The sequence below is a fragment of the Pan troglodytes genome, chromosome 10 (genome assembly GCF_028858775.2).
Source record: "Pan troglodytes isolate AG18354 chromosome 10, NHGRI_mPanTro3-v2.0_pri, whole genome shotgun sequence".
NCBI classification, from domain to species: Eukaryota; Metazoa; Chordata; class Mammalia; order Primates; family Hominidae; genus Pan; species Pan troglodytes.
This window is the reverse complement of record NC_072408.2, coordinates 127,286,363-127,343,629: the sequence shown is the minus strand read 5'-3', so window position 1 is coordinate 127,343,629 and position 57,267 is coordinate 127,286,363. Positions and strand designations below refer to the sequence as shown.

Genomic DNA, 57,267 nt, shown 5'->3' with positions numbered 1-57,267 from the left:
GGTGGGCAGATCACGAGGTCAGGATTTCGAGACCAGCTTGAGCAATACAGTGAAACCCCGTCTCTCCTAAAAATACAACAATTAGCCGGGCGTGGTGGTGCACACCTGTAGTCCCAGCTACTTGGGAGGTTGAGGGAGGACAATCGCTTGAACCTGAGAGGCGGAGGTTGCAGTGAGCTGAGATTGGGCCACTGCACTCCAGCCTGGGTGACAGAGCGAGACTCTGTCTCAAAAAAAAAAGAAAAAAGAAAAAAAAGGGAAAATCATGTATGTGGCCAGGCAAGGTAGCTCAATCCCAACATTCTGGGAGGCTGAGGCAGGAAGATCACTTGATGTTAGGAGTTTGAGACCAGCCTGAACATAGTGAAACCAATTCTCTACTAAAAATTAAAAAACAAAAAACAAAAAACAAAAACGTATGGTTTACAGATATAGACGCTAAGACTTTGGGAATCATACCACACCTATTTGTACTTTGGAAAATTACAAATGATTCCCTTCCAACCATAGTAGTTTGAGATTCAAAAGATCACATAGACATGCTATTAAGGAAATGACCAGGGCCAGGTGCGGTTGCTCATGCACTTTGGGAGATTGAGGTAGGCAGATTGCCCAAGCCCAGGAGTTCAAGAGCATTCAGGGCAACATGGCAAAACCCTGTCTCAACAAAAAATGCAAAAATCAGCCCAGTGTGGTGGTGCACACCTGTAGTCCCAGCTACTCAGGAGGTTGAGGTGGGAGGATGGCTTGAGCCTGGGAGGGTGAGAAGTGAGCTGTGATTGTGCCACTGCACTCCACCCTGGGTGACAAAGTGAGATCCTGTTTCAAAATAAAGAATGAATCAATAAATAAGTAAATAAGACCAGCCTAGCCAAAATGGTGAAACCCCATCTCTACTAAAAATACAAAAATTAGCGCCGGGAGTGGTGGCTCAGCACTTTGGGAGGCTGAGGCAGGTGGATTACCTGAAGTCAGGAGTTCAAGACCAGCCTGGCCAATATAGCGAAACCCCATCTCTACTAAAAATACAAAAATTAGCCTGGCATGGTGGCGCATGCCTGTAATCCCAGCTACTAGGGAAGCTGAGGCAGGAGGATCACTTGAACCCAGAAGACAGAGGTTGCAGTGAGCCGAAGTCATGCCACTGCACTCCAGTCTGCGCAACAGAGCAAGACGCTACCTCAAAAAAAAAAAAAAAAACCTTCCAACAGTCCTTATCCTACTTCACTTTTTACAGGTTTTCCTCCACAAATCATTTGAAATAAGAGAACAGTGAAATACTGTTGGTCTGGATACTTAATCTGATGTGCAGAAGGAACAGCCCTAAATCCTGAGATCCATTCTTTTATATAACTAGACATGGAAGATATAAGATTCTTTGATGAGACTTTATTTATTTATTTATTTATTTATTTATTTTTGAGATGGAGTCTGACTCTGTCACCCAGGCTTGAGTGCAGTGGTGCAATCTCAGCTCACTGCAACTAGTGACTCCTGGGTTGAAGGGATTCTCCTGCTTCAACCTCCTGAATAGCTGGGACTACAGGTGTGCACCACCATGCCTGGCTGATTTTTGTATTTTAGTAGAGACGGGGTTTCACCATGTTAGCCATGCTGGTCTCAAACTCCTGACCTCATGCAATCCGCCCACCTCGGGCTCCCAAAGTGTTGGGATTACAGGCGTGAGCCACCACACCCAGCCACTTAATTTCTTTTAACAAAGACATGAGAATTATGAATACATGGATGAATCATTTCGCCCTTGTATCCTTCTTTTTTTTTTTCTCATCACTATACCAACGAGGACCTTCTATCATTCTTAAAATAAAAGAGAAAGAAACAGAAATCCCAGCGCAGTACTTCCCAAACGAAAGCGGTTAGGTGTCCATCTGTCAGGCTATATTAAACCAGGAAGAGAATTTTCATTTCAAAACAGTTTCTTCTATTGGCGCTTTCTCCTCGTGAAATATTTACAGGAAACATACATTTAAAATGGAATGAAAGCAGAAACATACAGTAATCCAAGCAAAACTCAATAACGTCCATTCTTTATTTTGCACAGGACGGTCTGCATTACCCTTGCCATTAAAAAAAGACTGAAAATCTGGGGCTGAAGTAAAACACCCATGACATGCCACCTGGAGCTAGGAATGTAGCTTTGTGTCAGCAGGAGACCAAGTGTGAGTGGTGGTTCTGGCTTGCTAAGTGGATACCAGAGCTTTCGTTCCCATTTATGAGCTTCCTAGGTTCATAAAACGGACAGAACAAAGAAGTCTGTCCTATGTTTATTTTTCAGAGTAGTCTAACATATGTTTCTCAAGAATGGTCTGCATCTTTAGCATCAGAATCGCCAGAGAAATTTGTTTAAATAGAGATTAAAGGGATATAGGTCAGATCAAAATCTCTGGTAGCTGGGGACCCAGGAATCTTCATTTTAAAACTTAAACCAAGTGATTCTTACGCTCAACAAAGTGTGCAGGAATTGGCCCGTGATCTTGGCTTTTTAACCACACCATGCCTCAATCTACCCCTTCTGCACAAGACAACAAGAGTTCCTGGATATCTTGCGAGTTAGTACTTTTCTGCCTAGCCGGATTCAGAGACATGGCCGCTAAGAGGTGACCCGGGGCTCCCCTGAGATCCCCTGATTCCTGGTGAATTGTAAATTCAATTTGAGAAGAGAGAGAGGAAGGGATTTCCGATACTTAAAGACCACCATTTGGATCCTAGAGATTATGCCGGCACAACTGTGTATCAGATTTCAGGGCGCGTTCGGCTAATAATGTTGCCGGCCAGCCGCCGTCGTTCGTCGAGTGACGCAACAAGGCATACTCTCTGGCCGTTGTCACTCGACTACCAAGATGGCGGCCCCCGGGAGCTGTGCTCTATGGAGCTGTTGCGGCCGTGGGTGGTCGCGGGCGATGCGGGGCTGCCAGCTCCTCGGGCTTCGTAGCTCTTGGCCCGGGGACCCACTAAGTGCTCGGCTCTTGTCCCAAGAGAAGCGGGCAGCGGAAACGCACTTTGGGTTTGAGACTGTGTCGGAAGAGGAGAAGGGGGGCAAAGGTGAAAGGGGCGAGAGGGCGGATGGGAGGGATCTGACCGTCCCTGGTCTGGTTTCTTCTGGCCAGTTAGGGTTGATTTAACATCCAATTAGTTCCAGTGTTGTTGTCTGTGCAGTTATGATTTTTTTTTTTTTTTTTTTTGGAGACAGAATTTCGCTCTTGTTGCCCACACTGGAGTGCAATGGTCCGATCTTGGCTCACTGCAACCTCCGCCTCCCGGGTTCAAGCGATTCTCCTGCCTCAGCTTCCCGAGTAGCTGGGATTACAGGCGCCCGCCACCACGCCCGGCTAACTTTTTTGTATTCTTACTAGAGATGGGGTTTCACCAGGCTGGTCTCGAACTCCTGACCTCAGGTGATTCGCCTGCCTCGGCCTCCCAAAGTGCTGGGATTACAGGCGTGAGCCACCGCGCCCAGCCAGACGCCCCCTTTTTAAAAGCAGAATACTGATGACTAAATCCCATCAACTGAGCGTTTGTGATGTGCCAGGCAACATACAGACATTATTTTCAATTCTCATTTTCAACATTCCAGTAGTGGGTATTGTTATTACCATATTACACGTGAGGAAATTGAGACTTGAAGGTTAAGCAAGAAGTTGCCCAGTTGAACATATCAGTAAGTGGCGGAACCAGTATTCAAACCCAGTTTAATCTGAGTCTGAAGCCCCCGTTCTTTACCTCTAGAGAAAAATAGGGGGTTTTTTGGTTGTTTTTATTTATTTATTTATTTATTTTGAGACGGAGTTTCGCTCTTGTTGCCCAGGCTGGAGTGCAATGGCGCAATATGGGCTCACTGCAACCTCAGCCTCCTAGGTTCAAGCGATCCTCCTGCCTCAGCCTCCTGAGTAGCTGGGATTACAGGCATGCGCCACCATGTCCGACTACTTTCATATTTTTAGTAGAGACGGGGTTTCTCCACGTTGGTCAGGCTGGTCTCGAACTCCCGACCTCAGGTGATCCACCCGCCTTGGCCTCCCAAAGTGCTGGGATTACAGGCGTGAGCCACCGCCCCCAGCCTGAGAAAGAAAGAAAGAAAGAGAGAGAGAGAAAGAGAGAAAGAAAGAAAAAAAGAAAAGAAAAGAGGGAAGGAAGGAGAGAAACTATCTTCTGTGTGCCTCAGCTTCCAAATTTGCCAAGTAGAACTAATAGTAACCCTTCTTCTCTTGGAGTTCTTGTGAGTATCAAAATACTTGATACATGAAAGCACTTTAAACAGTCCCTGGCATTTAGTAATTGTTCAATAATGTTAGATATTGTTGAGCAGTTTCTTTTTGTCAGCACTGTGCCACAGGCATAGGAAAGGAAAAGGAGTGTTTTTAAACTCTGCTAGCACTATTTATAATGATGAAGGAATTGGCCCATTTTACAGATGTGTAAGGTGAGGCTCTGAGAGGTTTCTTTACTGAGTCACCCAGGAAATAAGAGAAAGTGCCCACAGTGGAATTTCCCATCCCCTTAAAGTCTACCCACCTCAACCTTGCTAATACATAGCTCTATTTTAACACTTTGAATATCGAATTCAAATTATTATTTGTTTCACAGGATTGAATGCCCAGAAAGCCAGGACAGTGGCTCATTCATTCCTGTTTCCTCAGTGCTTGATACACATTAGGAGCTTGATAATTGCTTATGGAATGAAATAAGTGGAGCCAAGTACGATAATACCAAGTATTTCATTTTATTTTATTTTTTACTTTTAAGACTAGTCAAGTGCAGTAGCAAGCACTTATTAAGGTTCTGAAACTTTCTAAAATACTTAACATTAATTCTTGTAAATAAAACTGTAAGATAAGAACTATTAGCCCAGTTTTCTTTGAGATGGAGTCTCTCTCTGTCGCCCAGGCTGGAGTCCAGTGGCTTGATCTCGGCTCACTGCAACCTCCGCCTCCCAGGTTCAAGCGATTCTCCTGTCTCAGCCTCCTGAGTAGCTGGGATTACAGGCATCTGCCACTGTGCCCTGCTAATTTTTGTATTTTCAGTAGAGACGGGGTTTCTTTTTTCTTTTTTTTTTTTTTTTTTGAGACTGAGTCTCTCTCTGTCACCCCCAGGCTGGAAGGCAGTGGCGCGATCTCGGCTCACTGCAAGCTCCGCCTCCTGGCTTCACGCCATTCTCCTGCCTCAGCCTCCCGAGTAGCTGGGACTACAGGGGCCCTCCACCATGCCCGGCTAATTTTTTGTATTTTTTTTTTTTTAGTACAGACAGGGTTTCACCATGTTAGCCAGGATGGTCTGGATCTCCTGACCTCGTGATCCACCTGCCTCGGCCTCCCAAAGTGCTGGGATTACAGGCGTGAGCCACCGCACCTGCCAATGTATAATCAACATTTTACAATGTATAATCAATGTATAATCAACATTTCACACAGTGGCAAGCAAGGAAGAAGTTAACTACTGAACTAAATATGAATTCCAGATTGGGGACTGAGATTGCAGTACAGACAGTCCTCGCTGTGCACAGTAATGCAAGACTGTGAAAATGTGCAAGCTGAAGTCATACACAATGACCTTAATCAATGGGAAAAATTAGAATTGTTTTATGACCTTTAAAAATTATCAACCATCAAAAACCCTGTCAGTTATAAATGTATAGTGAAATGAAAAAATATATACTGAAGTTGATATTTATTTACAGCCAGGTGCGATGGTTCACACCTGTAATCCCAACACTTTGGGAGGCCGAGGTAGGCACTTGAAGTCAGGAGTTCGAGACCAGCCTGGCCAACGTGGTGAAACCTCATCTCTACTAAAAATACAAAAAAAAATTAGCCAAGCATGGTGACGCACGCCTGTAATCACAGCTAATTAGGAGGCTGAGGCAGGCGAATTTCTTGAACCTGGGAGGTGGACGTTGCAGTGATCTGAGATTGGGCCACTGCACTCTAGCCTGGGCGACACAGTGAGACTGTCTCAAAAACAAAGAAAAAAAATTCTAATAAAAATTTAGAAACCTTGAGAATTAAATTCTTTTATTTCCTTGTAAAAAAATTGCCAAGAGTAGGCCGGGCGCAGTGGCTCACGCCTGTAATCCCAGCACTTTGGGAGGCCGAGGCGGGCGGATCATGAGGTCAGGAGATTGAGACCATCCTGGCTAACACGGTGAAACTCCGTCTCTACTAAAAATACAAAAAAATTAGCCAGGCATGGTGGCGGGCGCCTGTAGTCCCAGCTACTCCGGAGGCTGAGGCAGGAGAATGGCATGAACCCGGGAGGAGGAGCTTGCAGTGAGCCGAGATCACGCCACTGCACTCCAGCCTGGGCGACAGAGCAAGACTCTGTCTCAAAAAAAAAAAAAAAAAAAAAAAAAATTGCCAAGAGTAGTTTGAGCACTATTTGCCACCTTCTTGTCATATGAAATATCTTTTCTATGCCTTGGCAAATTGCCATATTTCTTTCTAAGTTTTTATCTACTTCTGATATTTTATCCTTTGTGCTTTCAATGTTATGAAATACCTCCAAGAACTCCTTTAATGTGAAAGTTTTTGCTGGCATCACTTCTTCTGCGACATCTTCAACCTTTTTGTCACAGCTCCATTTCTTGTTCATGTTGGTAAGTTCATCTTCCTGCAGTTCCTCTGGCTGTATGTCTAGAGTCTCTCCAGTGGCAGCAGTGTCAATATTCCCACAGTCATCTATTTCTCCTATAACTCCACTGACACTCAATTTGAATTTCACTTCCAGCATTATCAGCATTTTCATTTTTGTTGTTCAATTCCCTCTTTCATTTATCCAGTTATGCCACGTGTGCTTTATCACTGAAAGATAAGGAGGCAATACAAGTACATGCTTTACTGTCTGTGAACTGAGTAACTGATGCAGTGACCAGTCACCTAAAGTCTGGGAAAGAAGTGCGTGATTGGTTGCTGAACATGTTGTGTATCTGTTATTTACATAGTGATTTGTAGACTAAAGAATGTATTTTATGTAATTACTCATATTTAATATACCATTGTACTTGAATTGTGGTATTGGGTGACTGGTGTTGTTTAGCTAAACCACAGTAACTGAAATTCATGCATATTGGAACATGCAAAGCCAGGACTATTTGCTTATTTATTTATTTATTTATTTATTTTTATTTTTTTGGAGATGGAGTCTCGCTCTGTCGCCCAGGATGGAGTGCGGTGGCACGATCTCAGCTCACTGTAAGCTCCGCCTCCCAGGTTCATGCCATTCTCCTGCCTCAGCCTCCCGAGTAGCTGGGACTACAGGCGCCCACCACCACGCCCAGCTAGTTTTTTTGTATTTTTAGTAGAGATGGAGTTTCACTGTGTTAGCTAGGATGGTCTCGATCTCCGGACCTCGTGATCCCCCCGCCTCAGCCTCCCAAAGTTCTGGGATTATAGGCATGAGCCACTGCGCCCAGCCTTGTTTATTTACTTTTGAGACAAGTTCTCACTGTGCTGCCCAGGCTGGGGTACAATGTCTATTCACAGGCACAATCATAGCACACTGCAGCCTTGAACTCCTGGGTTCAAGCAGTCCTCTCCCATTAGCCCCCCGAGTAGCTGGCACTCCAGGTATGTGCCACCATGCCAGCAAGGACTATTTATACCGAGTGGAGTTAGCCTTAGTGTCCCCCAGACACCCCAAAAGATGCTCAAAAGAGCAGGCTGGGCGTGGTGGCTCACACCTGTAATCCCAGTACTTTGGGAGGCTGAGGTGGGCAGATCATGAGGTCAGGAGTTTGAGACCAGCTGGCCAACATGGTGAAACCCCATCTCTACTAAAAATACAAAAATTAGCCAGGCATGGTGGCAAGTGCCTGTAATCGTAGCTATTCGGGAGGCTGAGGCAGGAGAATCACTTGAACCTAGGAGGAGGAGGTTGCAGTGAGCCGAGATTGCGCCACTGTAACCCAGCCTGGGCGACAGAGCTAGACGCCGTCTCAAAAACAAAAGTCCGGGCACGGTGGCTCACACCTGTGATCCTAACACTTTGGGAAGCCAAGGCGGGCAGATCTGAGGTTAGGAGATCGAGACTATCCTGGCTAGCAGTGAAACCCCATCTCTACTAAAAATACAACAGATTAGCTGGGCATGGTGGCACGTGCCTGTAGTCCCAGCTACTTGGGAGGCTGAGGCAGGAGAATTGCTTGAACCCGGGAGGCGGAGGTTACAGTGAGCCAAGATCATGCCACTGCACTCCAGCCTGGGTGACAGAGCAAGACTCCGTCCCAAAAAAAATTTAAAAAAAAAAAAGGAAAGAGCGAACTTGGAAATCCAAAGGTTGAGAATAGGCATTGAAGTTTGAGTTAAAGGCGGGCTCTGTAGTCTGATTCAGCAGAAGAGAGTCATGTTTTCAATCTGTGTAGCACATTTCATCTGAGGAACTCAAAGCATCTCCTCTTCATTATCCAATTCAGCCTTCTGGCAGGGAGATAGGGAGCTGGCACTGATATAGCCGTCTTACGGGCAGAGAAACTGAGGTGAAAAACAGTTAAATGTAACTTTAAGGCCGGGCGTGGTGGCTCACGCCTGTAATCCTAGCACTTTGGGAGGCCGAGGCGGGCGGATCACGAGGTCGGGAGATCGAGACCATCCTGGCTAGCATGGTGAAACCCCGTCTCTACTAAAAATACAAAAAATTAGCTGGGCATGGTGGCGAGTGCCTGTAGTCCCAGCTACTCGGGAGGCTGAGGCAGGAGAATGGCGTGAACCCGGGAGGCAGAGCTTGCAGTGAGCCGAGATCGCGCCACTGCACTCCAGCCTGGGCGACAGAGCGAGACTCCGTCTCAAAAAAAAAAAAAATGTAACTTTAAAGGGAAACACTTCTGAGAGTCTTGGATAGTAGACTCTTTCTCTCTTTAGCTATCCCAGATTCCACAGTCTGTGTTGATCCTATGGAGAAGACTCATGAGAGCCCTCTAAATTGTGACTTAGCCCTGATTCACAGCTTGGCATCTAGGTGCCCACCAAATTGTACCTGAGGTTCTTCTCAGTGATACAGGCAGACATGAGCCGAGGTCTTTCCATCCATTAATCATGCATCTTTCATCTGTATTTTGAAACAGAGTCTCTCTTTGTCGCCCAGGCTGGAATGCAGTGGTCCAATTTCAGCTCACTGCAACCTCTACCTTCCAGGTTCAAGTGATTCTCCTGCCCCAACCACCCGAGTAGCTGGGATTACAGGTGTGCGCAACCATGCCCAGCTAATTTTTGTGTTTTTACTAGAGACAGGGTTTTGCCATGTTGGCCAGGCTAGCCTTGAACTCCTGGCCTCGAGTGAACCACCCCCCTTGGACTCCCAAAGTGCTGGGATTACAGGCAAGAGCCACCGTGCCCTGTATGCATACTTCTAATGGATCTTGTCTTTTATTATAATAACCATTAGAAAAATTCCAATTTCCCCCACCCTATCCTTTAAGAAACAGAAACATCTATTTAGTACCAGGTATATGGATGGCATTTTTACAAAGTAGTAGTCCTAAGTAATAATAATTAAGACAGCAGAAAAGAGGTTGATTTCTTCTATGAAGTACATTTAAGCCTCTTATTAAAGAGGTAATGTGATGCCATCCACGACTTAGGAGCAGCAGCGGGGAGCAGGCTGTGGAGAGGACCAGTGCAGACATGGCCAAGTCTAAGAACCACACCACACACAGCCAGTCCCGAAATGGCACAGAAATGGTATCAAGAAACCCCGATCACAAAGATATGAATCCTATTTTTTTTTCTTTGAGACGGAGTCTCGCTCTGTGGCCCAGGCGGGAGTGCAGTGGCGCCATCTCGGCTCACTGCAAGCTCCACCTCCCAGGTTCACGCCATTCTCCTGCCTCAGCCTCCCGAGTAGCTGGGACCACAGGTGCCCACCACCATGCCGGCTAATTTTTTGTATTTTTAGTAGAGACGGGGTTTCACCATGTTAGCCAGGATGGTCTCGATCTCCTGACCTCGTGATCCGCCCGCCTCAGCCTCCCAAAGTGCTGGGATTACAGGCGTGAGCCACCGCGCCTGGCCGATAAGAATCTCTCTCTTTTTTTTTTTTATAAGAATCTCTTAAGGGAGTGGACCCCAAGTTCCTGAGGAACATGCGCTTTGCCAAGAAGCACAACAAGAAAGGCCTAAAAAAGATGCAGGCCAACAGTGCCAGGGCCACGAGTGGACGTGCCGACGCTATGAAGGCCCTTGTAAAGCCCAAGGAGGTTAAGCCCGAGATCCCAAAGGGTGTCAGCCGCAAGCTCGATCCACTTGCCGACATTGCCCACCCCCAGGCTTGGGAAATGTGCTCATTCCTGCATTGCCAAGGGGCTCAAGCTATGTCGGTCAAAGGCCAAGGCCAAAGATCAAACCAAGGCCCAGGCTGCAGCTCCAGCTTAGGCTCCCAAAGGTGCCCAGACACCTACGAAGGCTTCAGAGTAGATATCTCTGTCTGCCAGTGTGAGGACAGAAGGACTGGTGTGACCCCCCTGGACTGCCATCTGCATGGGGCTGGGGTCCTCCTGTGCTATTTGTACAAATAAATCTGAGGCAGGAAAAAAAAATAAATCAATAAAGAGGTAATGTTAAGGTGTAGATTTGGGCATCAAGCATTACGACTTAGTTTCACCTTGCAAAGACAGGTCATTTCAGGGGAAAAAAGCTTCCTCCTTTTTTGTTTAGGATTTTTCTAAGGGAATACTGTTAATAGCACTATTGTGTGTGTTTCTCCCATGTCAGTCTATCAGGTGTTTGAAAGTGTGGCTAAGAAGTATGATGTGATGAATGATATGATGAGTCTTGGTATCCATCGTGTTTGGAAGGATTTGCTGCTCTGGAAGATGCGCCCACTTCCTGGGACCCAGCTGCTTGATGTTGCTGGAGGCACAGGTAATGTCGAGTTTGGTATCCTTCACTACCATTGAGCATGTTTTACAGAAATTAGTCTCTCTTGTAATGAGCTAGCTCACCTAACACGAGGCAGAAGATGGTGATTGAAAATCTGCATACTTATAACTTCTGAGAAAGGCATGCACTTATCTTTTTGACTGAATATCAATCAAAAGCATAGAATAACAGTTTTGTGCCTGTCACTTTTTTTTTTTGAGATGGAGTCTCACTCTGTCGCCCAGGCTGGCGTGCAGTGTCTCAATCTCAGCTCATTGCAACCTCTGCCTCCCAGGTTCAAGCAATTCTCCTGCCTCAGCCTCCTGAGTAGCTGGGACTACAGGCGCACTCCACCATGCCCAGCTAATATTTTGTATTTTAGTAGAGACGGGGTTTCACTGTGTTTCCCAGGCTGGTCTCGAACTCCTGAGCTCAGGCAGTCCGCCTGCCTCGGCCTCCCAAAGTGCTGGGATTACAGGCATGAGCCTGGCCGGTGCCTGTCTGCCTGTCACATTTCCTTTTTTTTTTTTTTTTTGGAGATGGAGTCTTGCTCTGTCTCCCAGACTGCAGTGCAGCAGCGGTGCAATCTCAGCTCCACTGCAACCTCCACCTCCGGGGTTCAAGCAATTCTCTGCCTCAGCCTCCTGAGTAGCTGGGATTATAGGCATGTGCCACCACGCCTGGCTAATTTTTGTATTGTTAGTAGAGACAGGGTTCCACCATCTTGGCCAGGCTGGTCTTGAACTCCTGACCTCATGATACACCCGCCTCAGCCTCCCAAGGTGCTGGGATTACAGGTGTGAGCCACTGTGCCCAGCTGCCTGTCACATTTCTAAAATACACAGATTGGCTGGCCGCAGTGGCTCACACCTGTACTCCCAGCACTTTGGGTGGCCACGGTGGGTGGATTGCCTAAGGTCAGGAGTTCAAGACCAGACTGGCCCACATGGTGAAAACCCATCTCTACTAAAAATACAAAAAAAAAGCCAGTGTGGTGGCTGGTGCCTGTAATCCCAGCTACTTGGGAGGCTGAGGCAGGAGAATTGCTTGAACTGGGGAGGTGAGGGTTGCAGTGAGCTGAGATCGTACCATTACACTCCAGCCTGGGCAACAGAGCAAGATTCTGTCTGAAAAAAAAAAAAAACAACGCAGGATTACAAAGGAAAAAGTCGAATTTTTGACCAGTGACATTTCACCATCTAAATGACTGTTTTATCTTCTGCTTAACCTTTAACCCCCTTTTCTTCTTTTTTAGGGGATGAGAGAAGCCTTTTATCACTTTATATAAGTTTTTGAGGCTGCCTTTTCTGCTTGATTTGCTATCACATCAAATATCAAAAGTTTGTGCACAGTCCTTTGTTACTTCTTGTACACTGAGCATTTGGAGAGAAAAATGTCATGATTTTACACAATGCGTCTTGGTGATGTCATTGTACATGTTAAATTACATTAGAGGCTGGGCGTGGTGGCTCACACCTATAATCATAGCACTTTGGGAGGATCACCTGAGGTTAGGAGTTCAAGACCAGTCTGGCCAACATGGTGAAACCCCGCCTCTACTAAAAATACAAAAATTCAGCTGGGCGATGGCGGGGTGTGGTGGCTCATGCCTGTAATCCCAGCACTTTGGGAGCCCGAGGCGGTCGGATCATGAGGTCAAGAGATCGAGACCATCCTGGCCAACATGGTGAAACCCCGTCTCTACTAAAAATACAAAAATTGGCCGGTTGTGGTGGCATGTGCCTGTAATCACAGCTACTCAGGAGGCTGAGGCAAGAGAATTGCTTGAACCCAGGAGGCCGAGGTTGCAGTGAGCCGAGATCAAGCCACCACACTCCAGCCTGGGCAACAGAGCGAGACTCTGTCTCAAAAAAAAAAAATTAAAAATTAAATTAAATAAAATAAAAAAATAAATAGCTGGCAAGGTGGCGGGCGTCTGTAATTCCAGCTACTCAGGAGGCTGAGGCAGGAGAATCACTGGAACCCAGGAGGCAGAGGTTGCAGTGAGCCGAGATTGTGCCATTGCTCTCCAGCCTGGGCTACAGAGCAAGACTCTGTCTCAAAAAATAATAATAATAGTAAATAAACACATAAAATTACATTAGAATAATATAAAATATAATGTAATAATTTGATAGTAATGATAGAGTAATGTATAATAATAAATTACAATAGAATAATCTCTATACTTGAAACATATTTATCTGTAGCTATGTTGGTGTGATCCTCTCCCCAAATGGAAGCTCAGAGGGCAAGAAGACACCTTGCTCTGTAGAGGGTAATTTAGCAGAATCTACCAAAATCTAAAATGCATATAAGCCTAGGATCCCACTTTTTTTTTTTTTTTGAGTCCAAGTCTCGTTCTTGTTGCCCAGGCTGAAGTGCAATGGCGCAATTTCGGCTCACCACAACCTCCGCCTCCTAGGTTCAAGCGATTTTCCTGCCTCAGCCTCCTAAGTAGCTGGGACTACAGGCATGTGCCACCACACCCAGCTAATTTTGTATTTTTAGTAGAGACGGAGTTTCTCCATGTTGGTCAGGCTGGTCTTGAACTCCCAACCTCAGGTGATACACCCACCTCAGCCTCCCAAAGTGCTGGGATTATAGGCATGAGCCGTCATGCCTGGCGGATCCCACATTTTCAATTCTTTTTTTTTTTTTTTTTTTTTTTTTTGAGATGGAGTCTTGCTCTGTTGCCCAGGCTGGAGTGCAATGGCATGATCTCGGCACACTGCAACCTCCACCTCCTGGGTTAAAGTGATTCTCATGCCTTGGCCTCCCAAGTAGCTGGGATTACAGGCGCCCATCATCATGCCTGGCTGATTTTGTGTATTTTTAGTATAGGCAAGGTTTTACTATATTGGCCAGGCTGGCCTCAAATTCCTGACCTAAGGTGATCCGCCCACCTTGGCCTCCCAAAGTGTTGAGATTACAGGCCTGACCCACTCCGCCTGGCCTCACATTTTCAATTCTATGTCGCCTAAAGAAAAACTTCCACAAAGATTTAGTCACATATATGCTCATTGCATCACATTTAATAGTAATTAAAAATTGGAAATAACCTATTTCTTCCCAATAAGGACATGGCTTTAAATTAAGGCATATCCAGTCTATGAAGTATTGTTTATCTATTTAAAACAATAAGGAAAACTTACAAGTAATGATGGAAAGGTTGCAAGGACATATTAAGTGGGAAGAATAAGAAAACACGTGGTATAACAATGTATACAATATCCCTGTTTATGTTTTTAAATTTTGTTATATGCATACCTATAAATATATTGAAATATTGTGCTCGCTTCAGTAGCGCATATACTAAATTTGGAATGATACAGAGAAGATGCACAAAGTAATATATTGAAATATATGGCCGAGCATGTTGGCTCACGCCTGTAATCCCAGCATTTGGGAGGCCGAGGCGTGTGGATCACGAGGTCAGGAGTTTGAGACCAGCCTGACCAATGTGGTGAAACCCTGTCTCTACTAAAAATACAAAAATTAGCTGGGCATGGTGGCACACACCTGTAATCCCAGCTACTCAGGAGGCTGAGGCAGGAGAATTGCTTTAACCTGGGAGGCGGAGGTTGCAGTGAGCTGAGATCGTGCTACTGCACTCTAGCCTGGGAATAGAGCGAGCCTCCGTCTCAGGAAAAAAAAAAAAAAGATATAAAATAAAAAATGACTGGAGAATGACTGGAGAATACCTGATTGGTTGGACATATGGGAGAAACAAGGATATATTTCTTGGAAATAGTGTAGGAAAAACAAAGACAAGGAAACAGCTTTTTTTTTTTTTTTTTTTGGAAACGGTCTTGCACTTTCGCCCAGGCTGGAGTGTAGTGGCGTCATCTCGGCTTACTGCAACCTCCACCCCCCAGGCCTCAAGTAATCTTCCCATCTCAGCCTCCCAAATAGCTAGGAATACAGGCATGTGCCCCACACCTGGCTAATTTTTGTAATTTTTTCGTAGAGACTGAGTTTCACCATGTTACCCAGGCTGGTCTCAAACCTCCGGGCTCAAGCAATCTGCCTACCTCAGCCTCCTGAAGCCTGAAGTGCTGGGATCACAGGCGTTAGCCACCGAGCCCAGCCGGAAACAGCATTATAAGAAAGGAAATATAGGGCCAGGCGCAATGGCTCATGCCTGTAATCCCAGCACTTTGGGAGGCCAAGGCGAGTGGATCACCTGAGGTCAAGAGTTCGAGACCAGCCTGACCAACATGATGAAACCCTATCTCTACTAAAAATACAAAATTAGCCAGGTTTGGTGGCACATGCCTGTGATCCCAGCCACTTGGGAGGCTGAGGCAGGAGAATCACTTGAACCTGGGAGGCAGAGGTTGCAGTGAGCTGAGATCGCGCCATTGCACTCCAGCCTGGGCAACAAGAGCAGAAACTCCATCTCAAAAAAAAAGAAAGAAAGAAAAGAAAATATAGAAAAGAGAGGAAAAAAGAAATAGGATTCTACAAAGCACTGGATTTGTCCTGAACAATATTTACCAGGTCACAGTATTATAAACACTTGATTTTGTTTTTTTTTTTTGAGACGGAGTCTTGCTCTGTCGCCCAGGCTGGAGTGCAGTGGCGCGATCTCGGCTCACTGCAAGCTCTGCCTCCTGGGTTCATGCCATTCTCCTGCCTCAGCCTCCTGAGTAGCTGGGACTACAGGCACCCACCACCACGCCCGGCTAATTTTTTTTTGTGTGTGTGTATTTTTTAGTAGAGATGGGGTTTCATCATGTTAGCCAAGATGGTCTCGATCTCCTGACCTCGTGATCCACCCGCCTTGGCTTCCCGAAGTGCTGGGATTACAGGCATGAGCCACCGCGCCCGGCCTCAGTTTTTATTTTATTTATTTATTTATTTTTCTGAGACGGAGTTTCGCTTTTATCACTCAGGCTGGAGTGCAATGGCGCTATCTCGGCCCACTGCAACATCCATTTCCCAGGTTTAAGCTATTCTCCTGCCGCAGCCTCCCAAGTAGCTGGGATAACAGGCGCCTGCCACCACACCTGGCTAATTTTTGTATTTTTAGTAGAGACGGGGTTTCACCATGTTGGCCAGGCTGGTCTCAGACTTCTGACCTCAGGTGATCCCCCAGTCTCAGCCTCCCAAAGTGCTGAGATTGCAGGCATGAGCCCAGCCCAATTTCTTTAATTAAAAAAAAAAGTTAGTGTTGAAATGAGTAGAAACTTCCACGTTCACACACTCAGCTATGATTGTGCCTCTGCACTCCAGCTAGGGTGATGGAGTGAGTCCCTGTCTCTAACAAAAAGAAGAAAGGACTTGGCTTTCAGCCACACTGCATCCAGTTAGCTAACACAGGTACTCCTGTGCCTCTGTTACCCCTTTGGGTTTTAGGAAATGCTGTTTCTTCCTTTTTTATTTTTGTTTTAGTCTGCATCTTTCCTCATGTTGGCTTCCCACAGGTGACATTGCATTCCGGTTCCTTAATTATGTTCAGTCCCAGCATCAGAGAAAACAGAAGAGGCAGTTAAGGGCCCAGCAAAATTTATCCTGGGAAGAAATTGCCAAAGAGTACCAGAATGAAGAAGATTCCTTGGGCGGGTCTCGTGTCGTGGTGTGTGACATCAACAAGGAGATGCTAAAGGTTGGAAAGCAGAAAGCCTTGGCTCAAGGATACAGAGCTGGTGAGTCCTGCAGAAGGCAGACACAGGGGAAGTATTTGTGTCTTTATAGAATAAGGTGGAATATGTGAAATATTGAAATGCTTTATCTTTTGGCTTTCAGAAACTTATAGATGGGCAGGTTGAAGATGATTTGCATGGCTGAATCTAGTTTGTGTGCTATTATATGCATTATTTATGCATAGCAGCCCATTGAGTGAGCTTACCCAGCCCTATGTGACTGGGATCACTAGATCCCAAATAAGTCAAGAATCTTACCCAAGTCACACAACTTCTCAGTAGCAGATCCCAAATTGGAGTTGAATCTTCAGATCTCAGCTCTGAGACCCTGAGACAGAAGTTTTGCTGTCATTTCCCAGCAGCTTCAGGGTGACTTCGGTGTATCATTCCCATTCTTGAACCATTCCATTCTCCTGTCCATACTAGGATAGTTTGATTGCTGTGCAACTGGACCTCTCATCTCCTGTAAAGAAAGAACTTCTGGCTGGGCCCATGGCTCACACCTATAATCTCAGAACTTTGGGAGGCCACAATAGGAGGATTACTTGAGCCCAAGAGTTCCAGGCTGCAGTGAGCTATGATTGCACCTCTGCACTCCAGCCTGAGTGACAGAGCGAGACCCTGTCTCTAAAGAAATTTAAACAATAAAAAAAGAAATAACTTGCCCTTCAGCCACAAGGAGTGCAGTTAGCTAGCAGCCTCCACCTATTACCACATCAGCCTCTGCTTCAGCTTCCAAGGGAGGCCCGGCTCTTTTGTGGCAGCCCGTAGCCAATGGCTGAACACTGTGGGACTACTAGGGCCTGGACATTTTCCAAGCAAGACTCTTCAACAGCCAGCCTGTGTTCCGGAGGTCCCTATTGGGTAGGCTGAGCCTTTGTCAGATCTGCATTAAGGTCTAAAGGCTTTCCTTGCTCAGTCTTTCTTCCTCTCCCTTTGTCTACTCTGTGTTTCCCCTGCCACACACACAAAAAATTATTATACTCCTTGGACCATCTCAGCATGTTTCTCAGAGGACCCAACTGATACACTCAAAGAAACACTCGTGAACAGTACTCCTCACACTTCCCCACTGTGGTAAATACGAAGAGCAGATAGGCAGATGACTGCATGCCTATCTCTGTGAGATTACTGCAAGCTCAAAATGGATGATTTGTGTGCTAGCTTAAAAATGTAAATTGTGGCAGCGAGGTGGCTCATGCCTGTAATCACAGCACTTTGGAATGCCGAGGGTGAAGGATCGCTTGAAGCCAGGAGTTCAAGACCAGCCTAGGCAACATAGTGAGACTCTGTCTCTACAAAAAATTTAAGTTAGCCAAGTGTGGTGATACACACCTGTAGTAACAGCTACTTGGGAGGCTGAAGCAGGAGGATCACTTGAATCCAGGAGGTCGAGACTGCAGTGAGCCATGATCATGCCACTGCACTCCAGCCTGGGCAACAGAGTAAGACCCTGTCTCAAAAAAAAGCAAATTTGGCTAGGCGTGGTGGTTCACGCCTGTAATCCCAGCACTTTGGGAGGCCAAGGCGGGGTGGATCACCTGAGGTCTGGAGTTTGAGACCAGCCTGACCAATATGGAGAAACCCTGTCTCTACTAAAAATACAAAATTAGCTGGGTGTGGTGACACATGCCTGTAATCCCAGCTATTTGAAGGCTGAGGCAGGAGAATTGCTTGAACCTGGAAGGTGGGGAGGTTGTGGTGAACCAAGATGGTGCCATTGCACTCCAGCCTAGGCAACAAGAGAGAAACTCCATCCTGGCAACTGCACCCTGTTGGCCCAGTTTTTTTTTTTGTTGTTGTTGTTGTTGTTTCTGAGACAGAGTCTCGCCCTGTTGCCCAGGATGGAGTACAGTGGAGCGATCTCGGGTCACTACAACCTCTGCCTCCCGGGTTCAAGCAATTCTTGTGCCTCAGCCTCCCGAGTAGCTGGGATTACAGCTGCACAGCACCATACCCGGCTAATTTTTTTGTATTTTTAGTAGAGACGGGGTTTCACTATGTTGGCCAGGCTGGTCTCGAACTCCTGGCCTCATGTGATCTGTCCACCCATGCCTCCCAAAGTGTTGGGATTACAGGTGTGAGCCACTGCGCCCGGCCCAGCTTTTCAGAGCCGCTATTCTGCCCTCTTCCATGCTGGCCAGGGACCACAGATGGCCACTGTGAGGGGCAGTGGTATATAACAAAGAACGTCCCTCAGGTCAACATCAGCACTTCTCTCCTTCTCCTCCCCCACCATGAGTGTCTATGGTTATTTTAGCTCAAATCTTCCTCCTCTTCCTCCTCCCACCCCCAGAAGGAGCTGCCTAGACGAGCTGCAGCCCACTTGGCCCCCAAGCTGAAGGGCTCCTTTGTTAACCATCAATACTGGTCAGAAGGCGGACAGTCGCTAGTGTTTTTAGACAAAGGCACTATGTTTCCTTACTCCTACTGACAAACATGTTTCCCTTCTCTCTGGTACTCAGCCATAAAGAACGGAAAACAAAGATATTGAAATGATAAGCAGTGTTCCATTTCTGGAATCATCTCTTCCATTGCATAGCCTGCCCGTCGAGCTCTCCTAAGCACCAAGACAAATGCATCTGCGTAGGAATTATTAAGTGCCCCATAGTACAGATTTATCTTTCCTCCTTGTTTTATCAATCTCCAATAATCATACCTTTGCAAAAACATCATGAAAAGTAGAAACTAAGTAGGAGGACCCTAGAAATTATTTAATAAATATAAAAGTTAATGTGTGGTCGGGCGTGGTAGCTTATGCCTGTAATCCCAGCACTTTGGGAGGCTGGGGCAGGCAGATCACCTGAGGTCAAAAGTTTGAGACCAGCCTGGTCAACATGGTGAAACCCTGTATCTACTAAAAATACAAAAATTAGCCAGGCGTGGTGGTGCGCGCCTGTAATCCCAGCTGCTCAGGAGGCTGAGGCACGAGAATCTCTTGAACCCAGGAGGTGGATGTCGCACCACTACACTCCAGACTGGGTGACAGAGCGAGGCTCTGTCTCAAAAAAAAAAAAAGTTAACGTGTAACTTAACTACTTTTTTTTTTTTTTTTTGAGACAGAGTCTCGCTCTGTTGCCCAGGCTGGAGTGCAGTGGCGCAATCTCGGCTCACTGCAAGCTCTGCCTCCCGGGTTCACGCCATTCTCTTGCCTCAGCCTCCGCAGCAGCTGGGACTACAGGCACATGCCGCCACGCCCGGCTAATTTTTGTATTTTTAGTAGAGACAGGGTTTCTCTGTGTTAGCCAGGATGGTCTCGATCTCCTGACCTTGTGATCCGCCCGCCTCGGCCTCCCAAAGTGCTGGGATTACAGGTGTGAGCCACTGCACCCAGCCCTTAACTACTTTTTTTTTAATGTATAGCATGGTTATGTGTTTTATTTATATTTTTTATGTAGCACTTTCCTTCCCAAATGGAAGATCTTAGGGGCAGGAGCTTTAAAATATATACATATTTGGCTGGGTGCCGTGGCTCACACCTGTAATCCCAGCACTTCGGGAGGCCGAGGCAGGTGGATCACCTGAGGTCAGGAGTTCGAGAATAGCCTGGCCAACATGGCGAAACCCTGTCTCTACTAAAAATACAAAAAAAAAATCAGGCAGGTGAGTAGCTAGGATTATAGGTGTATGCCACCATGCCTGGCTAATTTTTGTATTTTTAGTAGAGATAGGGTTTTGCCATGTTGGCCAGGCTACTCTCAAACTCTTGGCCTCAAGTGGTCTGCCCTCTTCAGCCTCCCAAAGTGCTGGGATTGCAGGTGTGGGCTATCGCACCTGGCCTGGAAAAGTATTAAGAAGAAAGTAAATGTTAACCATAATTCCAACATTCAGAGTTGCCCCTCAATATGGTAATGTTTCCTTCCTTTTTCCTAATTATCCCTTTTTATAAAGTTGAGAACATCCTATATATACAATTTATTTATTTGTTTGTTTATTTATTTATTTATTTTTGAGACAGAGTCCTGCTTTGTCACCCAGGCTGGATTGCAGTGGTACGATCTTAGCTCACTGCAACCTCCGCCTCCCGGTTCAAGCGATTCCCCTGCCTCAGCCTCCCAAGTAGCTGGGATTACAGGCACCCTCCACCAAGCCCAGCTAATTTTTGTATTTTTAGTAGAGAGGGGGTTTCACCATCTTGGCCAGGCTGGTCTCGAACTCTTGACCTCGTGATCCACCTGCCTCGGCCTTCCAAAGTGCTGGGATTACAGGCATGAGCCACCGCGCCCGTCCTACAATTTAGTAATCCTGCTTTAATTTACTATGGTATCAAAAGATTTCTCCACGTCATTAGAAATTCCTTGAAATCATTATTTTTATTTTTTTTTATTTTATTTTATTTTTGAGACGGAGTCTCGCTCGGTCACCCAGGCTGGAGTGCGGTGGCGCGATCTCGGCTCACTGCAAGCTCCACCTCCCAGGTTCACACCATTCTCCTGCCTCAGACTCCTGATTAGCTGGAACTACAGGCACCCACCACCACGTCTGGCTAATTTTTGTGTTTTTAGTAGAGACGGGGTTTCACCATGTTAGCCCAGATGGTCTTGATCTCCTGACCTCATGATCCGCCCGCCTCGGCCTCCCAAAGTGCCGGGATTACAGGCGTGAGCCACCACACCTGGCCAAAATCATTATTTTTTATGCTATTCTTCCATATGGATGTTTCATGATTCATATAACCAATAACCAATTGAGAATTATTTTTTTCCCCAACGTTTTGCATGTAGCACAAGTTTGTGACATTCTTATTTGTAATTTTTGCATGGATTCATTCGTTTACTGACTGTATAACCTTAGTCAAGTGTTTAAACTCTAATAACTACTTCATACTAGGAGGTGATATGCCATAGCTGTTGAAAACATAGGCTGTGGGTTCCAGTCCATCTGTGTGACCTTGGGCAAGCAACCTTTCTCTTTTTGCTTTTTATTTTTTCGAGATATGGTCTTCTGTGTTACCCAGGCTGGTCTTGAACTCCTGGGCTCAAGCTCTCCTCCCACCTCAGCCTCCTGAGTCTCTGGGATTACAGGTGCATGCCACCATGCTCAGCTCAGACTTTAAACCTTTCTGATGTTCACTTTGCTGACCTGAAACATGAGGATAATGGTAGTAACTCTCTCACAGAGTTGGTATGAGGATATACTAAGATAATCTATCTAAAGATGTACATAAAATAACACAGACCCTGCCACTTGATAAGGGCCCTCTAAGCAGTAGCTGTGATGATGATGTCAATGTCCTTTCCCTAAAAATCAAATCACTGGGTCAAAAGGCATACTTTTTTTTTTTTTTTTGAGACAGAGTCTCGCTGTGTCACCCAGGCTGGAGTGCAGTGGTGCGATCTCAGCTCACTGCAACCTCCACCTCCCAAATTCAAGCAATTCTCCTGCCTCTGCCTCCCCAGTAGCTGGGACTACAGGTGCATGCCACCACGCCCGGCTAATTTTTTGTATTTTTAGTAGAGACGGGGTTTCACCGTGTTTCGATCTCCTGACCTCGTGATCTGCCTCCCTCAGCTTCCCAAAATGCTGGGATTACAGGCGTGAGCCACCGCACCTGGCCAGGTATACTTATTTTTAAGGCCCTTGGTAGATACTGTTAATTTGCTTTCCAGAAAGGTTATTTTCATTTACCTTCCTCTATACAGTCTTCTTTTTGTATTTTACATCTAATTCGCTGTAGGTTGTATAATGTTAAAGTCTAATCAAGATCCTTGGAGGACACAGCCACCCTGATAGGGGCCTCTGGTGATCTCTGAATCTCAGACCTGGACACGCTGATGCTCTATGATTCCAATAAAACCAGTAAAACTCTGCTAAATTCTGTACTTAGAGTAACTCAGTTAATACTTTTAGTAACCCTATAAAGTAGGCACTAGTTTTTAACTCCATTTTACAGATGAGGAAACAGACAAAGTAGTTTATTCAAGAATACACAGGCCAGGCACAGTGGCTCACATCTGTAATTCCAGCACTTTGGGAGGCCGAGGCGGGAGGATTGCTTGAGCCCAGGAGTTTGAGACCAGCCTGGGCAAGATGACGAGACCTCGTCTCTACAGAAGAAATTTTTAAAAACTAGCTGGGCAGGGTGGTGTGTGCCTATAGTCCCAACTACTGGGGATACTAAGGCAGGAGGATCCTTTGAGTCCAGGAGTTTGAGGATGCAGTGAGCTGTGTGCCACTGTACTCCAGCCTGGGTGAGAAAGCAAGACCTCCCCATGTCTAAAAAAAATTATAATGATTGATTAAAAATATAAAAGGAAAAATATGTATATATAAGGAATATGGTGAAGCTGGGATTAGAATCCAGGCAGCCTAACCACCCAGGACTTGGGCTCTCCAGCTCAATGCTCTACATGAAATGAATTCACTGGGGGCAGGAAAAACAGCTACCCACACTGAGACCTGGAACTCACTTTCTCTTTCAGGACTTGCATGGGTATTAGGAGATGCTGAAGAACTGCCCTTTGATGATGACAAGTTTGATATTTACACCATTGCCTTTGGGATCCGGAATGTCACACACATTGATCAGGTATGAATGGCTGCATCCTCAGCTTGTATGACTCTCAGGAAATTACCTCTGTTGTAGAGCTACAGTGAGTGAGGAAAGAAGGAGAGTTTTGTTTTTTGAGATGGGGTCTTGGTATGTTGCCCAGGCTAGTCTCAAACTCCTGGGCTCAAGCAGTCCTTCCACGTCTGCCTCCCAAGTAGCTGGGATTACAGGAACCTTACAGGAACCCACCACCACACCCAGGGAGAGAGAGAGAGAGAGAGAGAGAGAGAGAGAGAGAGAGAGAGATAGATAGATTTTTTTTTTTTAATCTTAAAAAAAAATAATGTTTAAGGGCTTGGCGCTTGAGTGGAATGCCTGTTTGAAGTTTAGGGTCCTCGATCCTTTAAGTTGACAAATTTTCTAGTCACAAAATTGAAAAAGACTGAAGCCACAGAGCTGATCTCCATAGAAGTCTGTCTTACTTGGATTGGTATTCACATCTTTGGGATTTAGTCTTGCTCTGGCCTTTTGTGTATTTCCTCATACTTGTGAAGCTGCCTGACCCTGTGAATTTGCAGAAAATCAGAGACATGTCAGAGGCTGACAAAGACAAGGGCCCTCAAACACTGTTTTGACAAAAGATAGCTGGATTCATGGCTTTTCTACAGGAAAAGGGGAACGTTCAGCTCTTAATCTGATGGAGCTCTTCTTTGTTCCTACTTTATTTTTTGTAGAGATGGGGTTTTGCCATGTTGACCAGGTTGATCTCGAACTCCTGAGCTCAAGTGATCCTCCCACCTCAGCCTCCCAAAATGCTGGGATTACAGGCCTGAGCCACCATGCCTGGCCTTTATTCCTACTTTAATATTCTGTTCAAAACACTTGAAGACCATGTGCAAGGCAAAGAGTTTCATTTCAGTAACATGGTCTCTGGTTGCCTGGGTCCTCTGGTTAAGTGGTAAGTTCTTTATGGTGTTCATCAGCTTGGTTTGCATCACCTTTCCTATGTCAGTAGCCAGTTTATTATTTTGTTGAATGAAAACTTTTTTTTTTTTTGAGACAGAGTCTCGCTCTGTTGCCACGCTGGAGTGCAGTGGCGCGATCTTGGCTCACTACAACCTCTGTCTCCTGGGTTCAAGCAATTCTCCTGCGTCAGCCTCCCGAGTAGCTGGGACTACAGGCGTGTGCCACCACGCCCAGCTAATTTTTGTATTTATCAGTAGAGACGGCATTTCACTATGTTGGCCAGGATGGTCTCTGTCTCTTGACCTCATGATCCTCCCGCCTTGGCCTCCCAAAGTGCTGGGATTACAGGCGTGAGCCACCACGCCTGGGGAAAAAAATTTTTTTAATAGGTTCAAAGTTCAAAAGGCACAAAAGGTTATATGTGACAATCTCCCTCCCATCCTTGCCTCCTCTCCCATTCAGTGCTTCTCCCTTCAGACAGTCACCAGCTTCTTGTGTATCTTTGTCAAGATGTTTTGTGAATTGGTTATGATTCACATAACTAATAACCAATTGATATTTCTTTTTTTCCTATGTTTTGCATGTAGCACAACTTTGTGACATCCTTATTTGTAATTTTTGCACGGATTCGATCATTTGTTTACTGACTAACCTTAGACAAGTGTTTGTGATGTTTTGTGCCAAGGTGTATATACTATTTTCTTTCTTTTTTCTTTTTTTTGTTTGGAGACGGACTCTCACTCTGTTACCCAGGCTGGAGTACAGTAACGTGATCTCAGCTCACTGCAGCCAGTTGAGAGTTCAACCTCAGCTGGTCTTGAACTCTTTGGAGGCCTCCAGGCTGGCCTCCCAACTCTTAGGGAGGCCGAGGTGGGCAGATCACGAGGTCAGGAGATCAAGACCATCCTGGCCAACATGGTGAAACCCCGTCTCTACTAAAAATACAAAAATTAGCTGGGCGTGGCGGCACGAACCTGTAGTCCCAGCTACTTGGGAGGCTGAGTTGGGAAAATCCCTTGAACCCAGGAGGTGGAGGCTGCAGTGAGCCGAGATCACACCACTGCACTCCGCCTGGGCGACAGAGTGAGACTCCACCTCAAAAATAAATAAATAGATAGATGGATAGAATAAAAGTAAACAAGTATTTCTTGGAGATTTTTCCTTGTAAGTACATAAAGAGCACTGGCTCTTTTTATTTTTTTATTTTATTATTATTATTATTTTTTGAGACAGAGTCTCACTCTGTCACCCAGGCTAGAGTGCAGTGGAGAGATCTGGGCTCACTGAAACCTCCGCCTCCTGGGTTCAAGTGATTCTCCTGCCTCAGCCTCCCAAGTAGCTGGGGTTACAGGCATGCGCCACCATGCCCGACTAATTTTGTATTTTTAGTAGAGACGGAGTTTCTCCATGTTGGTCAGGCTGGTCTCAAACTCCCAACCTCAGGTGATCCACCCACCTCGGCCTTCCAAAGTGCTGGGATTACAGGCGTGAGCCACTGCACCTGGCACTTTTTAAAATAGTTGAATACAGGCCAGGCGTGGTGGCTCACACCTGTAATCCCAGCACTTTGGGAGGCCGAGGCGGGTGGATCATGAGGTCAGGAGTTCGAGACCAGCCTGACCAACATGGTGAAAACCCCGTCTCTACTAAAAATACAAAAATTAGCTGGGCGTGGTGGCGCGTGTCTATAGTCCCAGATACTTGGGAGGCTGAGGGAGAAGAATCGCTTGAACCCGTGAGGCAGAGGTTGCGGTGAGTTGAGATCGCACCACTGCACTCCAGCCTGGGCGACAGAACGAGACTCCGTTTCAAAAAAAAAAAAATAAGAAGTTGAATAGATTCCATTTATATTTATATTTCATAATTTAGTCTCTTATTAATCGTTAAAGATGCTTCTAATCTTGTGCTATTCAAACACTTGTCTTTTGACAACTGTTTTACAGCAAATTTTAAAATGACTTCATTTCATAAAATAGAATGTGCTGGGCACAGTAGCTCACGCCTGTAATCCCAGCACTTCGGGAGGCCAAGGCGGGCAGATCACTTGAGGTCAGGAGTTTGAGACCAGCCTGGCCAACATGGTGAAACCCTGTGTATACTAAAAATACAAAAATTAGCCAGGCATGGTGGCGGGCATCTGTAATCCCAGCTACTTGGGAGGCTGAGACAGGAGAATTGCTTGAACCCGGGAGGTGGAGGTTGCAGTGAGCCGAGATTGTGCCACTGCACTCCAGCCTGGGAGACAGAGCAAGACTCCATCTCAAAAAAATAAAAAATAAATAAAAATAGAATGCATCCCAATGAGTTGAGCAGAAGACATTGGCTTTATAGACACAGAAAGACTGAAGAAAGCAGAGAAGCAAAGAACAAAGAGTGTATTATTCATCCTTTCAAAACTACTTTTCTTGAAAGGCTGTGATAGGGAGGCAGAATAATAAAAAAAATAGGCTGGGTGTGGTGGCCCAAGTCTGTAATCCTAGCACTTTGGGAGGCCGAGGTGGAAGGATCACCTGAAGTCTCTAGTTCAAGACCAGTCTGGCCAACATGGCGAAACTCCATCTCTACTAAAAATGCAAAAATTAGCCGGGTGTGGTGGCATGTACCTGTAGTCCCAGCAACATGGGAGGCTGAGGCAGGAGAATCACTTGAACCCAGGACGCAGAGGTTGCAGTGAGCTGAGATCATGCCACTGCACTCCAGACTGGGTGACAGAGCGAGACTCTGTCTAAAAAAAAAAAAAATTTTAAACAGGAGTGTTGGAGAAATTGACTGTATCTCTTTCTCCTGATCTCTCTAGAAGGTCAGCTGACAACTTAGTTTCAGTTTGGTGATGTGGAACTATGGAGTCAAAAGTTGGGTGACTGCATCTTGATTCTTAGTCTGGTCTGTTGGAACCTAGTGCAGAAACAATCCAAAACAATGGCTTCCTATACTTTTTATTTAAAAGTGAATAACCGGCCAGGCCTGGTGGCTCACACCTGTAATCCTAGCACCTTGTGAGGCCGAGGCGAGTGGATCACTTCAGGCCAGGAGTTCAAGACTGGCCTGGCCAACATGGTGAAACCCTTTTTCTACTAAAAACACAAAATTAGTTGGGTGTGGTGGTGCATGCCTGTAATCCCAGGTACTTGGGAGTCTGAGGCAAGAGAATCACTTGAACCCGGGAGGTGGAGGTTGCAGTGAGCTGAGACCATGCCATTGCACTCTAGCCTGGGCAACAAGAGCGAAACTCTGTCTCAAAAAAACAAACAAATAGTCTGGGTGCGGTGGCTCACGCCTGTAATCCCAGCACTTTGGGAGGCCGAGGCTGGCAGACCACCTGATGTTGGGGGTTCGAGACAAGCCTGACCAATGTGGAGAAACCCCGTCTCTACTAAAAATACAAAATTAGCCGGGTGTGGTGGTACGTGCCTGTAATCCTAGCTACTCGGGAGGCTGAGGCAGGAAAATCGCTTCAACCTGAGAGGCGGAGGTTGTGGTGAACCGAGATCATGCCATTGCACTCCAGCCTGGGCAACAAGAGCAAAATTCCACCTCAAAAACAAACAAACAAAAAATTAGCAGGGCGTGGTGGCAGGCACCTGTAGTTCAGCTACTCAGGAAGCTGAGGTAGGAGAATCGCTTGAACCTGGGAGGCAGCGGTTGCAGTGAGCTGAGATCACACCACTGCACTCCAGTCTGGGCGACGGAGCAAGACTCCATTGCAAAAAATAAAAATAAAAAATAAAAAATAAAGTGAATAACCCACGTACATGTCATTCCCACAGTAGAAGCATTTCTGTAAGATAGATTCCTTGAAGTAAAATTGCTTTATCAGAGAGGATATCCATTGTGATTTTGAAAGGTAACTCTAAACTTACCCTTCATGCAATTGTACCAATCTGTAGTCAGTTTAGATTACCCCAGCTAACTTTGTCTAGTCACCGGCAGCAGAATGCCTATAGCATTTGGGATACGTAGGGTTATTGCTGCTGTTACAGCTTCCCAAGTGAGAACAAACAAGAGGTTTGTGGGCCATGATAACTTTTTTAATGCCTGCAGAAGCTAAAGCTGTCTTGGCCTCATGGAATTGGGTGAGGTCTACTGAGGAGTGTGTCCTGTTGTTCCTTGTCTTGCTCAGGCACTCCAGGAAGCTCATCGGGTGCTGAAACCAGGAGGACGGTTTCTCTGTCTGGAATTTAGCCAAGTGAACAATCCCCTCATATCCAGGTTGGCATTGTTAATAGGGCTTTATCTTCATTGTATAGCCAAGGTTTCCCACCCCGAAATGGATTGAAAATAGCCAGTAAGCTATAAGCATGAACTTTGTAGTTCAGAGTACCAGAGGTCAGCCAGTTCTGAATGACAATACCTAGGCCACAAGAGTCTCAAACCAGACCCAAGTTGGCTTACATATGTATATTAAGAAATTGACTTAGAAGCCCCTATTTAAAAATCAGGAAATGCCTGGTCCAATGGTAGTGGGTTATCAGAACTTATTAGTGGCAATAACGTTGCTACTCAACCCCCCTCTGATAAATTTGACTGGCTTAAAAAAAAAAAAATCAGGACATTTGGGCCAAGTGCAGTGGCTCATGCTTGTAATCCCAGCACTTTGGGAGGCTGAGGCGGGAGGATCACTTGAGGCCAGGAGTTCAAGACCAGCCTGGGCAACATAGTGAGACCCTATCTCTAAAAAAAAAAAAAAAAAAATTTAAATCAGGAAATTTTCCATAAAAATCTGAATTTCCAGCTTCACTTGAGAAATCAGATACATGGCAGCCCTGGGTAGGCCTATCTCCCCACATGCCACAGGGAGGGCTGAGTAGTAACTGTCCCTTCTCCACTTCATAATACTTCCTAACTGTACCTGTCAGCACTTCTACAGGTCTTGTACCTGACCCACTTAATTCAGGTTCTTGCTTGATCCCTACAGGCATTTGAGTTTGTGACCCCAGGTTTAGTCCTTCTTTCTTCTTATCTAGGGAAGAAGTGAGGGGCATGTTCTAATCTTCATCTTTTACCTTTTTGTTTGCCTAGGCTTTATGATCTATATAGCTTCCAGGTCATCCCTGTCCTGGGAGAGGTCATCGCTGGAGACTGGAAGTCCTATCAGTACCTTGTAGAGAGTATCCGAAGGTTTCCGTCTCAGGTATGAAACTTCTATAGCTTTAAACAAAGGCCCTACAGTGATATCCAGGCTACCCTGGCTTTATCATCTTTCCTTGTGTTTCAGGAAGAGTTCAAGGAGATGATAGAAGATGCAGGCTTTCACAAGGTGACTTACGAAAGTCTAACATCAGGCATTGTGGCCATTCATTCTGGCTTCAAACTTTAATTCCTTTCCTATCATGGAGCATGAACCAGTCACATCCTGTTGAAAGCCTGGAACTGAAGGATAATCTGGCAAATGAGACAGCAGCAGAGCATCTCCTCTTAAGGATACGTGCCTTGGACTCATGTTTGAATCGAACAGTCTCAAAGTGGAAGAACAAATTCTTGTCACTTTTTTACAGCTTTCTTTGGAGCTGCTTCAGTCCATCTCCCAGAGGCATTTGGTCTGTATCTTTGCTCAACTGCTAATTTCTCTTGGCTGTAGGGTGTGTGGTTAAGGTACAACCACCCCTAAAGCTCAGTTTTGAAGTGAGCGTATTTATAGCTTCTCTGCTGGTGCTGCCTTCTAGAGGGATGATAGATCATTTGAACCCAATGACAATTTTTAACCAGAAAATTTAATTGTACCTGAATCAACCTTTCAGCCTAGGACGAAGTCTAGGCCCAAGTCAGAGTATTAGTGATCATGAGAATTGTGTGCTGAACCAGTAAACGAGTTTACCTTTTGATGGTACTTGTCATTTTTTCTTGAAGGGGGTAAGGAAAATATATTTTTCTTTTACTTTTTTTTTTTTTTTTTCCGAGATGGAGTTTTCCTCTGTCACCCAGGCTGGAGTGCAGTGGTGCAATCTCTGCTCACCGTAACCTCCACCTTGTGGGTTCAAGCAGTTCTCCTGCCTCAGCCTCCCAAGTAGCTGGGATTACAGGTGCGCGCCACCACGCCCGGCTAATTTTTTTGTATTTTTAGTAGATAAGGGATTTTACCATGTTGGCCGCACCTGGCCAGAAAATATATTTTTCATCATTCTTTCAGTCCTCTTCCATAAAAAGCTACTATGTAGGTTGGGTGCAGTGGCTCACGCCTGTAATCCCAGCACTTTCGTAGGCCGAGGCAGGTGGATCACGAGGTCAGGAGTTTGAGACCAGCCTGGCCAGCATGGTGAAATCCTGTCTCCACTAAAAATACAAAAAATTAGCTGGGCATGATGGTGTGCTCCTGTAATCCCAGCTACTCAGGAGGCTGAGGCAGGTGAATCACTTGAACCCAGGAGGCGGAGATTGCAGTGAGCCGAGATCGTGCCACTGCACTCCATCCTGGGTGATAGAGAGAGACTCTGTCTCAAAAAAAAAAAAAAACCTTTTCACTAAATCCTTGTTGGAAAATAAATGTACCAGCAAAATCCTGCTTTCATGTCTTATATAGGGAGCTTTTTTGTAAGAGTACACTTGTTTTATAGCAAAAAAAAAAAAGTTTGAAAATGATGTAAGCTAACCTTCAGTACTCAGAGATGGAGCTGAGCAGACTTCTTGTCTCCTTGTTATAGTCTACTGTTGTCTTTCTTTTTCATTTTTTGTCATTTTCTTTTTTTTTTTTTTTTTTTTTTGAGACGGAGTCTCGCTCTGTCACCCAGGCTGGAATTCAGTGGCGTGATTTCAGCTCACTGCAAGCTCCGCCTCCTGGGTTCACGCCATTCTCCTGCCTCAGCCTCCCGAGTAGCTGGGATTACAGGCGCCCGCCACTGCGCCCAGCTAATTTTTTTGTATTTTTAGTAGAGACGGGGTTTCACCATGGTCTTGATCTCCTGACCTCGTGATCCGCCCGCCTCGGCCTCCCAAAGTGCTGGGATTACAGGCGTGAGCCACCGCGCCTGGCCTTGTCATTTTCTAAACTTCTCCCTGAATACAGTCCACTGTTTGATGTTAAAATGAGGCCATAAATTTTTTTAAGAGACAGGGTCTCGCTCTGTCACTCAAGCTGGAGTGCAGTGACCTGATCATAGCCCACTACAGCCTAAACTCCTGGGCTCAAGCAGCCCTCCCACCTCAGCCTCTTAAATAGCTGGGTCTACAGGCATACGCCATAGTGCCTGGTTAATTTTTTAATTTGTAATTTTTTTTTTTTTTTTTGGAGACCGAGTCTCCCTCTGTCACCTAGGCTGGCGTGCAGTGGCGTGATCTTGGCTCACTGTAACCTCCGCCTCCCAGGTTCAAGCAATTCTCCTGCCTCAGCCTTCCAAGTAGCTGGGATTACAGGTACCTACCATCATGGCCGGCTAATTTTTGTATTTTTAGTAGAAACAAGGTTTCACCATGTTGGCCAGGCTGGTCTCGATATCCTGACATCAGGTGATCTGCCCACCTCAAGCCTCCCAATGTGTTGGGATTACAGGTGTGAGCCACCATACCTGGCTGCCATAATTTTTTTTTTCTTACTAGAGACTGGGTCTCCCTGTGTTGCCCAGGCTGCTCTCGTACTCATGGGCTCCCACCTTGGCCTCCCAAAGTGCTGGGACATGAGGCACTGCACCCAGCCATAAATATTTTGAGTGTGGATGAATCGTAAGGTTTTAAAGAGGCCTTGCTAAGAAACTGCAGAAATTGGTCCGGCACAGTGGCCTATGCCTGTAATCCGAGCACTTTGGGAGGCCAGAGGGCAGATTGCTTGAATCCAGGAGTTCGAGACCAGCCTGGGCAACATGGCAAAATCCCATCTCTACAAAAAATAAAAAATTAGCCAGATGTGGTGGTACACACCTGTGGTCCCAGCTATTTGGAAGGCTGAGGTGGGAGGATCATCTGAGCCCGGGAGGCGGAGGTTGCAGTGAGTCGAGATCACGCCACTGCACTCTAGCTTTGGTGACAGAGTGAGACCCTGTCTCAAAAATGAATTGCAGAAATCAGTCTGTGACTTGGCTAACAGTTTGTGGATAACATAGTTCAAAGGTATGTGAAAGGGCTTCAGATACGCTGCTTCCTGACCCAGCACAGTAAGGATCATTTACGTGCCTTCACTTACAAGATCTTGCCCTGTCACTAAAAAGCTTCTAGATAGAGCTAGCTATATACAACTCTCTCAAAGAACAGCAGCTAAGAGCATTTGATAAATGCTTAGAAAAACTTAGCTTACATTTTCTTTTCAGCCAGCTGGAGCCTATTGGCTTTTGAAATTAACAGGAAGGAACAGGCACTGGAAGGAGCTTCATAAACATCAACCCAGTCTTATCTCCATAGCAACATGGTTTTCTCACATCTGAATAAAAAAACAAAAAAGCTGCCAACTTGACAGTAAATATGGGACAGATCAAATTCAACTAAAACTCCCAATGTCTAGCTATCAGTCTTGAATCAGCTTTTGGGTCTGTGGCTAGAGACAGATCATCCGTTCTGAGTAGGGCTTAACTGGACAAACTAAAGCTTTGGAGGCCAAATTCCTTGTGGGCTTCAAATAGGAATATAGCCAGGTCACTAAAGAGGGAAAAGGGATAGAAAAAATATGAATTAGGCCAGGTTCGGTGGCTCATGCCTGTAATCCCAGCACTTTGGGAGGCCGAGGTGGGCAGATCACGAGGTCAGGAGATCGAGACCATCCTGGCTAACATGGTGAAACCCTGTCTCTACTAAAAGTACAAAAAAAATTAGCCTTGCGTGGTGGTGGGTGCCTGTAGTCCCAGCTACTCGGGAGGCTGAGGAAGGAGAATGGTGTGAACCTGGGAGGCGGAGCTTTCAGTGAGCCGAGATCGCGCCACTGTACTCCAGCCTGGGCAACAGTGAGACTCCGTCTCAAAAAAAAAAAAAAAGAAAAGAAAAAATATGAATTAAACCCGGTGTGGTGGCTCGTACCTGTAATCCCAACACCTTGGGAGGATTGCTTGAGCCCAGGAATTCAAGACCAACCTGGGCAACACAGGGAGACTCCAGCTCTACAAAAAATTCAAAAGTTAGCTAGGCATGGTGGCATGTACTTATGGTCCCAGTTACTTTGGAGGCTGAGGTGGCAGGATCACTTGGGCCCAGGAGGTCGAAGTTGCAGTGGGCTATGATCACACCACTGCACTCCAGCCTGGGCAATAGGAGTCTCAAAAAAAATGAAAGTTAGAAAAAGGAACATTTTCGGTCTGTTTATATAAATACAAACATAAAATTACCCCAGTTGCAGTCTCCTGTTTATACCACAGTACCTCATCCTTTTTTGCAGACAGCAGGGAAAAAACTGGCACAATAGTCAAAATTGCCGGGCTTGGTGGCTCACGCCTGTAATCCCAGCACTTTGGGAGGCAGAGGTGGGCAGATTACCTGAGGTCAGGAGTTCGAGACTAGCCTGACCAATATAGGGAAACCCCATCTCTACTAAGAATACAAAATTAGCCGGGCATGGTGGCACATGCCTGTAATCCCAGCTACTTGGGAAGCTGAGGCAGGAGACTTGCTCGAACCCAGGAGGCAGAGGTTGCAGTGAGCTGAGATCGCGCCACTGTACTCCAGCTTGGGCAACAAGAGCGAAACTCTGTCTTAAAAAAGTCAAAATCTTGCACCTCTACCCTGAAACCCTTCCAATCCTAAAGTAGCACAACTTTGCTAGGATTCTTAAAACCACACATTCTGAAGAAAAGTAAACTTCCAAATATGTTACTGACCTAATTCTACTCTTACAATGGGAGTTATCACCCATCAATTCCAATCTATTGCCCTCTTCTGTGTAGCAGTCGCCTAGCTGCTTAGAAATCCCAATGGCATCTTAGAGATCCATGGGAAAACATAGGCTAACTACAAGTCAGGACCCTTCTTGCAGTTTCCCAAGATGGGTGTGGGTTGTTCCAGCCTGTCTTATTTCCTTTCCACCTACAAGTCTGCCATATTTGCTTTTCTACGACTGCAGTCCTCTTAAAATTGATAGCAGGAAACCTTTGATAGCTACTTGTCCCCAGCTTTAATTGGGTCTTTTCAGGAAAAGGCATCAATTCACACTTGTTCCTGACCACAGCAAAGCACAGCACAGCAGGCTGATAAGTCTTTGCAGGAATTTACATTATTAGAAGAGCATGAAAACTGCTGCTCAGAAACATTTACTTTCCCCTAAGGCCACCTTCTTTCTAGGCAGGGGAGGGGGCTAGACAAGGGTCCTGGAATCCATTTCATTATCCCAACTTTATTTTGAGCTTATTTCCATTTTATAGCCATGGAAACCTTCAAGTACTACTACACATCCATCACCACCACCTGAGGCCAAAGGCCCAGAACATTCTATAGCACTGTCTTAACAAATATCCTTAAACACTGATTTTTTTCAGATTAGGACTAAAGATTTAAATGTTTCTTTATCATGCACTGCATTTCTCAACATGCACAACAGTTGCAGGATGGGTGAGAGAATGTGACTAAAGAGTACTGAAATACCCCACAGAAACTTAACTTCTGTAAGGATGGACTCATCCCCACCAACCTGGACATCTGATCAAGTGACCGTCTTCAACGCTGTTATTTGAACAAATTGTAATTCACACACATACACATCTGCAACAGATTTATTTTTTAAAGGAATGGATTTTGAGAGAAAACGTGGGCAGAAGTATGGAATAGAAAATAAATACAAATGTAGGCTATTCTGCTAATTGTTTTATAACCACGACAAACTAGTACAGAGAATGCCCTGTACAAAACACAACAAAGGTTCAAACATCGAGATGTTCCCTTAGCAAGGCTGAAAATTTCAGTCTCTGGTATTTGGAATTTAGGCTGCAGTCCTTGTTTTTGGATGGATCACTGGGTGTGTGGCACAGTCCATGCTTTTAACCAGATTTGAACAGAAGAATGGCCACTTGGCCCAGGTAGAAGTAGATGAAGTGTTTGGTTTCATGTGTCACATAACTACCGAAGTTCCTCCCCACGATGCAATGCCAGGTGGGATTGTACTTCTTGTCAAATTCCTGGGAAAGACAAAAGAAAAGAACTAGAATTTTAATTACCAGAGGTCAGTGTTTGCCTCTTGGATAAGCCAGAGCCTGTAGGGGCAGAAAGGAGGAACGTCAGCATCTGCAAATTCTTAGAATGAAAGAATGTTCCCCAGCTCCAAGCCGCCTACATAGTACATTAATACAAACATACTTGCAGTCTGAGCGAAGATGGGAATGGAGGCTGAGGAGGTCAAAGGACGAAAGGTCAGCCTTAAAGACAGGGTGTTTTGTTATTATGGTAATTACACCTTCATACCTTCTATAATATTCATTGACAGACGGTGACATCAACAGGTGTAGTTTATCATGTTCTGTGTAGAGAACTAAACTACCCTACTGTATTTGCCGTGCCCCCAATTCCAAGAAAACGGCAAAAAATTAGCCCATCCCATTCCTCATCACAAAGATCTTAACTGCATCCCTGCAACACAAGACTTTTCCAATAGGACAAAACTTCAAACAGCATTGTATACCAAATGATTGCGGATCAAAATTAAATTTACAGGGACACAATACTGAAGCACTCCACTGTTGCTGTAAAAACTGCTGGAAACAGAATCTGTCAACTGGCCAAATTTTATCCTTAATTATTATCCAAACAGCCGTCCTCTTCACATCTATCCGGATGATGCTAATCTACTACCCTGTCCACTAGGTTAGCAAGTTGTAGGAACAACTCTTCACCATTTCTCCCACCCTAAGAGGTACTGGGGAGTAGAATGCCTGTGGGGGGCATTGGGTGGCAACGGTTATCTTTCTCTGCGAAATTCTTACAAGTGTTTGTGGAGCGTCACACAAGATTTAGCTACTCTAACTGCACGCAGTGCGAAAACCTTTTAAAGCTATGAAGGGGAGTAACGCTCTTGCAAGCTAGAGGCACGCACTGCTGCGTTTGTCAAAAAAGGCATTTATTTCTGTTCCATCTGAAGTCTTTCATCTTCCCATTCTCGACTGGAACCCTCCCACGGCTTAGGCTGCCAGCTTTCTTCCCTTCCAGCAAACACTGCTCGAGAAGTTGGCAGTCCTGCCGGCTTTCTAGACTGCCATTTACCAAGCCCCCACCCCAGCCCCCAGCCCCGCCACCACCCACCTTCCCTCAACTCCCCACTGGAAGGCTGGCAAGATCTCCTCCCGGCCCGGCTGGAAACACCCACGCAGCTCCCCCCTCCGGAACACCCAGATGGATCCTCGGCGCAGGAACCACACAGAAGGGGGAACCGCTGCTCCCTGATCTTAGATACCGTTGCTAGGTGGCGCTTTCCCCCCGCGGAGCTGGGTAATTAAAAAAAAAAAAAAAACTTCGGACGCCGGGGGTCTGGTCTTCTCCACAGGAGCGCAAAATGCATCTGCGTCCTTTCTGGAAGCTTCTACGCCCCAAGCCGCCAGCGGTGTTCCCGGGACCTGTCAGGCGCCCTTAGGAAAGCAGGATCGGGGGGAAGGAACCCCCTGCTCCCGGCTGCGTATCGGCCCCCGCGCCCATCCTCACCTTCTTGATATGAGCCGCAATGTCCTTCTCTATGTTGTATTTCTCCAGCGCCTGAGTAGCGCACTCCACCGAGTCCTGTTGCATCTCTTCCGACATGTCCGCATTTTTGATCACGGCCTTTCGGTCGCACATGGTTACCTAGTGGGCAAGGCCTGGGGTGAGGGGTTGAGTTGGGCCGCGCCCCCCAGGCACTAACTGCCCCCACCCCGGCCGGCGCCACCACGGGACGACGCCCCCCACCCCACTTCTCAGGAAGCGCGGGCTACGCGGCTGGCTAAGTCTGGAGTGGGGCGAAATAAGGCAGCGAGGACACCCCCTGGCCCCCCGAGTTTCTCACCGTGGAGAAGGGGGCTGGCCGACTGCAACGGTCTCCTGGGGGAGGTGCTAGCACAGCTCAGGCCCGGCTAGAGCTACCGTCGCTACCGAAGCCGTGGCGCATCTAAGCAGCCCCACGCCAGCCGCCGCCGCCTAGTGCTCAGGCCCCGCCCTGCTCCCGCCGGCCCCGCCCCTCGCCGCGCGACCCTATTGGCTTGACGCAGCCCACGGCATTCTTCCATTGGTCCATGGACTCCATGGTTCCCTCAGGATCTTTCTCCTGCATTTTGTTGCAGACCACAATGCACCGCTCACGGCGTCGGTTGCCCGGGCAATGGGCCGCACGCTACGAGGCCCACACACCCAGAAGGTGGAGCCCCGGCCCGGTTACGAGGACCACCCAGCTGTCTGGAGAGGTAGGAAGGGAGCTTCTGCCGGGGCCAAGGGAAGTGATTCCAAATTCACGGAGGTTGTCCCAGGGTGTGTTCTCGAACAACAGTCTCTAGAAGTTGGTGGCCATTCCTGCCCCCACCCCCCCGCCCCCCCACCACGACAGGTCGCATGATCTCGCACCCCAGGTTAGCAGGATTACGACAGAGGTGGCCTCTCCCTTTACTGAAAGGATATCTCTGAAGCAGGGCCGGCTTCGTGGGTAAACCAGCAGTGCAGTCTCACAGGAGGGACCCTTACGTTTTCATTTTGCACTGGGCCCCATTTGTAGTCGGTTCTGCTCTGAAATATTTAGGGGAGGGCATCCTCAGGATTGAGGGAGGGCTTCAAGGAGGGAGGGTGTTTCCTTACGAATTAAGGGATTATCCCCAAGAGTGGGGTCTCTGCCAAGCAATGCGGACATCCTTTAAGGGGTTGGGGATGGGGATCCGGGTGGATTTGGGAGTGTTGAGCCCCGGGGTTTTTGTCCAGGGTGAAGCTTCTTGCTCAGGTGAGGCAGTCTTTCCTGTGTGGGAGAGATTCTTGGTTGGGATTTATCTCTGAGGAGGAGGTATCCTAATGGACGAAAAAGCGGCCGTTAGAGAGATGACGTCCCCTCTGGCTTAGGGAGGAGACACGAAGTGGTTAAAAAAGCAAGATCTTGGGGGAGTTGAGGGACAAGTCAGATCTGGATTTAAATCCCAGCACTGTCATTTACTAGCTATTTGAATGTCTTCTTTAAGTAAAGGAGGACTAAATGTAAAAGGAAACCAGTTCATACGCTTGTTAGCAGTATTAAACATTTGAAGTTCTCTCAGCACAATGTGAGGCACATAGTAAATGATCAATGAATCTTATCAATAATTGTCAGTTTATACAACTATCCCAAAGGCCACAGCAAGGTTTTGAACAACCAGCTCTGAAATGCCTATAATGTATTTTTCGAACCTCCATAAATAAGTTATCAGGTTAATCATGTATCTGGAAGCTTCTTATTTACATTTCTACATTTTCCTCTGACCATCTACTCTCATTACTCCTTAAAACAATTTGTGGCTGGGCATGATGGCTCACACCTGTAATCCCAGCACTTTGAGAAGCCGAGTCAAGGGGATCGCTTGAGCTCAGTAGTTGGAGACCAGCCTGGGCAATATGGCCAAACCCCATCTCAAAAAATAAAAATAAAACAATTTGAGCAGAGGCACACAACTCCAGAAAGAAAAAGATGGGAATAGGCCGGGTGCGGTGGCTCACGCCTATAATCCCAGCACTTTGGGAGGCTGAGGCGGGTGGATGACCTGAGGTAAGGAGTTTGAGACCAGCCTGATCAACATGGAGAAACCCCATCTCTACTAAAAATACAAAATTAGCTGGGCATGGTGGCACGTGCCTGTAATCCCACCTACTCAGGAGGCTGAGGCAGGAGAATCACTTGAACCCGGGACACAGAGTCTGTAGTGAGCCGAGATCGCGCCATTGCATTCCAGCCTGGGTAACTCCGTCTCAAAAAAAAAAAAAAAGGAAAAAAATGGCAATAATTAGAACCTCTTCAGGTTCAACATATGCATATCAATTAAATCAACAGCTTTTTCCAGTTCCATGTTTCTAATGATGAGATTCAGGGTTTGAGGAGTTATAATATTACTATAGTACCTCTCTTGAGGAAGAAATAGGTTGACAACAAGTGAGGACCCTGGAAATGCAAATGACACTAAAGTAAAGCCACGGTGACTCCACTAAGTAGAAACCCCAGGGAAATTTCCTAAATCATCCTCGTGATTTTTTTCCATATCTACACTACACTACCCCTGTTATTATTTATTTAATTTTTACTATAATAATACTATCATTATAATATAATAATGTAATTGTTCATTAATAATACCTTATATGGCCGGGTGTGGTGGCTCACGCCTGTAATCCCAGCACTTTGGGAGGCCGAGGCAGGCGGATCACGAGGTCGGGAGATCAAGACCATCCTGGCTAACATGGTGAAACCCTATCTTTACTAAAAATACAAAAAAAAAAAAAATTAGCCGGGCGTGGTGGTGAGCGCCTGTAGTCCCAGCTAGTTGGGAGGCTGAGGCAGGAGAATGGCGTGAACCCCAGAGGCTGAGCTTGCAGTGAGCCGAGATCGCACCACTACACTCCAGCCTGGGAGACAGAGCGAGACTCTCTCAAAAAAAATAAATAAATAAAAAATAAAAAATAATACTGTATATAATAATTTTATTTGAACTCCCTTTATTTTTTAAATAAGTATACTTTTTATTTTATTTTATGTTTTTGAGATGGAATCTCACTCTGTTGCCCAGACTGGAGTGCAGTGGCTCGATCTGGGTTCAAGTGATTCTTCTGCCTTGGCCTCCTGAGTAGCTGGGATACAGGTGCACACCACCATGCCCGGCTAATTTTTCTATTTTTGTAGAGACAGGGTCTTGCCATGTTGGCCAGGCTGGTCTTGAACTCCTGAGCTCAAGTGATCCGCCTGCCTTGGCCTCCCTAAGTTTTGGGATTACAGGCGTGAGCCATCGCACCCGGCCTAATAAGTATGCTTTTAAAAGACAAATTTATATCATTACCATAAATGGAAAGCCAGTCTCATTGGCCATAAATAGAAGGTAACTATAAAATATAAATATTAGAATATAAAACATTTGTTTTGGCATTGTTAAACTGATCTCAGACACTATGAGTGATATGTGTCCTGCACTTGGAAAATGCTACCCTCGAGGAGGGTTCTTAAATGGGGTCCACGGCCGGATTGCAAAGGTTTTCCAAGCCCTCTGGAATTATGCACAAAAATGTATGTAGTGCTTGCAGGCATTTTTCCAAAGAGAGGATCCTTAGCTTCCATCAGATTCATAAAGGGATTCAGAACCTAAGGAGGATTAAAAAAAAAAAACTCTTCTACAATAACCCAGACTCCTAGAATAAATGTGAGAGTCCTTCACCAGGTCCCCCTGAAGTGGCCCATATGGGGTTCTGTAGCATCACACATTTTGGCAACTTACTATATCTACTCCTGCCTGATAAACTTGCTTAAAAATCCTTCTAAGCCTGAAAACCTGCATTTTTCATTCTTGCCACAGGAAATTATAACTAGGGGTTAATGTTTCTGAGAGCACGGGCTTTGGAATCAACCTAAGCTATGAGCTCCTTCAAGTTAGTTAACCTCTCCAAGGCACAGGTTCCTGATTGTTATTTTTTATTTTTATTTATTTATTTTTTTTGAGATGGACTCTTGCTCTGTCACCCAGGCTGGAGTGCAGTAGTGCGATCTCAGCTCACTGCAACCTCCCCCTCCTGGGTTCAAGCGATTCTCCTGCCTCAGCCTCCCAAGTAGCTGGGATTACAGGCGTTTGCCACTACACCTGGCTAATTTTTGTATTTTAGTAGAGACAGGGTTTCACCATGTTGGCCAGGCTGTTCTCGAACTCCAGACTTCAGGTGATCCACCCACCTCGTAGGTTCCTGATTTTTAAATGGAGATCACATCTTCGTTATAGGTTGGTGGCAGGGATTATATTAAATAATGCATCTAGAGACCTAGCCACGGTATAATAAATAGTAGCTATTGCCACTGTATATTGAGACCTTACCATGTGCCAGACATTTAGACACATTATCTCATTGGCTTCTCATAACAATTCTACAAGGTAAGAACTGTTCGTCTCTTTATTATACAGATGAAGAAAATGAGGTTCAAAGAGATGAAGTCTCTTGCCTGAAGTCAGTGACAGAAAGTGACAGAGCTGGGATGTGAATCCTGGTCTGACTCCACAGTCCCACATGGTAGATGGAACCTCTGAGCAACACCTAAACAAAGGGAGCTGATGCCTCCGAACAGAGTGATGTCACTGGAGACACTAAGCATCGTCGGCCCCTGGCGGGAGCTCCCTAAATATGTGTTGGATGGATGGAAGAAAGGATGGATAGTTCAGAGTACTTCAGCCTTGATTCCTCCGCAACAGACACCTCAAACTTGACCCTACATTGGTTCTTGGCCATCGTGATCTTCCTTGGACAGAATCACCTTTCAGCTCCGGTCATCAGACTTTCCCAGGGCCCTCAGAAAGCCCTTCAGAGTTGTTACTCACAGGCAGGCTGAGGGATTCCTTACGGGGTCTGCAGCTCTCCTCACCTCATCCACAAGTAGGACCGTGGCCTGTGCCTCACTACTGCCCCAGGATCACTCTGTTCCCAGCCCAGTCCAGCAATCACTTGTCTAGCTTTCTGGAACCTTGAGTACTTTCTTGAACCATGAGTCCTGTGACCACCCTAGCAGCTCTAACCCTCCCTTACCTGAAAGGAAGTGTGAGGTGACCTTGCAGGTCCCAGAGTTGATTGAAGACCCCATCCAGAAAGAAGGCACCCTGTGGGAGAGATTGCAAGGCCTAGGTCTGAATCCGGAAGCTTCCACCCCATGGAGAAGGGCTGGCACCAGCCTGGGGCTGGCAGTGGAGCTGAGCTTTGGAGCCAAGGACTGTACTGCAGTGCAGGGAGAGTGAGGCCAGAAAGGCTGAGACAACTCAGGGAAAGAAAACCTCCCTTCTGGCTAATAGTCAAGCACCGCCTGAGTGGACCAACACTCTCCTGTCCACAGGGGCAGCAGATGAAGACACATCCAGAGAGGACTAACAGGCCCCCTCAGCTCCCAGTCAGAGGGCAGAGCAACACAGAATAGACATTAAAGGAACAGACTTTGAGGCCAGGCAGCCTTGGGTGTGCATCTGTCCCTACTAAGCCATGTGACATTAAACAAGTGAGTCCACCTCTCTGAGCCTCAGGTTCCTCATCTGTAAAATGGGGATTATAAGAGTTCTTGTTTCTCAGGGACAATGTGAGGATTAAGTGAGATGATACACATAGAGAATGTGGTGCAGTACTGGGCACATGGCAAAGATCAGTGATGCTAGCTACCACTTATCATTAGTGTTCCTGTAGACCAGGACTTCTCAACCTTGGCACTATTCACCTTTTGGGCCAGAAAGTTTTTTTTGTTGTTGTGGGGAGCTGTCCTATGCATTTGAGGATGTTTAACAGCACCCCTGGCCTCTACCCACTAGATGCCAATCACACCACACCCCCAGTTTCAACAACCAAAAATGTCTGCAGATGGTGCCAAATGTCTTCTGGAGGGTGAAATCACTCCCCAGCCGTTGAAAAGCACCACCCTAAACAATCTGGACTGAATTTGAATGTCACAGATCCCAAGCTCACAGCTCCATGTAAAGGCCACAAGGCAGGCAGGCCTACTTGCAGATGAAGGAACGGAAAGAGCAACAATTACAGATCAAGTGGCTAGCTCCAGTGTAGACTAAGAGGCGGGATCTGTAGTCTGCTCTAGGAGCTAACAAGGCCTCTGTGACTCAGTAGGTGACCTCAGTGTCACTCTTTAATTATATGCAAAGTGGTCTTGTGTTAACTCTTAATTATTCTAGGGCTCCAAACAAGAAAATAGGTAGTTGGTATCTGATTTCTGGCATCAAGATCCTGATTCATTGACTGGGAGAAAATCTGACTCTCCAAAACTCTTTCAGAGTTCATTTAGCCCTTCATTTATGACTCTGGGGAGATTTCTGAGCGAGAGCTAGGTGTCAGGCCCTGTTCCAGGTGCTGGAGATGCACAAGAGAACAAAATAGGCAAAGTTTCCTTTTTATGGAACTTATAGCAGGAGAATAAAGATAAAAACAAGCAAAAATATTTATCTCTGATAAGGGCAATGGATAAAAATAAAGTAGAATAGGCCAGGCACGGTGGCTTACACCTGTAATCCTAGCACTTTGGGAGGCCAAGGCGGGCAGATTGCCTGAGCTCAGGAGTTCGGGACCAGCCTGGGCAACACGGTGAAACCCCGTCTCTACTAAAATACAAAAAATTAGCTGGGCGTGGCAGCGTGCACCTGTAGTCCCAGCTACTTGGGAGGCTGAGGCAGGAGAATTGCTTGAATCTGGGAGGCAGAGGTTGCAGTAAGCTGAGATCGCGCCACTGCACTCCAGTCTGGGTGACAGAGTGAGACTCCACCTCAAAAAAATTTTAAAAAGTAGACTAAGAGAACCAAGCATCGCTGGGTGAGGGGTCTTGTTTTAAAGAGTTTTCTAGGAAGACCTCTCTGAGAAGGTACCATTTGAGCCAAGACTTGATGACCTGGCTCCTGCATGAGGATGGAAGGTGGGGAAGCTGATGGGAGCAGCGAGAGAGGTGGGATCAGTTAGAGGCTATTGCAGCAGTCCAGGTAAGAAGGAATGGTGGCTTGGACAAGGAGGTGGTAGCAGAGATAGGGCAGAGATGGCCAGATTCCAGATGTATTCTGAAGGTAGAGCTGACAGATTTGCTGAGCAATTGGATGCAGAATAGGAGGGAACCAGAGGCAGTCAAGGATGACTCCAGACTTGTGAGCTGAACAATGAGAAGAATAGATTGAGATGGGGAAGTCTGGCAGAGGAAACAAGAAGTTCTGCTTTGGCCATGTTAAGTTTGAGATGCCTATTAGATATTCCAAGTGGAGATGTCAAATATGCAGTTGGATATATGAGTTCTGGGAAGAGGGCCAGCCTTGAGCTATAATTTGGAGAGTCATCAGCTTATAGGTGACATTTAAAGCAATGGGACTGGATGAGATCACCACTGAGGGTGGAGTACGTGTAGATGGAAGTAATGCTTATTCAGCTAGCAATATTCTCTGAGCGTTTACTATGGGCCAGGCCCAGAGCTAGGTGCTAGGTACAGAGATGGACTTCCTTTGGCACCTGCCCCAGAGAAGCTCTATTACTTACTTAATTTTCCTGCCTAAGTGCTTTAGCCATGTAGAGGATGAGCCTTGAGTTCCTACCCTGTGTTTTAGTCACTTAGTCCTTTTTTTTCTCTTTTTTCTTTTTTTGAGACAGAGTTTCGTTCTTGTTGCCCAGGCTGGAGTGCAATGGCATGATCTTGGCTTACCACAACCTCCGCCTCCTGGGTTCAAGCAATTCTCCTGTCTCAGCCTCCTCAGTAGGTGGGATTACCGGCATGCACCACCACATCGGGCTAATTTTTTGTATTTTTAGTAGACATGGGGTTTCTCCATGTTGGTCAGGCTGGTCTTGAACTCCCGACCTCAGGTGATCCACCCGCCTCGGCCTCCCAAAGTGCTGGGATTACCTGCGTGAGCCACCGCACCCTGCATCATTTTTTCAGCAGACATTTGTTGAGCACCTGCTTGATACAAGGCACCCATCTAGGCACAAGGGACATGAAAGGAAGCGAGTCAGACACAGTTCCTATCCTTTTGGAGTTTACATTTTATGTGTGGAGACAGACATTGAACAGGATGCACACAGGATCACAGGATGTGACAAATGCAGTGGAGGAGAAAGATAGGCTGGTGTGAGAGCTGTTAATGGGGGCTCTGCTCTAGCCTGGGAGGCAAGGAAGGCTTTTCCAGGAGTCACATTAGAGGAACAATCTATACAAGCAGGGAACTAGGCTGGGGGAAGTGCGGGGAGCTTTTTAGGTGGAAAGAACAGCATGTTCAAAGGCCTGAAGCTGGAAGGAGGCTGGCTGACTTGGCTCCAGAGAAGCTGTTGGGGGAGTGTGGGAGAAACAAGACAGGGAGTAGGGGTGGGGAGAAGCCAGACCTTTGGAGTCTTGTAAGCCTGGTTAAGACACGTGGACTGTATTCTGCGGCCACCAGTGGCTCTGTTGAGGTGGGAAATTAAAGAAAAGTAAAATTAAAAAGAAAGAGAAATAAGTTTTTCTGTATTAGGGTGACTTGTCCCAGAGGCAGCAATAGGCACAGGCCAGACCCAGGAAAATTCTTCATAATATTATCTAATGTGCTCTGGAGATTCTCCCAGTACTCCCTCAACATAGGGAGAAGAAAAACAAATTTTCCTTTGTTTTATGGAATGAGTTTATAGATTCCTGTTCTCTGTAACTAGTGACTTCAAGTATTGTTTTATCTAAGCAGTGGAGTGAAGGTCATGAGCCTCTGAGCTGGCCTGAGTTACGGCCACCTGGGCGCCATAGTGAAGGTTATGGGATAAGCCTGTGCCTGGGCAAACCTAGATAACGGACATCTGGGTTGCTTGGCAACGGTCACGTGCAATCCTGAGTTTGTCCTGCCTCTATATCCCTGCTTTCATGCCACTGTAAGCTTGCTTCAAGCTAGCCCACCCCCTTTTGTGAAGTGTGTATAGAAGTCAAGTGCTGTCTTTCTTCCGGGCCCAGTCTTTTGGACGTTGAGTCAGCTGGGCCTGAGTGCACTCAATAAATGATTCTCCTGTTTTAGATTGAGACCATCCTGACTAACACGGTGAAACCCCGTCTCTACTAAAAATACAAAAACAAAATTAGCCGGGTGTGGTGGTGGGCGCCTGTAGTCCCAGCTACTTGGGAGGCTGAGGCAGGAGAATGGCGTGAACCCAGTAAATACTGCACATGTGTAATGAGCCGAGATCGCGCCACTGCACTCCAGCCTGGGCAACAGAGCAAGACTCGGTCTCAAAAAAAAAAAAAAAAAAAAAAAGGCCGGGCACGGTGGCTTACGCCTGTAATCCCAGCACTTTCGGAGGCTGAGGCAGGTGGATCACGAGGTCAGAGATCGAGACCATCCTGGCTAACACAGTGAAACCCTGTCTCTACTAAAAATACAAAAAATTAGCCGGGTGTGGTGGCGGGCGCCTGTAGTCCCAGCTACTAGGGAGGCTGAAGCAGGACAATGGTGTGAACCTGGGAGGCAGAGCTTGCAGTGAGCCGAGATGGCGCCATTGCACTCCAGCCTGGGCGACAGAGCGAGACTGTGTCTCAAAAAAAAAAAAAAAAAAAAGATTCTCCTGTTTTAACCCGAGGTCTCTCTCTCATCCTCCTGAATCCCACAACACTGAAAGGTAGTGGGTAGGGATTCGTATGATTAGAGGGCCACTGAAGTGGGCAGGTTAGTAGGGCAGCCAGGACACCAGTGAGGAAGTTATTGATTGTTGCCTCTTTGCTTCAGGCTCTTGGTTTCTCCATTTTAAACATCTGTTTGCACTCCAGGTGCAGTGGCTCATGCCTATAATCCTAGCGCTTTGGGAGGCTAAGGCAGGAGGATGGCTTACCCAGGAGATGGAGACCAGCCTGGGCAATATAGCAAGACCCCATCTCTACCAAAAATAAAAATAAAAAATTAGCTAGTATAGTGGGGTGTGCCGGTAGTTCCAGCTACTCAGGAGGCTACAGCGGGGAGGATTGCTTGAGCCCAAGAGTTCAAGGCTGCAGTGAGCTATGATTGCACCACTGCACTCCAGCCTGGGCAACAGAGCGAGACCCTGACTCAAAAACAAAAACAGAAACATCTGTTTGCAAAGCCCTGGTTCTCTCAGGGGACAGAGAGGGGAATGCAAAGAAGTTGTTTTTCTCTCTCGGTAAGAGCAGAACCCTTGGTACCCCCAAACTTATCATCTTAGGATCACAAAGCCAGAGCTTAAGGCTGTACATAATAATCTGTTTCTTCCAGGAGCCACTTCCCCCAAGAAACTCCAAAGGTATTATTTCATTAGCAGGGTGCCAGGTGGTTTTGGCCAGGGCCTCTGCAACTGTTTTCTCTGTGACCATTTTCCATTTCGGCTCATATAAATCAACCTTTACTACAAAGCTATAAAGTAAAATAATGTAATTAGTGCAGCCAACTGCAGCTGTTCTCAAACTCAATGTCACGGCCATTACACATGTGAAATATTTACAAGGGTTTTAATCAATTTTCTTTCCTGACACCCATTTTTTATTAAAAATTACAAAAATAATAAATGCACATGGTAGTAGATACAGAAGAACACAAGGAATAAATTATAAATGTTAACTGTACAGAGATAACCATTGTCAATATTTTGTCTTAAATACATCCAGTCTACAGATAAGAACATATTCATATCATATAATACCTATCACACTGTATGTATCTTTTTTTTTTTTTTTTTAGACAGGGACTTACTCTGTCAAATAGGCTAGGGTGTAGTGGTGCGATCATACCTCACCACAGCCTCAAACTCCCAGGCTCAAGGGATCCGACTGCCCCTCCCTCCCAAGTAGCTGGGATCACAGGTGCACACCACCACACCTGGCTAATTTTTCTGATTTTTAATAAAAATGAGGTATCACTATGTTGCCCAGGCTGGTCTCGAACTCCTGGGCTCAAGCAATCCTCCCACCTTGGCCTCCAAAAGTGCTGGTATTATAGGCATGAGCCACTGAACCTGGCCAATGTATCATTTTTGTTACCTGCTTTTCGTAATCCCAGCACTTTGGGAGGCCGAGGCAAGTGGATCACGAGGTCGGGAGTTCAAGACCAGCCTGGCCAAGATGTTAAAACCCTGTCTCTACTAAAAATACAAAAATTGGCTGGGTGTGGTGGTGGGCGCCTGTAATCTCAGCTACTTGGGAGGGTGAGGCAGAGAATTGCTTGAACCTAGGAGGTGGAGGTTGCAGTGAGTCGAGATCGTGCCACTGCACTCCAGCCTGGGCGACAGAGCAAGACTCCTCTCAAAAAAAAAAAAAAAAAAAAAAAGCCTTCTACAACATAACTATTTACTTATGTATTTTTAAAGATGGGGTTCCACTCTCACCCAGGCTGGAGTACAGTGGTGCAATCCTAGCTCACTGCAGCCTCAAACTCCTGGGCTCAAGCAGGCATCCTGCCTTCGCCTCCCAAAGTGCTGGGATTACAAGCGTGAGCTACTGCACCCAGCCCAATTTTAATAGCTTCTTAATAGTCCATGCGGCCAGGGGCGGTGGCTCACGCCTGTAATCCCAGCACTTTGGGAGGCCCAGGTGGTTGGATCACTTGCGGTCAGAAGTTCGAGACCAGCCTGGCCAATATGGTGAAACCCCATCTCTACTAAAAATATAAAAAATTAGCCAGGTGTAGTGTTGCGTGCCTGTAGGCTACTTAGGAGGCTGAGGCAGGAGAATCGCTTGAACCCAGGAAGCAAAGCGGAGGTTGCAGTGATCCGAGATTGCGCTATTGCGCTCCAGCCTGGGTGTCACAGTGAGACTCCGTCTCAAAAAAAAAAAAAAAAAGTCCATGCATAACTTCTTGAAACAATCACTTATCAGTGGACACTTAAGTTGCTTCCAGTTTTTCAGTATTGTAACAGTGCTTTGTTCTGATGAATATCTTTCAAAGATAAAAATAATCTTTTTAATTCTACTTTCAGAAGTAATAGGTACTCATTGTATAAAAGTGAAACACTGTAGAAATTTAGAATCTGAAAAAGAAAGTTCCTTTGTAAGATCTGTAATCTTACAACTCAAAGATAATGTTAAAATTTGATTTTTTCCCGGCATATAACAGGCTTTTTTCCTTTTTACCAAAATGGGATGATTCTGAGTTCCCTGTCACGATATATAAATCTACTTTATTCCTTTCATAAACTTCCATACATTTCCACCACCTGTCCCCACCCACCCACCCACATCTGTATACACACATTCTGCCTCCCTTGCCGTTACCCTGTATGAACTGTTCATGCTCCTATCTAAGGCCATCTTCCTGGCACTGGGTCCATCTCCTCTCATTCCTGTGATTGTCTCTTCTCCCTCTCCTGCATCATCAGTTTCCCCTGTCTACTGGATTATTCCCACCAGCATGCAAACATGCTGTCATATTCTTTTAAAAATGCTTCCCTTGCCTACACATTCTCCTGTAGCTACCATCCCATCTCGGCTTTCCTCCAAGAGTTGTCTGTATTCCCTGTCCCCAATTCCTCACCTCCCATTCTCTCTTTAATCCACTGCACCCACACAGCTCAAATGTGGTGGTCACTGGTGACCACCATGCTGCTAAACACAGTGGCCAGTTCTCAGTGCCCTTCATGGCCATACTTGTCACAGTTGCTCTCTTCCTCTGGGTCCTCCCTTGGCTTCCAGGACCACACACTCTCTTAGCTGTCCTCCCATCTCACTGGCTGCTCCACCTCAGGCTCCTCTGTTTGTTTCCCCTTTTCTCCATGACATCTGAAGGAAGAAGTGACCCAGGCCTTCTCTATTGGGCTACTTCTCTATTTAAACTCTCTCCCTTGGGAGTCTCCATTTTCATGGCTTTAAATTTCATGGCTCACGACTCTCAAATTTGTATTTTCACCCCAAACTTTGCCCCTGAATGCCCATCCCATATCTCTAAGTCCTATTTGAAATAGCTCTAGGATGTCTAACAGGCATCTGTCTCAAACCTAACACATCCACAACAGACCTCTTCTACTCCCAAACCTGCCTGCTTATCCTGCAGGCTTCCTTATCACTGTAAATAGCCACTGCATTCTTCCAGGTGCTCAGGAGAGAGATCTAGAAGTTTTCCTTGACTTGTGTATATTCCTCACACCTCACATCTAATTTAAGCACATTAATGAGCTTAAATTCTTTAAGCTCAATCTTGAAAATATATCTCACCACCTTCGCTCTTCTTCTGACCTTTTTTTTTTTTTTTTTGATACAGAGCTTCTCTCTGTCATCCAGGCTAGAGTACAGTAGCACAATCTCAGCTCACTGCAGCCTCCACCTCCCAAGTTCAAGCAATTCTCCTGCCTCAGCCTCCCTTGTAGCTGGGGTTACAGGTGTGTACCACCACACCCAGATAATTTTTGTATTTTTAGTAGAGACGGGGTTTCACCACATTGGTCAGGCTGGTCTCAAACTCCTGACCTCGTGATCCACCCGCCTCAGACTCCCAAAGTGCTGGGATTACAGGTGTAAGCCACCGTGCCTGGCCTTTTTTTTTCTTTAAGAGATGAGGTCTTGCTCTGTTTTCCAGGCTGGATCCTGGGCTTGAGGGATCCTCCTGCGTCAGCCTCTCGAGTAGCTGGGACCACAGGCACGAGCCACCATGCCTGGCTAAATTTTTACTTTTTTGTAGAGATGGAGGTCTCGCCATCTTGCCCAGGCTGGTCTCGAACTCATGGACTCAAGCAATCCTCCTGCCTCAGCCTCCCAAAGCCCATGTCTGGCCTGGGCTGTCTATTCTGTCTCACTGCTCTATGTGTTTATCTTTTTGCTGATACCACCCTACTTTGAATACTGTAACTTTATAGTGAGTCTTGAAGTTGGCTAATGTGAGTATGTGAGTCCTCTGACTATTTTTTTTTCAGAATTGTTTTGGCTAATCTAGTACCTTTGCCTTTCTCTGTAAAAAAATTGTTTTGGCTAGGCCGGGCATGGTGGCTCACGCCTGTAATCCCAGCACTTTGGGAGGCCGAGGCAGGCGGATCACAAGGTCAGGAGATTGAAACCATCTTGGCTAACACTGTGAAACCCCATCTCCACTAAAAATACAAAAAATTAGCCGGGCACGGTGGCAGGCGCCTGTAGTCCCAGCTACCTGAGAGGCTGAGGCAGGAGAATGGCGTGAACCCGGGAGGTGGAGCTTGCAGCGAGCCGAGATGGCGCCACTGCACTACAGCCTGGGCGATAGAGCGCGACTCCATCTCAAAAAAAAAAAAAAAATTGTTTTGGCAAATCTAGTACCTTTGCCTTTCTATGTTGCCCAGGCTGGAGTGCATTGGCTACTCACAGGCATGATCATGGTGTATTATAGCCTCAAACTCCTGGCCTCCAGCGATCTTCCTGTCTCAGCTTCCAAGTAGCTCCCAAGTGTGCAACTGAGACTACAGGTGCAGAACACAGTGCCCTGGCTTCTCTGTAAATTTTAGAATCAGTTTGTAGACAGTGTCTGGGAGGAAAAACTTTTTATCTACCCTCAGGTTTAGTCTTTGGGGACCTGTGAATTAAACAGACGAAAGATATATTAACAAGAGAAAGCCAAGCATGGTGGCTTACACCCATAATCCCAACACTCTGGGAGGCTGAGGCGGGAGGATCACTTGAGTCCAGGAGGTCGAGGCTGCCGTGGGCTAGCATCATGCCACTGCACTGCCCCATGGGCAACAGAGCGAGACCCCTGTCTCTAAAACAAACAAAAAGAAGACAAAATTTAATCATTTGTTTTATTAACATACATATGGGAGTTCACCAGAAAGACTATCCACATTATTAGAGATGGAAATTTTCAGCTCCTTCCCCCAACCTCCAGGGAGGGGAGTGGGGCTAGAGACTGGGCTCCAAACACTCTTGAACAGGAGGTTCCGAAAGTCTGGAATGATGAACGCATTGATGTGCTGGGAGGGTGGTGCACCTGGAGAGGACATGGAAGCTCTGTTCCCACCTCCTCCTGCTGTGCCCCGCCCCATGCCTTGCCCTATGCATCGCTTCCATTTGGCTGATCCTAGTTGTATCCTTTATAATAAACTGGAAAATGTAAATAAGGTGCTGTCCTGAGTTCTGTGAGTCACTCTAGTAAATTATTGAACCTGAAGGGGGTGAGTGGGAACCTCTGAATTTGTAGTAGGCCCAACAAAAATGTGGGTAGCTGGGGCACCTCATTTGTGCAGGCATCTAAAGTGGGGGCGGTCTCGTGGGACTCAGTCCTTAACTTTTGTTCAGGGTCTGTGCTAACTCTGGGTAGTTAGTGTCAGAACTGAATAGAATTTTCAGAGGTCCAGTTGATCTCAGATAATTGAACAATTGATGTGGAAAAATGACACGTATCTGGTGCCAGAGATAAAGACCGCACCACACATTTGGTGTCAGAAATAGTGTCAAAGATAAGACATCACAGGAAGTCACTGGTATTAGCACAGTGTTATACATACAGACTTCAATAAATATAAGAATCATAAACTACAAATAGGAAAAAAGAAATTAAGAAATATGTGAGCCGGGCATGGTGGCTCACGCCTGTAATCCCAGCACTTTGGGAGGCCAAGGTGGGCAGATCACGAGGTCAGGAGATCGAGACCATCCTGGCTAACATGGTGAAACCCCATCTCTACTAAAAATGCAAAAAATTAGCTGGGCATGGTGGCGGGCGCCTGTAGTCCCAGCTACTCGGGAGGCTGAGGCAGGAGAAAGACGTGAACCCGGGAGGCGGAGCTTGCAGTGAGCCAAGATCGAGCCACGACTCCAGCCTGGACAACAGAGCGAGACTCCATCTCAAAAAAAAAAAGAAAAGAAAAATGCTTTGAGGTGGAACAAAAGGCATAATGGGAGACAACAAGGCCTTTCAGAGGTATAAACTCAAAGGAAAGTTCTAGATTGGGTCACACAGGTCTGGGCCCCTTACTAAGTCAAGGACCTGAAGGCCGAGGAGGCCTTGGCCAGGCAAAGACTCGGGAGGCAGAGGTGGAGGGAGCAAAACAGTGTCCAGGGAGAGGAGCCAGCCCATGCAAAGACCTGGAGGAAGGAAAGGGACACAGGCTTCCAGACAGCAGATCCCAGAGAAGCTGCCAGGAGTAGCAGGAGTGGAGGAGAAGCTGCTTCAGGCACATCCTGAAGGCCAAGGTGAGGGTGTGGAGATGGTGTTGTCTCTAGGGAGGCGGACACTTTGTCCCCTCTGCTGTGTCCCTAGCATCTAGCACAGTACACACTATAGATGTCAGTATCTTGGAGATCTTTTCATATCCACACATATGAATGTGGTATTTTTAATGTTTGCATAGTATTCAGAACTAGAACTGTACATTTCCTGCTTAACCAGCCCCCTCTGGATGCAGATTGAGGTCCCCTCTAATTTTGGGGGAACCATAGGTTTTAATAAACATCCTCACATTTTGAATTCCGCTCCCCCTGAGCCCCATCTTCCTCACACAAGGAGGGATGATTGGATTTTTGCTTTGTCCCCTTCTGCTGTCCTTCTGTCTTCCAAACAAGCATCCTTTTGCTATTCACAGCTCTCCTTTGGACACTGTGAGACCATACTCCCCTCAAGGCCCCTTCCCCCAGACTGATCATGCCACCCCTTTACAATCATCCTATTCAGGGATATACAATAAACATTTGTATGGTAAAGGCAACTCATACTGATTGCCAGTGAACATCTGAAGTACTTAGGACTGACATGTGTAATCTAACCCAGCCAGGCTCTGATTTACATTAGGGCATCTCACTGTAAGTAGCTTGTGGCACTAGTGCAAGGAAGAACAGCCCTCACCTCCACCCCATGCTCTAACTGTGCTGAACTATTTAGCTTCCCGAAAGCCCCAAGCTTGCCTCTTTCCTCCCAGCTTTCTTTGCAGTGCTTTCTTTCTGTCTGGAATGCTTTTCTTCTCCTCTCATTTACCTGCCTAGCACCATCTGGTTCTTCAGGTCTCAGTTTAGAAGAGCCACTCCCTCCAGGAAGTCTTCCCTGAACACTCCCCTCCAGCCTGGGTTAAGAGCTGCAGGAGTGCCCTGAATTTCTTGTAGCACATATCTCATTTTGTTATAATTGCCTTTTTAAATTTTATTATTATTATTATTATTATTATTATTTTGGAGACGGAGTTTCAGTCTTGTTGCCCAGGCTGGATGGTGTGATCTCAGCTGACCACAACCTCTGCCTCCCGGGTTCAAGTGATTCCTCTGCCTCAGCCTCCTGAGTAGCTGGGATTACAGGCATGTGCCACCATGCCCATCTAATTTTTTGTATTTTTAGTAGAGACGGGGTTTCTCCATGTTGGTCTCGAACTCCTGACCTCAGGTGATGTGCCCGCCTCAGCCTCCCAAAGTGCTGGGATTACAGGCGTGAGCCACTGCGCCTGGCCTATTACTATTATTTTTTACACGGAGACTTGCTCTGTCACCCAGGTTGCTGTGCAGTGGTGTGTTCTCGACTCGCTGCAACCTCTGCTTCCCGGGTTCAAGCGATTCTCCTGCCTCAGCCTCCCGAGTAGCTGGGATTACAGGCACCTGCCACCATGCCCAGCTAATTTTTGTATTTTTAGTAGAGACAGTTTCACAGCCTGGTGTGGTGGCTCACACCTGTAATCCCAGCACTTTGGGAGGCCGAGGCAGGTGGATCACCTGAGGTCAGGAGTTCAAGACCAGCCTGGCCAACATGGCAAAACCCTGTCTTTACTAAAAATACAAAAATTAGCTGGGCGTGGTGGCGGGCGCCTGTAATCCCATCTACTCGGGAGGCTGGGACAGGAGAATTGCTTGAACCCAGGAGGTGGAGGTTGCAGTGAGCAAGATCGTACCATTGCACTCCAGCCTGGGTGACAGATTGAGACTCCATCTCATAAAAAAAAAAGAAAACAGACGTGGTTTCACCATGTTGGCCAGGCTGGTCTCGAACTCCTGACCTCAAGTGATCTGCCCGCCTCAGCCTCCCTAAGTGCTAGGATTACAGGCATGAGCCACTGTGCCCAGCCTGTAATTGCCTTTTTATTTTTTAGGCCAGGCATGGTGGCTTAATGTCTGTAATACTAGCACTTTGGGAGGCTGAGGCAGGAGGATCACTTGAGCTCAGGAGTTTGAGACCAGCCTAGGTAATGTAGTGAGACCCTGTCTCTATTTAAAAAAAAAAAAAAAAATTGGGGCCAGGCATGGTGGCTCATGCCTGTAATCCCAGCACTTTGGGAGGTCGAGGCGGGCGGATCACCTGCGGTAGGGAGTTCAAGACCAGCCTGACCAACGTGGAGAAACCTCGTCTCTACTAAAAATACAAAATTAGCTGGGCGTGGTGGCGCATGCCTGTAATCCCAGCTACTCAGGAAGCCAAGGCAGGAGAATCACTTGAACCTGGGGGTGGAGGTTGCAGTGAGCAAAGATTGTGCCATTGCACTCTAGCCTGGGCAACAAGAGTGAAACTCCTTCTCAAAAAACAAACAAACAAACAAAAAAAAACACTTTTGGCCGGGTGCAGTGGCTCAAGCCTGTAATCCCAGCACTTTGGGAGGCCGACATGGGTGGATCACCTGAGGCTAAGAGTTTGAAACCAGCCTGGCCAACATGGCTTAACCCTGTCCCTACTAAAAATACAAAAAAAATTAGCCAGGCATGGTGGCGCATGCCTGTAATCTCAGCTACTGAGGCAGGAGAATCACTTGAACCCAGGAGGCAGAGGCTGCAGTGAGCTGACATCGCACCATTGCACTCCAGCCTGGGCAACAAGAGCGAAACTCTGTCTCAGAAAAAAATTTTTTTACTTTATTTTTCAGAGATAGGGTCTTGCCCTGTCACCCAGGCTGGAGTACAGTGGCGAGACCCTAGTTCAAAGCAGCCTCCAACTCCTGGCCTCAAGCCATCCTCCCGCTTCTACCTCCAGAGTAGCTGGGACTACAGGTGCACACCATCACACCCAGCTTTATTTATTTATTTATTTATTTTTATTGATTTATTTTTTTTGTAGAGACGGGGTCTACTAGGTTTCCTAGGCTGGTCTGGAACTCCTGGGTTCAAGCGAGTTCCCAGAGTGCTGGGATTACAGGCATGAGCCACCACGCCTGACTGTAATTGCCTTTTTAGTTGTCTGTGAATGGTGTGAGGGCAGGGTTGAGTCTTACTGTTGTATCCGGAGCACCAGTGCCCAGCACAGAGCCAGGCTCAATGTTCTATGACTCGATAAATGTGGGTTGAATACATGAACAAATGTTGAGCAGACAAGGAGTGAAGCCACCACCAAAGTCCCAGATGCCATGTACATAACCCTGGGCTCTTAAAGCTGGGGTCCAAGCATAGCACTAGATTAAAAAACCTGCTCTTGGCCGGGTGTGGTAACTCACACCTGTAATCCCAGGACTTTGGGAAGCCAAGACAGGTGGATCACTTGAGGTCAGGAGTTCGAGACCAGCCTGGCCAACATGGTGAAACCCAATCTCTACTAAAAATACAAAATTATCCGAGTGTGGTGGCAGGCGCCTGTAATCCCAGTTACTTGGGAAGTTGAGGCAGGAGAATCGCTTGAACCTAGGAGGCAGAGGTTGCAGTGAGCCAAGATCGTGCCACTGCACTCCAGCCTGGGCAACAGAGCGAGACTCCGTCTCAAAAAAAAAAAAAAAAAAAACCAAAAAAAAACACAAAAAACAAAGTCCGGGTGCGGTGGCTCATGCCTGTAATCCCAGCACTTTGGGAGGCCAAGGCGGGCGGACCACCTGAGGTTGGGAGTTCGAGACCAGCCTGACCAACATGGAGAAATCCCATCTCTACTAAAAAATACAGAATTAGCCAGGTGTGGTGGTGCATGCCTGTAATCCCAGCTACTCAGGAGGCTGAGGCAGGAAAATCGCTTGAACCTGGGAGGCGGAGGTTGCAGTGAGCCGAGATCACACCACTGCACTCCAGCCTGGGTGACAAGAGCGAAACTCTGTCTCAAAAAACAAACAAAAAAACCCCCCAAACACCCGCTGTCCTTCTAGCACCTTCAAGGAGTGTGTCACAACAAGACAGACTGTCAGCCCATGAGAAGGATGGAATTACAAAAGAAACTGGTCCCCAGCTGCCTAGCAAGGAATGTCTGTCAATGTGACATTCACAGAAGCCCTGCACACGTGCTGGCTGAGGGGTAGAGCCAGCATCAGGCAGACAGAAGGAAGTTCAGCCACTGGGCATGTGTTAGCATGGGGGATGTGTAGCCTAGAAGCTTCCTGGCTTTCAGTTATTATTATTATTTTTTAACTTAAAAAAAAAAACTGCAGATAATTCCCATACTTGTTTTTTACCTTTAAGGAATGTATTTGCCTTGGAGGTGCCATTACTGAATTATATTGACACAGTTCATTAAAAATCTGCTTAGTATAAAACTGACTTGGGTCTAAAAAAATTAGGATTCTACTAAATAAATGCATCCTTTTTTGTTGCATTGAAAAACATTCTTAGTACTGTTATTAATCTTTTCACACCCCCCTACCCTTTGCTTGTGTTTCTGATTTACTCTGCTGTGAAGAAAGTTTTCAAGGTTTGTTACAGTGGAAAACGTTTTGGAAAAAGTTCTGGGTTGAGGGTAAGGAATTTAGAGCTTAGGAAATGAAATTTGGTGAACCTGATGAGCTCATTTGCCATTTTGTACCTCAGTTCCACTTTTCTGGAGCTAGAATAACTGTTCTTTATATACTAGTTAATAAAATCAACAGGTGTTTACTAAGCACTTACTATGTGCCAGTACCATAGGGCTGTAAAGGGAAGTGATTGGTCTCAGTGATTCTTGGCCTTTTTTGGGGGAATGTGGGGGTACAGCTTATAGACCTTGGAGAATGA

General features: G+C 46.4%; 2 protein-coding genes, 1 long non-coding RNA gene and 1 pseudogene across 4 annotated transcripts; 3 read left to right on the top strand and 1 right to left on the bottom strand.

Annotated features, from left to right (window-relative positions):
• Positions 1–2,813: 2,813 nt before the first annotated feature.
• On the top strand, positions 2,814–29,791 carry COQ5 (coenzyme Q5, methyltransferase). Its single transcript, XM_509428.6, has 7 exons — positions 2,814–3,063; positions 10,719–10,868; positions 16,295–16,516; positions 22,936–23,042; positions 28,090–28,178; positions 28,989–29,100; positions 29,185–29,791. Exons 1-7 carry the CDS (start codon positions 2,862–2,864, stop codon positions 29,284–29,286), a joined length of 984 nt encoding a protein of 327 aa, XP_509428.2. The 5' UTR covers positions 2,814–2,861; the 3' UTR covers positions 29,287–29,791.
• On the top strand, positions 9,537–10,527 carry LOC467181 (large ribosomal subunit protein eL29-like; annotated as a pseudogene).
• Positions 29,792–34,569: 4,778 nt separating the features above from the next.
• DYNLL1 (dynein light chain LC8-type 1) lies at positions 34,570–37,004 on the bottom strand. Of its 2 annotated transcripts, none has more exons than XM_001162657.6 (3): positions 36,838–37,004; positions 36,501–36,638; positions 34,570–34,987 (listed from the first exon to the last, which is right to left on the bottom strand). In XM_001162657.6, the coding sequence occupies exons 2-3, from the start codon at positions 36,630–36,632 to the stop codon at positions 34,850–34,852; spliced, it is 270 nt and encodes an 89-aa protein (XP_001162657.1). In that variant the 5' UTR covers positions 36,633–36,638; positions 36,838–37,004; the 3' UTR covers positions 34,570–34,849. The 2 variants fall into 2 exon arrangements, with proteins under 2 accessions (XP_001162657.1, XP_063641176.1); XM_063785106.1 differs by having other exon boundaries at positions 36,501–36,652; positions 36,838–36,998.
• LOC107967659 (uncharacterized) lies at positions 36,981–42,022 on the top strand. The gene is made up of 2 exons (XR_001708327.3): positions 36,981–37,231; positions 40,934–42,022. It is a non-coding gene; the product is annotated as an uncharacterized LOC107967659 (long non-coding RNA).
• Positions 42,023–57,267: the final 15,245 nt, after the last annotated feature.

Coding starts and splice junctions, on each gene's coding strand:
- COQ5 (XM_509428.6), top strand. CDS start 2,862: ATGGCGGCCCCCGGGAGCTGTGCTCTATGGAGCTGTTGCGGCCGTGGG. Junction 3,064..10,718: donor AGAGGAGAAGGGGGGCAAAG/GTGAAAGGGGCG, acceptor CTCCCATGTCAG/TCTATCAGGTGTTTGAAAGT. Junction 16,517..22,935: donor GGCTCAAGGATACAGAGCTG/GTGAGTCCTGCA, acceptor TTTCTCTTTCAG/GACTTGCATGGGTATTAGGA.
- DYNLL1 (XM_001162657.6), bottom strand. CDS start 36,632: ATGTGCGACCGAAAGGCCGTGATCAAAAATGCGGACATGTCGGAAGAG. Junction 34,988..36,500: donor TTGCGGCTCATATCAAGAAG/GTGAGGATGGGC, acceptor TGTCTTTCCCAG/GAATTTGACAAGAAGTACAA.